The following is a 71,510-nucleotide window of genomic DNA, read 5'->3' as shown; positions in this document are numbered from 1 at the left end:
TTGTGAAAAATCCTCACACCGGGAAGCCCATTTGGAACTTCTTTCCTCAACGCTGGCTCTCTCCTTCGTCCTTTCCACTTCAGAGAGTTCTGTTGTCTTGACAAATGTCCAGATGGCTAGTGATACATTTCCATCTCCTTCCCACGCCTCGCAGCCGATACCCTGCTTATCAGCCAGCATGTTTTTTTTTTATTTTTTCTCAAACTTGGCTCATCCGTGCCAATCCCTGTGGGGGTTCTGTATGTGCCTGCTTGCTTGTTTTGTGGGGAGAAAAAAAGAAAAGCCTGAAGTCTTGATATTTACACCTTCAAATATTACAAAACCTGTTTATCTCCAGTCTCCCTTTTTTTTTTTTTTTTTTTTAACCCTTTCCCCCTTCTTTTCCTTGTTATTCTCCTAATCTCCAACATATGGGTGTTACACAAAATAGTAGACAGGATGAAAAGAAGGGACGGAGGGAGGAGGGAGGAAGAAAGTGAGGGAAGTGGGGAAGGGGCCAAAGGAAGATTCTCACACTCTCCAACCTTCGTAATGTAAAAACAACAACAACAAAAGACCACCCAGATCCATTTCCTGCATTTGGATGCCTAGGCTTTCTGAGCCACCCAACGCTTCCACACTGAACGTGTTCGTGTCATTAGGGCTTGATCGTTGTGCCACACCACTGCTCTGGGGGACGGGAGGGAGCAGAGGGGCAGGGGTGCTGAGCTGTGGGTGCCCCGCCTCCTCCAAGTGAGCAGCAGGAGGTGTGGGTTTCAATATGAACCTGGGGGAGGGGAGGAGTGACCCATGTGGTTATTTCAGGGTTATGGGAGACACCGAGTGCCAGAGCCCGAGCTCGGCTCTCTGCCCCGCCCCTAAAATCCGAGCTTACAAAGTACGGGATGGGTGGACGATGGAAAGGAAACAGCATGGGGACCAGCGGTTCCCTAGGCGTTACCATCCATTTCTCTGACGTTTGGGGCCACAGACAGGCTTCCAACAGGGGAGGGAGGCTGCTTCGTTTCCTCCTCACTGGACATTCTCAGCCCCTCCAAGATTGACCGAGGGTCGGTGCCATCTCAGAAGGCAGAAATGTGCAAGCCCTCAGGTTCCTGCTCATAAAGGAGCCAGGGAAGAGGCCGCCTGCCCTCACCAAGGCGGCCCCTCCCGTCGGTGCTCTGTAATGCTCACAGCCCGCGGTGAGCTCCGCAGCCTTCCTGTCCCCGCCAGGTTCGGGTCCTCGGGCCGACATCACTGGGGTGCTCTTCCCTACACCTGGAGTACTTATCGCTGCAGTGATTTCCCTGTGGTTTGTGTTGAGCTGAGTGGGTCATGCAAGACTGTAGAGAGTGGAGTGGAATTTGAGACAGTCAATATGTATAGCATAACAGAAGGAGCACCAAGAAAAGCTGTCATACTTCCCGGGTTCTTGCTACTCAGAATGTGATCGCCACAGCAGCAGCATGGGGATGACCCGGGACTTTGGAAATTCAAGCTCTCCGCCCCTCACCCCCAGACCTACAGCATCAGAACCTGCATTTTAACATCATTCCTGGTGATTCGTGTGCATGTGAAATGCAGGAACTTAGAACCTGGAAGACCCTTCTCAATGAATGTGTAAGAAAATTCAGTCCCGGCATTAAACAAGCCAACTGACATGCCAGGGCTTTGCCCAATGATCCATAGGCAGGGCAAATGGAATAAAACCCGCTCCTGTGAGCTGCCACAACTTCTGATGCAAACAGGGACAGCTGAGCATTAGTGTGCCCTCCGCTTCCATGACCGCACCCCCTTTGGTAGTCACCGCCCCCTGCCACATAAGTCGGACAGGCTCTGGGGCAGCCCCATGTCACAGGTGGACAAACTGAGGTCCTCTGAAGCAAAGGGGCTCTGGTGAGGCCCAGCTGGGATCTGATCACAGACCGCCTGGTTCCAGGAAGGGGTTCCTTCTACCGCTGCTTCTGAACATCGCGATAAGGACCGTGCTGGCGGTGTGACAGAGATAACATCTGTGTGACTTACACTTGTAAGAAAACAGATTTCTTCAGTGGGGAGTGGGGAGAAGCAGATAAGCTGACACGATGCTGGGAGCTTCAGCTACCAAGTCCCAGGTGCCTGCTCCACAAAGCATCCACCTTCACACTCATATCCTTCCTCGGACCCGGGTGAGAGGATGCCAACAGGCCACCCCACTGAGACCCAGAACTCTCCAGAGGAGGAGCAGCCCTCAAAAACTAGGACAGGTGCCTTCTTTGGGTGATAATGGCCTGTTTTTCTGCTCAGCGGGGTGACCGAACTCTTTCCTTCCTCTCCAAGTGAGGCCGAAAACACCACACAGATTTAGGGCTTCTTGCTGGTATAAACCAACTTGAACGGAAAGCCCATTGTTCAGCCTTGTTTCCTCAGCCGCCTTCCTAACCTGATTGCAGTCATTTAGACAGAAGTTCCCCTCGGAGAAGCTGAAGAGTTTTGCTTCAAGTGGTGGGCAGAGACCCTGGGCTGCTGCGGACCACGGGAGGCGGGTTAGCAGGGGCGTCTGGGTACCTGGCCCTCCAGCCCCGTTCACTCCTCCTGCCGTCATTGTCTATAAAACGCTGGGTCCTGGCGGGCTCCCATAACAGGGCCATGCGATTCTGAGAAACAGGTCAGCTGGGGCGAGGCCGGGAGCTGAGGGCATGCGTAGGAAGATCACCATTTTGTGGTCGTGTCGCTGAGCACTTAGCTTGTCTGCCTCCCGGAGACACTAACTTCGTGTGGGAGGCCAGGGGAGGAGAGGAAGAAGTTGGTTTCAAGCTATCTTCACGATAAACAGGAAAGCTGAAACCCCAAGGAAAGTCTCAGCTCCATCACCTGGCACCCGAGCACTGACTAGCTGTGTTCAATGGAATGTGACACAAAAAAGAAGAATTAATAAATATAACTTGGAAGTGTCCCTGGGCTGGCAGGACTAAGACTGGCCCCTGTTCTTAGTTCTCATTGTTCCCCTCCCCACACCCTCCCCAAGATCCATGGCTTCCTATGCTGGTGTTTCAGAAATCGATAGGATCAGCAAAGCAGATGCCACTGTAGGTGTTTCAAACAAAGCAGTTAGATACACGGGTTTCAGGAACAAATGGAAGAGCAAATAAAAAAGGGAGTCTGAGAGCAAAGGGAGGAAGGACTGATGACCAGAGACCAGAAGTGGCTGACGCCCCCAGGCTGGACCCATGAGGCTGCACCTGATGCACAGCTGGAGCTGCCGCTGCAGCCACTCCTGGGCTTATCTAAGAGGGACCCCTCCACCAGGGCTGGCCCTGACACAGGCACCCCCTCTGTCTGAGGTCCCGGAGCCTGGAGTCATTCCACTTCTCCTGCTGCTACAACTACAGAAATTTCCCTCTTTTCGCACCTTCTGATTTCCAGTCATCGCAACCCAAGAGGAAGCCAGGTGGCAGAGGAGCATGGGACATGGGGTGTGGAAATTCCCAGCCCCAGCAGTACAGAGATTACAGAAGGGCAGGTGCTTACCGCCAGCACAGCAGCAGAGCTGTCCTCGGTTGACAGTGCCGCCTAGTGGCCAGCACTTGAAACGACATGACCTGCCGAAACCGGTTTGGCTCAGTGGATAGAACATTGGCATGCAGACTGAAGGTTCAATTCCGTTCAAGGGCATGTACCTTAATTTTGGGCATATCCCCAGTAGGGAGTGTGCAGGAGGCAGCTGGTCGATGCTTCTCTCTCATCAATGGTTCTAACTCTCTATCCCTTTCCCTTCCTCTCTGGAAAAAAAAAAAAATCTATAAAATATATATTTTTTTTAAAAATTACCCACCACCTTTTTTTCTCTCTCTCTCTCTTCAGGTAAAAGGAGAGATAGGTAACCTGCACTTAGCTCTGAGCTCAGCATTGAATTTGGATCTGATCCACATATGTTCTGAGCCTCAGGCTGAAGGAGTGCAGCTACCCAAGGTGTGCTTTTCTGTAGCGGTTTGTAAGAGTGCAGGAAGGTGAGCCAAAGGACAATTTGAGGCATCCATTTGCATCAGATCCACAAATGTGCTATTGGCCCCGGCATGTCACAGGACCAACAATATCTAACCATTCCCTGGGTGTCAGGCTGGGCTGCATGTTAGACTATAACATGAGTGAGGGCAAAATCAAAAGGCAGATAATGATCACCCAAGGAAGAGACCTAATGTGATGTCACTGCAAACTGACCACACATACACACACACAGGGCTTAAGTGGTCCAGTGTTTACTTGCAGAAAGAGCGGAGAGAGCACAGGGCCAGTGCTGTGCAATGCCTAAGTCCCCCCTGGCCAGCGGGTCCATCCCATAGCTGATGCAGCACATGCCCACTTGGAAAATGGATAAACAAAATGCAGTATACATGTACAATGGAATACTATACAGCAATGAACATGAGTGAACTACAAATACACACAACATAGATGTACCTCTGGCTAGATGAAAGAAATCAACTGAAAAGACTACATATTGTATGGTTCCATTTACATGAAATGTCCAGGAACACAGTAAGTTTGGAAAGAGACACAGCCTGGAGCTGAAGATGGAAATGCAGACTGAATTCAAATGAGCACAAGGGACCTTTTGAGGTGATAAAGATTTCTAAAACTTGATTGTGCTGATGGGTGCACAACTTTTAAAGTTCACTAAACACCAATCAAATGTACATTTAAATGAGAGTATTTTGATACAATTAAAGAGGACCTGGGTTCAAATCCCGACTCTACCACATACTGTCCATGTCACTTAGAGTAAGTCACATCGTGAGTGATGTAACCTCTGTGAACCTCAACATTGCCATCTATAAAATGGGGACAAAAAAGAGGACTGTTTTTTGAGGGATCAGGAAGATAATGCATATTGTGCCCTCAGCACAGGGGCTGATGAGTGCCTGAGACGCTGTTATGAACTCTCCAGCACCCCATGTTTTTAGGGAAATCGCCTCTACCCAAGTCCAAGGTCTGATCCCATTTTTATTTAACTTATTTAATTAATAGGTGTATAAATGCTCTTGGGAATATGTCAGTCCCTGCCTTATCACCAAATCTCTGATACAAGAATTACTCAGAACATTTTGGGGCAGAAATAAAAGTACTTTACCTTCACCTACTTCCCAGCTCCAAACACTGAGGCTTTTCCAGAATCAGGTATAAAATGCAGAGCTCCTGACCAAATACAGGTATTTATTCTCCACTTTTTTTTAAGACAAACACACACCGGGGCTTAGCTGGTGAGAGCTGCAGGAACTGATGGGTTCTCTAAGTGAGTTGCTGGACACGCGCCAGCCTTGGCAATGAACCTTGAGGGAAGGAGCCGCCCGAGAAGTGATTCACTCCTCTGACAGCTTCCTGATGAGGCTCCAACCGGCCGGAGGGCTGGTCAATTTACAACTTCACAGAAGACTCAATAAAAGTCATAAATAAGGGGGCACGTGGGCGTGAGGGCACCGCACCGAGCCGGCAGGTCCCAGAGGGGGGAACACAAGGCCGGCAACTGCGCTGCGGCTCAAGGTTTATGGCCCAGGAGGTGAAGGCTGCAGACCCCGGGTGCCACGGATGCTTGTCGTCAGGGAAACAGACCGAGCCCCGGACCAGGGCAGCCACTGCTCAGACTGCTGGCCACGGGTCTCTGGGCAGAGAGTGAGGCAAGGCTGCCTTCCCTCCTACGATAAACTGCAGTGCCTTTGAGGTTGACTGCGTCTGAAGGCTCTCCAACCAACTGAGCCACACCGACCGGGACAACTGGATGTCTCACCTTCTGAACTGCCTCACTTGCCAGCGTTCAGTCCACACTTGACACTGGATGCTGGGTCTTCCAATACGACAGGAAATATTTACAAAACTGATCCTGGGCTCATGGTCCCTTCTGAAATAATATGAGCGTCAAGCCGAAACCGGTTTGGTTCAGTGGATAGAGCATCGGCCTGTGGACTGAAAGGTCCCAGGTTTGATTCCAGTCAAGGGCATGTACCTTGGTTGCAGGCACATCCCCAATAGGGGGTGTGCAAGAGGCGGCTGATCGATGATTCTCTCTCACCAATGTTTCTAACTCTCTATTTCTCTCTCTTCTTCTCTAAATCAATAAAATATATTTTTAAAAATATAAAAATTAAAAATTAAAAATAATAATATGAGCTTCAAGGCACTGCTGTGAGGGAGAGTGTTAAGTGAGGAAGAGTTAAAAATAAACCAACCCCGACACCTGCCCAGAACATGGTGATCCTCCAAAGCTGTAGGTATTTGATTTCTCACTATCTAAACCCTCCCACATAAAGGATGTAAAACTCACACGTGTGTTGTTATTATTATTTTCATTATAATAAATCACACAATGATTCATCACAGCTATTAACCCCTTTTTGTGCCACACACAGTTCTAGAAGTTCTGGGGCCTTTCCCACATTTGAGGATGTAGGACTTAGATTACTATATGTATTTTATATACACACTGAGTGACCAGGTTATTATGATCTCTGAACGCATAATAATCTGGCCACTCAGTGTATATCCTATGCAATAAAAGGCTAATGTGCAAATTGTCCCCTCGACCAGGAGTTCAACCAGCAGGCAGGCTGGCCAACTGCCCATGTCTCCTCCCCCTGGCCAGGCTGGCCAGATCCCACTCACACACAAATTCATGTACCGGGCCTCTAATAATATATATATATTCACACACACACACACACACACACACAGACCCTGAGTGGCCAGATTATTATGTGTTCAGAGATCATAATAGTCTGGCCACTCAGTGTATATAATATTTAGATATAGATGCTATATTTATATAGATTATATATGTTATATATACAGGGTGGGACAAAAGTAGGTGTGTGGTTGTTCATATGGGAAATAATACAATAATTAACAAATGATAATACAACATAAACTCTGTTTCTTGTACTCACAACCGGGAGCCTACTTTGCCCCACTCGGTGTATGGTAGAGAGTCCATGGCAAGGGGAGAGCGGTGATGGGCTGTGGTGGTCGGGAAGGTCCTCGCTGATAAAGTGAGATCTGAGCAGAGTCTGAAGGAAGTGAGGAGTGGGCCTGCAGTTCTCTGCGGGGGTGCGGAGGGCCATTCCAGGTCATGGGAACAGCAAGCGCAAGGCCCCGAGCTGGGAGCCAGCACCGTATGCTTGAGAACTGACAGTCACCAGTGCGTGGGAGCCAGTGCGCAGGCGAGCAGTTGGGAGCCAGCAGTCCTGGATTGTGAGAGGGATGTCCGACTGCCCGTTTAGACCCGATCCTACCAGGGCAGTCGGACATCCCTCAAGGGGTCCCAGATTGGAGAGGGTGCAGGCTGGACTGAGGGACATGTCCCCCACCCCATGCACAAATTTCATGCACCAGGCCTCTAATAGAATATATCACTTAGTATATTAATCATACAATATGTTATATATAGATTAATTATTTACTCTCCTTTAGGATTTAGAAGTCCCTCCACCGCCCCCCGGTTTTTCCCCCATGCCAAAGCAGAGAAAACCGAGCCTCAGAGAGGAGCTTACCCCTCCCAAAGCGCAGAGGCAGAGCTAGGCTGTGTGAGTTCCAGGCCCTTTCCCAGGGAGGGTTTGATAGTAAGAAATGTTTGCTCTTGCCTATGAAATGTACATACACTTGCTATCCTGTGCTAAGAATTTCTAAATTGCATCGCATTTACTCCTCCCCACTAAAACTGCCCCAGAAGACACATGTTTTCCAGATCATCTTTCCACAGTTAAGAAAACTGAGGCTATGCTGTATCAGGGAGACTGCCCCAAGCCAAGGCTGAGGAGGGAAAGGAAACCTGAGCTCCTACCCCACCACACCGGGTGGAGGAGTCCAGTTGCCAAGTGCCAGTCACAGCCGCTCAGCTGCTGGAACTCGGGGGCTGCTTCCGCTGAGTCTATGGGGAGAAATGTACAATTTTTCTGTGACGTTTCCCTTCCACACTCTTTGTCGGTAGTGAAAGAGACTTCCAATGTGGGTGTCAGTACATCAATTACATTGCAAAGTTAAACCCTCTTCCTCGGGGGAGGTGGTTGGGGGGTAGAGGGGAGAGAAACCATTAAAACTGAGCCTGAAAAAGAAACGATGAGCAGGCAGGCAGCGGATTTGGAGTTGAAGCCTTCAAAGACGGAAATTACACAAATAGCAGCCTAGATTCCTAAAATGTAGATTTCTCCTATCCAGGTTCCTCAAAAGCTCCAGATGCTCGGAGGAAAATACCCCTAAATAGACATTTGTGACTTATCTTTCTCTCGTCGCCCTGCAAACTCATCCTCCTCGGCGACGCATTTCTCTTATCTTCTTTCTCGAGTCTCCATCACATCAATTTGCCTGGAGCCCGTATCCCTCCACTTTTCATCTCTCAAAATTGCACAGAGAGATTCCCCAAGCATTTGCCTGCTGCCTTCGCTCGTGTATAGTTTGAGATACTGGCTGGACCGGAGGAGGAGGTGAGAGGGTAAGAAGGCAGAAGGGAGCAAGAGCCTGAGTCTTGCCCACAGAGACCGGGAAAGTGAGCATTTGCTCAGGTGGGTCAGCGGTGTGGGTCGCAGGAATTCTAAGGACCGTGCAGCAATGCCTCTTTCCAAGACAACACGGTCCACCTCTTGGAAGTGGCCCCAACAGATCTCCCCCACAAATGTGAATAGAGAGCTGACATTTAATAAGTGCCTACTATTTCCCTAATCCCTACAGCAACCCTGACAGGAGGATTGTAGTCACCTCCTTTTATAGATTAGAATAATAGAATATTGGGGGTGGCGATTGGTAAGGTATGTACACATATAATACCTTAATAAAAAAAATAGAATATTGTAACTACCATAATAGCAGGGATCTTGTCTGTCTTGTTTGCCCACATCAGCAGCAGAGGGCTTAGCATCTCGTAGGTGCTCAGTAAATATTTGGTGAATTAATGAATAAGGAAACTAAGACCCACAGAAGTACGACAGGTAGGAGTAGTAAAAAACAAGACATTGGAGCCCTAGCTGGTTTGGCCCAGTGGATAGAGCATCATCCCGTGGATTGAAAGGTCCCAGGTTCTATTCCAGTCAAGGGCATGTACCTCGGTCGCAGCTTCCCCGGACCTAGTCGGGGTGCATGCAAGAGGCAACCAATCGATGTGTCTCTCTCACATTGATGTTTCTCTCTGTCTCTCCCTCGCCCTTCCACTTCCACGATGAGGATTAGCTAGAAGAAGAAGGAGAAGGAGAAGGAGAAGGAGAAGAAAGAAAGAAAGGAAGGAAGGAAGGAAGGAAGGAAGGAAGGAAGGAAGGAAGGAAGGAAGGAAGGAAGGAAGGAAGAAGAAAGAAAGAAAGAAAGAAAGAAGAAAGAAAAAAAGAAAGAAAGAAAGAAAGAAAGAAAGAAAGAAAGAAGAAAGAAAGAAAGAAAGAAGAAAGAAAGAAAGAAAGAAAGAAAGAAAGAAAGAAAGAAAGAAAGAAAGAAAGAAAGAAAGAAAGAAAGAAAGATAAGGAAAGGACAAGACATTGTAGTTGGAGAGACCTAAGCGTGAGCCTAGCTCTGTCATTTACTAGCTGTGTGATCTCCACACTTCATCTACCAAATTATCTAATGGCAGAACCTAGGTCCTGGAGTACTGGGGAGGATTAGATAAAATAAGGGAGGGATGTAGCCTTCTGGAAGGATCTACTTAAAGGATCAGTAGTCCTTATTTCTGGGCAGTGGGAGTATTAGAAATATGTGTGTGCTTCCTACAGTGACACCCATTGTTTTCATTAGTTCATTTCCTCCTCCTCCTCCTCCTCTTTTGGTACAAAATCCCTCCTTCCTATAGGAAACCTACTGCTCCCTAACCTGACCAATCACAGTACTTCATTCATAACCACTGGGATTGGCTTAAAAAATCACATGTAACACACACCCAGCCAATCAAGTCCATCCCCGAGGCTTTTCTACCCGACCACTGAGAAAAGGCCCTCCCTTTCCATTGGATCGATGAATTGTCGGGGATTTGTCTGGCGGTGACAGTGCCCATCTTGTCCCCGTCCAGAGAAACGGAAGGAGAGAGCAGGATGGTATCTTGTCGGCGGTGCTGGGGCCGGGAGGCAGCCATGCCTGGCCTCACCCTGGAATGTCCCTGTTGTGTGAGCCTATCTATTCTCTCCAATCGCCTCAGCCAGTCTGAGGCCGATTTCTGACTCTTACAGCTACACAAGGTCTGACTTTAACACTTCTATTTTGTTCCCCTCTATTGCCTACATTTTCCACAATGAGCCTGTATCACATGTAGAACATGTTTCAGATTTTTTTAAAAAAGAAAGAAAGGAAAGGAAAGGAAACCACAGATCAGCGTTTGTCTGCAGGGGGCTGGCTCCCGGACACTTTTCTCTGAGGCGTGGCCGGGCCTGCCTGGCCTGGCGGGGCCGGGGGCTGTCTCTGGCTCCGTGATCCCGCTGGTCCTCTGAGGTCTCCAGGCCTGACTCACCACCTCCCCCGGAAGACTTCACTCGGGAGCACTGCCAAACACACCTTTTCCATCTCCTCCCCCCCGTTGGTCACTGCTTTAAAGTGATAATTAATATAACGTTGGGTGTCTTTTTCCCTCTGGGAGAAAAAATTATTTCACAGCAGGAAATAGAACAGAGTGGGTGGATTTAAAAAGGAGGTAAGGAAGCTTGTGCAAGTGGCATTATTATATATGATTATTGCCGGGGTAAGAGAACCTCACTCCTACCGGGTGTTAAACTGCTCATTAAGTTTGGGGCTTACCTGAACTAAATGATGAAGAAAAGCCATGCCCTCTCTCCCTCACCAACCCCATAATAATCCCAACACTTAGCCTTACTGTGTTCCCCTGTTCTAAGCTCCTTCCATCTATTACATCCTCACAGCAACCCCATGAGGGGAGTATCGCTATTATGCCCATTTTACAGATGGGGAGACTGAGCTGCAGAAAGATTGTATAACTCGCCCAAGATCCCATCGCCGGAAACGGGGAGAACCAAGATGCCAACCCCTGCCGTTCAGCTCCCCACGTCCACATGTTAAACCTCTCCGATAAGCCAACACCAGAGCCACATACAAAACCAAAAGTCCGCCCCTCAGATCTCTCGGTTGGTCAAATACACTGTAAATTACTCAGCGAGGGGCAGGTAATCAACCAGGCTGTTTCTGTTTTGGTTTGATTTGGTTTTGGCTTTTATTAGATTGGCTGCCCAGCTTTTTCAAACCCAGACGGTCAGGAATAATCAGTGTTGGGCATATAAGTCAGAGGGTTCAGACCGGCGGGCCATCCACCCAATTCAGGCCCCGGATGCACTTGCTTTGGCTAGAACGTGTTAGTGTTCAACACCGTTTAGGCAGGGCATGTGCTGCCAGATTTCCCACAGTCCCCGCCACTCCCTCGGTGTCTGACACCTGGTCCACTAGACTCACCTCCAGGAATCTGAGTTCACCATCTGGGATGTAAGGAGCGCTTGGTCTCAAAAGGAAAGGGGCCCCGTGGGTGTGGCTCAGCGGTTGAGCAACAACCTATGAACCAGGAGGTCACAGTTCAATTCCAGGTCATCAGGGCACTGCCTGGGTTGTGGGCTCAGTAGGGGGCGTGCAGGAGGCAGCTGATCGATGATTTTCTCTCACCACTGATGTTTCTATCTCTCTCTGCCTCTCCTTTCTTCTCTGAGATCAATAAAAATATTTTTTTAAAGGAAAAAGGAAGGTTTATTCTGTTGGCTTCCAAAAAGCATCTGGGCGATAGTAACAGCTAAAAGGTGACGATGGTTGCAGGAGGCCGGCTCCTATACGGAACTCTTTCATGCCTCGTCTCTGGGTCGCAGAGCCGTCCTGTGAGAGGTCGGTGATGCGGTGGCCGTGAGAATGCACCTGCCAGATGTGAAAGCCATTGCCCCGCCAATGACAGCACAGAGACCAGAGTAATACCAGCACGCATGCAGCCTTACTATGCTGCCCACCTTGCTCTAAGCTCCTTCCATATATTAAGTCCTCATAGCAACCTGGAGGACCCAGGACTCCTCTGACAGCCTCACTCAGGCCCTAATCAAGGGCCACACCCTATCCCCTCTTCCCCCCCTCCCCCATCGAAAGGCAGAGGGTTCAGACGGCGGGCCACAGACCGGAAGGCCATCCGCCCAATCCAGGCCCGCCAGTCTGAACCCTCTGCCAATGCCTCCCCGTTGGCCCAGGACTGCCCCAGTTTTAAAACTGAAAATCTCCTGATCCTAGAACCTCCTCAGACACACAGCAAACCGACAGCTGCTCCCTCTGGGGTCCCCATCTACCACGGAATCCTGCTTCCGTCTTCCTCTCATGACATGATCATCTTTGCTTTGGTGTCTTTCTTCTCCTTCACTGGACCACAAGTCCCCCCAGTACAGGGAGCTGGAGATGTCTGATTTCCCGGCTGTGCCTGGCACCCAGCACAGTGCCTGGCAGGCAGCTGCCATGGAATTAATATTCTCTGACAAAAGCATCAAAGCAATGACCCTCCCGGCCCCTTTCATCTGTTGCTTACAGTTTAGTTGTCTCCACTGTTTGGCTGCAACGAGTGAAGATTTTTCCAGATTTCGAATCGTGTCCTTGGGCTAAATTACCAGAAATGGACTTATTGGGCCAACGAGAATGCCCGTGTTTAAGGTTTCTGATGCCCGATGCCAAACTGTTTTCCAAAAGGGTGAGACCCCTAACTCCCACGGCGCCTACCTCATTCCACCCTGGCCAAGCCAGCACTGCCATTGGTAAGACCCTGACTATGTGGAAATGTAGCTGCTTGTTGTTTAATATGCACTTTTTTTTAAATTTTCATGTATTTTATTTCTAATTAGGCTGATCATTTCCCCATGTGCTAGGCCAGTGGTCAGCAAACTCATTAGTCAACAGAGTCAAATATCAACAGTACAACGATTGAAATTTCTTTTGAGAGCCAAATTTTTTAAACTTCTTCTAAGGCCACTTCTTCAAAAAGACTCACCCAGGCTGTGGTAGTTTGTGGAAGAGCCACACTCCAGGGGCCAAAGAGGCGCATGTGGCTTGCGAGCCGCAGTTTGCCGACCACGGTTCTAGGGAACTCCCCCATCCTTCACCCTCCAGCAGGAGTGGACGACACACCTCTGCCTTCGAGGGCAGACGGTATAAAGCAGAGGTCAAAACCCTGAGCTCCAGACGCAGACCCCCTGGGTTCATATTCCAGTTCAGTGCAGTCTCATAGAACTGTATTGCAAACCAGTTATGTCATCTTAAATGTTCTAGTTTAAAAAGTGCTCTTAAAATCCTGGCCAGTGTGGCTCAGTTGGTTGAGCTTCATCCCATGCACTGAGAGGTCACTGGTTTAGTGCCTGGTCAGAGCACATGCCTGGTTTGTGGGCTCAATCCCAGCTGGGGGTGTGCAGGAGGCAACCGATTGATGTTTCTCATTAATGTTTCTATTTCTCTCTCCCTCTCCCTTCTTCTCTCTCTCAAATCAATTATATATATTATATTAATGTTGTTAAAATAAAATACATAGAAAAAGCATAGGCACTAAACTTACAGACCTTGATCTCAGAGGGGTCTTTATGAACTTGGCCCCAAAAGCAAAGGAAGTTAAAGCAAAATAAGTGAATGGGAGTACATCAAACTAAAAAGTTTCTGCACAGCAAAAGAAACCAGCAAGAGCCCTACCTTGTTTGGCTCAATAGATAGAATATCGACCTGAGGACTAAAGGGTCCCAGGTTCGATTCCAGTCAAGGGCACATGCCTGGGATTCTCTCTCATCATTGATGTTTCTATCTCTCTCTCCCTCTTCCTTCCTCTCTGAAATTAATAAAAATATATTTAAAAAAAGAAACAAGCAACAAAATGAAAAGGCAATCAACCAAATGAGAAAAGATATTTACAAATGATACTTCCAATAAGGTGCTAATATCCAAAATATATTAAGAACTCATGCAACTCAACAACAACAAAAATAATTTGATGAAAAAAATGACACTTTTTTAGACACTGAAAAGACACTTTTTCCAAAAATACATACAAATGCCCTACATATGAAAAATGCTCAACTTCATCAGCTATAAAGGAAATGCACATCAACACCACAATTAGATATCACCATTAAAATGGCTACTACCAATAAGACAAAAATAACAAGTGTGGAAAGGATGTGAGGACAAGGGAACCTTCAGACACTGTTGGCGGGAAGGTGCATTGATGCAGTCACTATGGAAAACAGTACGGAGGTTCCTCTAAAAATTAAGAATGGAGTTACTGTATGACCTAGCAAGCCCTCTTCTGGGCATCTACTTGAGGAATTTGAAAACATTCCTTCATAAAGATATATGTACCCCTATGTTCACTGTAGTATTATTCACAGTGGTCCAGACATAGGAACAATCAAAGTGTACTTCTATATAAAGATTAAATAAAGAAGATGCGTATTAGATAAAGAAGATACATATATACAATGGAATACTACTCAGCCATAAAAAAGATGAAGTCAATATTGCCATTTGTGACAACACGGATGCACCTTGAGAGTATTATGCTATGTGAAATAAGTCAGGCAGAAATGACAACAACCATACCATTTACCCATGCATGGAACATGAAGCAGAAAGCAATGAACAAATCAAGCAAACATAAAGCAAACTCATAGACACAGACAACAGAATGTGGTTACCAGAGGGAAAGAGGGTGGGGGGAGGAAAAGAGAGAAAGGGGGTCAGATACACGGTGATGGAAGGAGACTGGCTTGGAGTGGTGAGCACACAATAGAGTATACAGATGCTGTGTTATAAAGTTTATACACCTGAAACCTATATGTCATTAACCAATGTCATCCCAGTAAATTTAATTTTAAATTAAAAAAATAAAAGTATTGTGAAAAGGTAAAATTAATGTTAATGATGTTTTGTTTGGCTTAACATTTCCAAGGCACTTTAATTTCAACATGTACAATAAAAAACTTTGTTAATGAGATATTTTCTTTTTTCTATCTGCTAAGTCTTTAAACGGGCCTGTGTATTTTATAACAGTTTCAATTTGGACATTAAAATTTCAACAGTTAAAGAGAAATGGGATCCCACTGAAACAATCAAGCTGTTTTCACAGGAAAATAATGTTACTGCTTCAGTTTCTAAATTAAACGTAAATTGGTTAAAGCTGAGTGAAATCTGAAACGCACTCCCTTCTGCACACGTGGCCCGCGGGCAGTGCCCAGCGGCTGCCTTTCGGGAGGATGGCCCTGCAGTGTGAGCACGCAGAGGCTGTGACCTCGCGCACGTTTCTAAGCTCTCTGCGCCTTCCTCCTTCACCTGCAGAACAGGCCGTGGTCATTTTTGTGGGAAGAGTGAAGTTATGGGTGAAAAGTAACTGGTACCCAATAAAAGTTTTATGAATTGTGGCTATGGTTACTCTGGGACATTTTCTTATCTTTCCAAGGGAGAAGGCCCTGGTCAGAAAGATGGAGCACCCGCTTGTGCCAGCCGTGAACTTCAGCTGTTCCATCTCAAATTTGCCAGCAAGGCTTCATCTGCCTAGATGAAGTTTCCACCCCCAACCTGGCCCACCCTCCTGGACTGCCTCTCCCAGGCTGATGGCCAGTCTCCCTGCAGAGGGTAAGGGGTAGCTGTCTAACAGGCACCTTCTGGGGAAATACTGCTGTGCCATTCAGTTACCTTCAAGTAGTTGAGCATCCACCTAAGAACCACAAGGTCATGATTTGATTCCCGGTTAGGGCAAATATGTGCTCAGGTTGTGGGCTCAATCCCCAGTGGGGGGCGATGGTTCTCTCTCATTGATGTTTCTATCTCTCTCTCCCTCTCCCTTCCTCTCTGATATCAATGAAGATATATTTTTTTTAAACAGTACTCTTTTTAATTTTTTTAATTGATTTTTTACAGAGAGGAAGGGAGAGTGATAGAAACATCGATGAGAGAGAAACATTGACCAGCTGCCTCCTGCACATCCCCTATTGGGGATGTGCCCACAACCAATGTACATGCCCTTGACCGGAATCGAACCTGGGACCTTCAGTCCGCAGGCAGATGCTCTATCCACTGAGCCAAACCGGTTTTGGCTGAAGTTATTTTTTTAATAAGGCTGTCTATTGGTACTTCCGCTCTCCTTTGGCCCCTCTTCCCTCCCTAAGTCCCATTCTCTCCTCCTCCCTCCCTCCCTCCCGGGCTGCTTTCCCTCCTTTGTCAGAAGATCCCGGGCTGCTTCTCCAGTGTGCTTAGAGCGTGCCAGAGCCTTGTCTCAGAGATTTTCCCACAGTGCTTTTCTCCCCATGGGGAATGGATGACAGCAGATGGTGACTCGAACCCACTCTTAAAGGGGGAGGGCTGCCTCCCACGGGCCCCTCCTAGTCTAGACTCCAGCTTCCTGAAACATGAGTAATGAGAGAAACCAGGCAATGAACGCACAGAAACATCCAACTGATCTCCTCGGCTTCTAAGATGATCTTGCAGAAGGTGGGCACGGAGCTCCTGCCTCGCCTGAAGGAAAGAGCTTGGATGTTGGGGTCTGGAAGCCTGGGCTCCCCGTCTCAGCTTCATGGCCCTGGGCAAGTTGTGTAGTCACTCTGAGTCCAGTTTCCTCGTCTGTAAAATGAGCACAACGATCCCCTCCGGAGAGATCACTGTGAAGGCCGGCGAAAGCTTCGCCCGTGCCTTGCCCGGCACATAGTAAGAGCTCAGTAGCAACTTGGGGGCAAGAACTACAGATGTGAGGACCTCACTGCTCCATCCCCAAGCCAGAGCAGCACTGTAGATGCTGCACAAGCACTATATGTATATATATGTAACTATATATCTGTGTATATATAAAAGCCTAATGTGCAAAGTGTCCCCTCAGGTGTTCGAACAACCAGGAGTTTGACGGCACACCATGATGTGCACTGACCACCAGGGGTGGCGCAGAATGAAGGAAGGCCCCAGCCAGCAGCTGGCAGCTGCTAGGGACCCTACCCGTGCACAAATTTTGTGCACTGGGCCTCTAGTATTTAATATAACAATACTGAACCACCCCCACCCTGCGACCAAAGGAAATGTGTGTTGCTGCCTACGTACCAGGGCCAGGAGGTGGGGGAGGTTGGTGAGGCACCGGGTGCAAAATTTAAGGGGGCACCAAAAAACCCAGTCATCAAGATAAACAATAGTTTGCTGCAATAGTTGAAAAAATCTAAATAAATGCAAAAATACCCATGATGAATAAAAAAATCAAAGTTTTGAATAAAGACAGGCCCAATATTGCCAATTTTTCCCTGTGCCACTGGCTGGTGTCATCTAAGTGCTGTTCGAGGTCTAACCCATCCCATCCTTATAACAAGCCTGTGGCGTAAAGTACTTCACCTGCTGACCCGCTCCATCCTCACCATAGCCCTGAGAGACTGCTGTGGTCGCCCTCAGCTTTCAGGTGAGGGAAGGAGGCCAGGCAGGTGAGGGCACTTGCCCAGGTAGCTCAGCAACGGGGCAGAGCTGAGCCTGGCACCCAGGACGTCTGAGCAGAGGCCTAGCTCCTGACCACCATCCTGGCCTGTCTGTGGCACAGCTCTGCCCACTGGACATGATAGCATCAGATCATTGCTCTGGCCAAAGCTTTGGTGGTTGAGCAGAGCCCTTGCTCATTCCCATCAGAGGCACGTGCCACCCTGGGCTGGCTTCTGCAGACACAGAAATGACTGCAGAGCCTGTCCTTCAGGGCGGGGCCTGCACCGTGAGTGTGTGCTGGTGCTGATACTGGTGCTGGTGCTGGGGCTGGTGCTGGTGCTGGGGCTGGGGCTGGGGCTGGTACTGATGCTGATACTGGGGCTGGTACAAGCACTGTTAGAGTCTGGACAGGCACTCATGAGGCTGGAGGAGGGCGGACAGACGCGGCTTTGGCCACGACGGCACTTGAAATGCAGAGGCAGTTGCTGCCTCCCCCGCCTGGGACAGCTGACGCTCCTCTGAGAGCCTAGTGAGATGAGAACACAAGCAGCCATGTCCCACCGGACATACACAGAAGCAGTTCAAAGCGGTTTTTACCAAAGGCACGTACCGTAGGTCACTCTCCGTTCCCCCCGGGTTCCCCAAACTCCTTCCTCAAGACCCCCATGGGCAGCGTGATGTGATGGTGAAAAGCGTTGTCAGACGCTCCGTGCTTTCTAAATGGGGTACGCTGGGCAAGCCGCGGTCTCCCTCAGCCTGCTGCTTCACCCGTGAAGCGGGGATAGTGATGCCAACCCAGAGCTGTGGGATTAAATGTAATAAATGATACAAAGTGCAGGGTAGTGCCAGCAGAGGACTAAGCACTCAGTACGTGGTAACCGCTGTCATTATCTTCTTAATGGGCGCAGTGTCCACGGCCAAATGGAGCGTGTGTTGACGAAACAATCCAGCCCCTGGACACCACGGAGCAGTAAGTTCACGGAAACACTCCAGGGCAGAGACAGCACGACCTGCTCGCCGATTCGCAACTGTGATCCCGTTAGAATTCCCCGCGCTCCACCCCGGGGACGGTGGGTCACTGGTCCACAGGGACTCAGCGTCTTTACCTTGTAAAGTCTTCCCAGGGGGTCCCATGGGCGGAGGGGTGAGAACCTGAGAGAGGGGGAGGGAAGGGGCTACTTTGGGGAAGGGGTTCTGGCGGATGGAGGCGTGGCTGTCGCTGATCCAGTAACAGTGGCATGGGTGCTCACTCGATTCGTTACTCATTCACAACCCTTCATGTTTTACGCGCCATCCACATGCATGTCACATTGTCTTAACTTCTTACTATGGAGAGCTGCACACAGCCCTCAGCAAGCACACCAGCACAATGCAGGTTCCTGGGCCACCACCCAGGTGACCCACCGTCAGCCCCGCCCTGTCCACCCCGCGCTCCACCTACACCAGCCTTCTGAAGCCAGTGCCAGACAGGAAGTCATTCCATCTGCAAACTCTCCAGGGGGAACTGAAAAGGAAAGAGCTCTCTTTAACCCAATGGCCCCTCCAACAGAACACCTAGCAACGTGAGAACTGCTTACTGTCCTCCAACAGCCAGTGTGTCCAAACGCCACCTGCATGCCCTGCTTCCTTTAACTTTGTTTCCAGGATTTCAATTAAGATCTGCACTTGAAAAAAATAATAAATAAATAAATAAATAAATAAATAAATAAGATCTGCACTCGGCGATGGGCTGGGTTGTCCTCCAGGTCTCCTATTTCAGTGCTTCTCACACTTCTACATGCATGTGGATTCCCTGGGGATCTGTTTAAACACAGATTCTAGCTGAGGAGGTTTGGGGCAGAACCTGACAGTCTCCATTTCCGACTCAGACCCAGCAAGTGATGCTCAGGCTGCTGGTCCGTGAGCCACACCTGAAGTGTCAACACGCTATCTATAATAATAAAGCATAATATGCAAATGGACCAAACGACCGAACAACAGAACGACCGTCCAGACGACCTTCCAGATGACCACACTATGACACACACTGGTACCAGGCCAACCGATGTGGGTGCGATGTGATTGGTCGGGGAGCCCCACCGTTGCCCCATGATTCCCTGCAGAGGGAGGCCCAGGTCACCGGCCAGTGACGCTCTGGTGGGTATGCGGGGCCAGCCAACAATCACCCCACAGAGCAAGGCCCAGGCAAGCCAAGCAATTGCATCCCATGCCTGTTTCCTGCAGAGTGAGGCAACCAGTGGTGGGGGAGGGAGCAGAACCACACAGATGGCAAGCAGTGGCACCAGCGGGGGCGGGTCCAGCTGCCGCAGCCGGAGGAAAGAAAGCTCCAATAGGCCCTGATTGCCAGCCAGGCCTAGGGACCCTACCTGAAGGGTTCTGGATTACAAGAGGGTGCAGGCCAGGCTGAGTGACACCCCCTGTCTGTGCACGAATTTCATGCACTGGGCCTCCAGTGTTATAATAAAAGGATTTTTTTTTTTTAACCAGTCAGTGGGATTTTTTTTAAAAATATATTTTATTGATTTTTTTACAGAGAGGAAGAGAGAGGGATAGAGAGTTAGAAACATCAACGAGAGAATCATCAACCAGCTGCCTCTTGCACACCCCTACTGGGGATGTGCCCGCAACCAAGGTACAAGCCCTTGACTGGAATCAAACCTGGGACCCTTCAGTCCACAGGCCGATGCTCTATCCACTGCGTCAAATCGGTTTCAGCAAAAGGATTTTTTAAAGCAATGTGAACATCTTTGGGCAGAACCAGCGATTTGGGAAAGAAATCAGTGCTGGCTGAGAAGGGCCGTCGCCTTCCCAGGAAGTGCCATTGATAATCACGCCGGCTATGGCTGTTCAAATGCCAAAGATGGTGCCTGAGCCTCCAGAACAGTCCCTGACGACCTGGCCATCCAGGTGCTCACCAGCAGGGCCTGGCCCTCCGGGAGCCAGAGGCCTCCGCTCGGAGACCCTCGGCGCTCTGGAAGTGCACTGATTTGTTCAGCGTCTGGCAGGCGGATGGAAACACAAGCTGTCGGAATGAGGCCGTTACCTTTTCTCGCAGCTATAGGTTTAATTAAAAAGCCCCATGCTGCCAGATTCCAAGCACCCTCCACTGATCTGCGAGACCCATTGATTGCCTGGCTCTCCCCGCAGACACAGCAGAGGGAAGACTTTATCTTCCTTTAATCAGACCTGCCTCCCTCAGATCCAGTCCTGACAGCTGCTCCTCGCCCGCCCACTCCGGTCGCCCACACTCAGCCAGCCCCAGTGCAGCTGCCGGCGGCGGCCACAGCAAGATGAGGGGGTCTGTGCCCGCAGGGAACTCCCCACCTCACCAGAGAGGCGGCAGCAGCAGCATCACATGGTCAACACATACTGAGCCTGCGCTGAGTGCCAGGCCCTGTGCATTCCAATAGATTAAATTTTTCCTGTGTGTGATGATTCCCGATCTCATGTTGCCTGCACTAGGCATGTGTTCTCCGTCATAGTGCCTGTCTATTTCCTCCAAGCCCTAAGTATTGCTGAAGCATGTATTTCTTTGCCTTCTTATTCACTGTCTCGGCCCTGGATTGTGATGCCATGAGGGCAGGGATTTGCTTCTCTCATTCAGTGCAGAGTCCCCAGCATCTAACACAGGATGGTACCACCTTAACCGGTTTGGCTCAGTGGATCGAGCGTCGCTTGCAGACTGAAGGGTCCCAGGTTCAATTCCGGTCAAGGGCATGTACCTTGGTTACAGGCACATCCCCCGTGGGAGTTGTGCAAGAGGCAGCTGATTGATGTTTCTCTCTCATCGATGTTTCTAATTCTCTATCCCTCTCTTCCTCTCTGTAAAAAATCAATAAAATGTACTTTTTTTAAAAAATGAAACAGGACTGTACCAAGTTCTCGATAAATGTTAAGAAGGTGGGTCTGTGTTGCCCCACGTTACAGGACTGCCTTCTCCTTTAAGGCTGACAGTATGCCATTGTGTGTGTGTGTACTCTTCTTCTTTGCCCAGCCATCTGTCAGGAAACACCTCGGAGTGTCCACATCGTGCTACGGGGAACAGGGCTGCAAATGAACAGGGAGTATTGACATCTCTTTAAAGTCCTGATTTTGATTCTTTGAGGTAAATACGTAAAAATGGGGCTGCTGGACCATATGGTAGTTCTGTTTTTAATTCTTTGAAGAGTTTCCATCCTGTTTTCCATAGTGACTGCACCACTGTTACATTCTCAACAAAGGTGTACAAGGGTTCCCATTTCTCCACATCCTGGCCAAAACCTGTCAGCTGCTTGTTTGTCAGAGAGTAAAACTCACACACACACACAAATACAATTTTAAATAAATAAATGTGTGCTCAGTTTAGCTTATCGCCTTTATCCCTCTCAGCAGCTCTTTGAAAGCACTAGTCTTACACCCATTTTACAGATGAGGAAACTGAGACTAGGGGAGGAAAAGCAGTTCACACAAATGTACCGGCACAGGAAGCTGTGGAGCAGGGACTGAAACCCACATCTGTCGGACTCCAGCTCGGGCTCCTGACCTGGGGGCCACGAGCCTGTAACCTAGGGCCGGTGAACGTGGATGGGAAAACAATTCTCTCCTAACGACCCTAGAGTCTAACCAAAATGCAGCATCTCCCTCCTTTCCGAATGCAGACAACTAACTGCAGTCATGTCAGCAGCCCCCGGATGCTGTCACCAACAGTGGGAGACACTTTCATGTCCCATTACCCTGTGGCAGAAATCCTGGAATATCACTTACACTCACCGCTGCCTTGAAATTACAGTCGCAATCACACAGCCTCCTCACCACCAGCTCTGGGCACACGGCGTGTGAACAGAGACCCGCCTGTGTTGGTGTGCCACAGTGTTCACTACGCCGCAGTGTAACTGGCTGCCTGGCATAAGCCAGACAGAGGAAGAGCCAGTACCACCGTAGTCCTTCTATGTAGAATCCAAATAAATAAGTAAATAAGTCAAACTCATAGAAACAGCCAGTGGAAAAGTGGTTGCCAGGGGCTGGGGAGGTGGGGAATAGGGAGAGGTCAGTAAGAAGGCACAAACGTTCAGCTGCAAGATGAACAAGGCCTGAGGGTCTAATGTAAAGCATGGCGGCTATGGATGGTAAACTGCACTGCAGAATGAAATTTGCTGAGAGAGAATAACTTGAATGTCCTCACCAAACAAAACGAAAGGTAAAGTGAGAGGTGACGGAGGTATACGTTAACCTTTCACACTGTAAACGTATATCAATTCATCACATTGTACACTTTAAGCTACATTATAATTTTATTAGTCAGGTAGGCCTCAATGAAGATGACCATAGAGAGGGAATTGTGTATTTTGGGTTGCCTTTGTAATCCTATGGATCTTATATCTAAAAACATAACTCTGAGAAGGGGCCCGGGTACCAACAATATTAAGAACCAGCCCTGGCCGGTGACTCAGTCAGCTGGAGCCTCATCTGTTTACCAAAAGGCTGGATTTGATTCCAGGTCAGGGCACATACCCAGGTTTAGGTTCGATCCCTGGTCAGGGCGCATATAAGAGGCAACCTATTGATGTTTCTCTCTCACATCAATGTTTCTCTCCCTCCTTTCTTCTCCCTAAACATATCCTTGGGTGAGGATTTTTTTAAAAATAAAGAAGATTAAGCACCATGCTCTCTGACTTCCCGGCTGGAAATAGCCTGTTACTTCACATGGAGGTGCAGGTTAGAAGAAACTCTGCACAGAAAAGCAGCTGTTTTCCCAACAAGGGTGGGACGCCGAGGCCCAGCACAGGGACTGGCCTGGCAGCCACACAGGGAAGCAGGGTCTGGTTCTCAAGCAGAATCCAAGCTTTCCTGCTCCCAGCCAGTGCCTTTGCAGCTGGACCACACTGCCACCTAGCGGCAAAAGCGTTTACACCTGCCGCAGCCCCAGCGCTGGCGGGCTCTGGTTCACCAAACTGCAGTGACTCCTGCTCACTGTTCATGCAAAACAGTCATTATCCACTCACACCCTGCTGGCGGGGATGCGAATCAGTCCAGCACCTTGAAAGGCAATTGGGCTGGTAACAATGGGGTTGTGCATCCCATTTGGCAGGCTGACTCCATCACCTAGACACACACGCATACACACATACACACACACATGTACACTGGGGACAGTGGTTCTCAACCCTGGATGCACATTCAGACTACCTGGGAAGCTTCTAAAACGGCTGTGCTTGCCTCCAGACCAATCAGTTAAGACTCTGGCCCTACCCAGTTTGACTCAGTGGTTAGAATTTCAGGCCCTAGGACTGAAGGGTCAGGAATTCCACTCCAGTCAAGGGCACATAGCTCGCTTGCAGGCTCAATCCCTGGCCCTGGTCAGGGCCCATGCAGGAGGCAATCAATCAATGTGTATCTCTCACATCGATGTTTCTCTCTCTGTGTCTCTCCCCTGCCTTCCACTCTCTCTAAAAAATCGATGGGGGAAAATATCCTCAGGTGAGGATTAACAATACACAATGTAAAAGCAGACTCTTTTGGTGTGGGGCTTTGCAGTGATTGTTGAAGCTTCCAGATGATTCTCTCTGCAGCCCAGCTGATAACCGCTGGCCTCGGGAACCTCTGCATGTGGGCATGAGGAAGGCTCAGACAGCACACTCACTGAGCACTGTTTGCAAGTAGAGCAAAGAAGTGGGCTCATCTACAAAGGAATCGGCTGAAGAGAGACAAGGACTGATGAAATGCTCCGTGGAAGCTAAGAGGAGTTAACTAGCTCTGCATGCCTATGGGCAAGGGTCAGCCTCAGAAACACACTGCTGGGTGAGAAAAATCAAGTAGCAAAATACACGCTACAGCATGGTACGGCTTTGGGTTTTTAAACCTATACTAAAGATGCCTACAGAGGTATGTGAACGGGTTTCAAGCCAGACCCTCTCAGGACAAAGCTCCCAGGCATCAAGGTCAAAGTCCTAAAGTAAAAATGAAGGCATGGCTGTATGGCAGACTTAGGAAACGGGTCTTTGAGTTGGGCTGGAGGAAATGATGAAAGATGAGGCTGAGAAGTGGTCAGGGGCCAGATGGTAAGGGACCTCTAAGGCCATGTTAATGATTTGGGTCTTGCCAAAACCGGTTTGGCTCAGTGGATAGAGTGTCGGCCTGCGGACTGAAAGGTCCCAGGTTCAATTCCGGTCAAGGGCATGTACATTGGTTGCGGGCATATCCCTAGTAGGGGGTGTGCAGGAGGCAGCTGGTTGGTGTTTCTCTCTCAGTGACGTTTCTAGCTCTCTATCCCTCTCCCTTCCTCTCAGTGGAAAATCAATTAAAAAAAAGGATTTGGGTCTTGACCCTCGGGGAATGGGAGCCATTGTTTATAGGAACGGGGTATTTTCATTACGTGGAGCAGGACTGTCACCATCACACTGTATCCTCCTGGGTGGGATGAGGGAGGGAATAACAGAGGAAGCAGAAGCCAGGTTGGCAGACACTGTAGTCACCAGTGGGAGTGACAGGGCAGTGGAGGTGGAGAGAAGTGGACGGAGCCAAGAGATGCTTTGGAGGCAAAACTGATGGGCTGGGTGACAGATCCTATCTGAGGAGTAAGGGGCCCAAGAATATGCCCCTTTAACTAAGCAGCTTCAGGCCCTCTGGGGTCCAGGCTGGTGGCCCCACCCCAGGCCTCTATCCCTCCACATTCTCCCTGGTCCCACGCCCTCCGAATCAATAAATCTGACTCAATAAGGATCAATAAATGGCTCCAAAACACATTATCCTACATGGCACCCAATGACAATTAGGGGACGTTGTATAGACAGCTCCTCGTTGGATCTAATTTCTCTGACATGGATCATCATGAATCAATTACTCTGAGCAACTCAGCTTTAACACCTTGACACTCCGCCCCGGGAACGTGCCTCCTTCTTTCCACACATACTTCCTTCTCACTGAATAAATCGTGAGCAGTTTGTTTATAGGAACCGGGGTATTTTCATTAGTGATTCAAGAAGCAGGCCTGCTCAGCCCGTTAGCAGTGAGTCACAGGCGACTTCCACAGGGACAGGACTGGGTTGAGATGAAGGGTCCCAAGCCCCAGGTATTGGTCCCAGACACTGTCCAAGCAGTGGGGTGTGCCACCGTGGGTCCTAGGGACCCCCAAAGCCAGCTCCTCTCAGAACAGAGCTCCCACGCATCAGCCATATTCGCCCCCGCTCTGAGGAAGGAACTCCCACCCATGTTTCCCTCCCTCAGGAACAAGTACTGAGTGCCTGCTCCATGCCAGGCACAGATCCAGAATTTCCCCCTGCCTCATGGAGTTTACATGTATGTGGAGAGACATACACAAGAAGCAAAAATATATAGTATGACATCCTGGAGGAAACTTTAGATAAAGAAGCAGGTAGGATTGGGGGGGGGGGTGGAATTGGTAAGGTATGTACACATATAATACCTTAATAAAAAAAAAAATGAGAAAAAAGAAGAAGCAGGTAGGGACTCCCAGGAGTAGGGGAGAAAGGAGTGTGGCAAATGTCAGTAGCGCCACCAGGGACAGTCTTGTTGAGAAGGTGACCTTGGAGAGCAGCCTGGAGGCCGTGAAGGAGGAAGCCAGGAGCATGTCCGGAAAGAGCATTCCAGGCAGGGGCGAGGGCGAGTGTCCTGGGGCGAGAGGGGTCTGGGTATTGGCCGGACAGCAGGACTCAGTGCAGCTGGGGGCGGGGGGGGGGGGGGGGGGGTCAGAGAGGTGATGAAGAGCCAGAGGGCAGGGCGCCTCTTGGGCCTGTGAGAAAACATGGCTTTGACTCTGAAGGAGATGGGAAGTCGTTAGAGGTTTAAAAATAAAGATAACTGGCTGCTGCTGATGGTGGTGAAGGACTTCCTGGTTGTGTTGGAGTTTTTACTTATTTTCTTTCTTTTTTATTTTGTTTGTTTGTTTGTTTGTTTTATTCAGCATCTAATTTCTCCCTCTTGTACCCTGGTAGTTCCCCTGGGAGCCCCCACCTCCCATCATAAGTACCTTTGAGCTCTGACTTGCTCCAAATGGATTTTAAGACCTTTTTATAGGGAACATCCCATTCAGTGACTTCCGGCCCCACTCTGCAGAACACTGCTTCCCTTGCAAATCCTGCGTTTGTCTATTTTAAAAAGAAAAACCTGACCTCCTTCTGGTTTTCAGTTAAACTAGGAATTGCTGGTACTTTCCAACTTCTAACCAAAATCTGTAACTTCCTGTGGTCCTGAGCGGCCACGCCCCCTCTCCTGCCTGCCCCGCCCCCTGCCCCTCCGTACAGGCCACAGAGGGCCACCCTGACCAGGCCCTCTCTCTCTTTTTTTTTTTTTAATTAAAAAATATATATTTAAAACTATGTAACAGAAAGTTATACTACATACTACCTGTGAAAATTGATCAGACCTAACAATATTAATACATATTACAATATAATTGCTATATTTTAAAGAAAAAAATAATTTGGGGCATCTAGACAAGAGTCCACTAATAGCCGAAACCGGTTTGGCTCAGTGGATAGAGCGTCAGCCTGCGGACTGAAGGGTCCCAGGTTCGTTTCCGGTCAAGGGCATGTATATTAGTTGCGGGCACATCCCCAGTAGGGGATGTGCAGGAGGCAGCTGGTCAATGTCTCTCTCTCATCGATGTTTCTAGCTCTCTATCTCTCTCCCTTCCTCTCTGTAAAAAATCAATAAAATATACTTTTTAAAGAGTCCACTAATAAAAGAAAAAAAGCAGATCTGTCACCAGACTTTTGATAGCAATGATTTAGACTGAACAAAATGAAGTAACATTTAATACATTCAAAGAAATTAAATGAGAGTGAGGGCTCTCGGGAATAAAATCCACATACAGAATGTTATCACTGTGCTAAATCTCAGGGAATATTCTTTTCTTTTTCTTCTTCCCCCCAATTCCTTTAATACCTGCAGAATTTCAGAAGGAATTCACTGGCTGGACCGAGCTATCGTCACCAGAGAAAATCCAGCCACTGTATTACAGTGGTATTTTTCCTTTTCCATGGAAGCAGGTCCTCTCATCAGCCCCTCCCTCCTCCAGTCTCAGGCCTGCATCTCAATTTGGGAATGTCCCCTGCCACTTCCTCACCCCAAGGCCAGCTCCGGCTTGTGCCCCCACCCAACAAGCAGTGTTCTCCCGGTGGCACCCCCACCCCAGCCCTCCCTTCTAGACTGGGTGCAGAGGGCTGGGTGAATCCTGGGCTGGAAGAACCCAACACCAGCTTAGACACACCGGGGCTTGGATCTCAGCTCTGACCCAGTGAGCTGTGTGGCCTCCAGCAGTCACTGCACCTCTCTGAGCCTGCCCTTTCCACCACCGTGTTCCTGACTGGGTTTCCTTATTCTTATTCCAATAGGCCGTGAAAGGTCCCTTGGTGTCCAAGGTCGGAACACAACATTTTAGATGTCTCAGGTTTTACACGCCAGGTGAGAGCAAATACATAGTCTGAAGAGCTGACAGGCTCCAGCATCTGCAGGCGGGGTCGCTCACACACATCTCAGCCTGTTACGTGAGGGGAGGAGCAGAGCCATGTTGCCATTGGGATGCTTGGTCCTCCAGCCCACTGGCCTCGGAGGCATCTGAGAAAAGGAAGAGCATCCACCAAAAGCACCCAATACACTGCAGGCAGATGCAGCAAGCCTTCCACAGGAGGCTAGAAGCTGGCCACGCAAAGGGAGGCAGGGGCATGGGCAGTGCCAGCGGGGTCAGAGTGCATGGGGTCAGAGGGCATGCACTTCCTAAGAGGTGGGTCGGTTCTCAGGGCTGCAGGCACCTGCTAACCACCCCCGGCAATGTCGATGGCAGACTCCTGACTCTGTGCTGCCTCCTGGCCTCTCCCCTGAATTGCAGACAGAGGCTGTCTCACTGGGCATCATAAACCCAATGTGGTCAAAGCCAGGTCTCTCCTCATGATGTTCCTTCTCCCCATCCTCCTCCTTTCTCATCTGGCCTCAGTCTGTGTGTTTAATCACCCCTGTGAGTTTCCAGAGTGTTGCTGCCAGCTGGCACCCCAGCCTCAAAAACTCCCCAGTCCTGCAGGGGTAGGGCTGGCATAATGGTCAGGGAAGGACGTGGGCGCCTGGAGCAAAGCAGGCAGCAGAGGTGAGAGATGAGGGAAGGTGAGCAACTGGAGGAATGACAGGTCAGGAGTCTGAAATGTGATCCTTCCCACACCCCTCCCAAAAGCCTCCTGAGAGTCTGCTAACCGCACAGAGGCCTCTGTGAATAACTCTCTGTGGTTGTCATTGTTAAAACAAAAACAAAGACAGTGCTATGCTGCAGGTAGGAGGCATCCCGTCAGAAAACAGAGCCCTCAGGGAGGGAAAAGCCAGGAGTGAGCAGAAATCCTAGAGAGGCCGGGGACCTCCCCAGAAATGGGATGAAGGCAGGGGCGGAGGAAGGGCCATTCACAGAAATTTCACTGAGATCAGAAGGCACAAAAAAGGCCCCCCGATGACATCTGGCTCACATTAAGAAGCAATGGGGCAGGGAATAATAATATTAGAAATAGGGTATTAACATTAGAAATGCTAGTAACAGAAGCCACTAGTGACAAGTCCAAAGGTCTTTGCAATCAGCTGGAAAGATAAAAGTAGCCTTTATACTCAATAAAAGGTAGTGCCAGTTATCAGCATATACAATACTAGTCGCCCAGTGCACAAAATTCATACACATTAAAAGGGAATTAATTAGAAGAAATATTTTAATATTGCTAGTTGCCCTTTCTCTATAATAGAAGTGTCAGAGATGAAAGAAAATTAGTAAAATATATATATAAATCTTCCTCCTGTCAGAGTCTGGGGCACACCGCGGGACCCAGCGTCAGGTCCCCGCCCACCCACGTGCACCTTGAAGTCGTGCAAGACCCAGACCCAGCTGGCCTCACCCTCGTCAAGTCCCACCGGGTGGGGGGGCACAGCCTCAGGACTTCGGTCAAGCCCCGCTGGGCAGGGGACGTGGCCTGAGGTCCCCCAGCCTGGTGCCAGGGCAGGGGGTGCAGCCTGAGGTCCCCCACTCCAGCCCGGCACCATGCAGCCTCAGGTCCCTACTGATCACTTGTTATGACTCGTTACGGGAACCCCACCTCCGCTGTGAGTGCAGCCATCTTGTGTGACAGAGTGAGGGTCAATTTGCATATAACCTCTTTATTATATAGGATATGTGTATATGTGTATATGATATTTCACTGTGTACATGTATGTATATGTGATGTGTACCAGTGTGTGTACGTTTATATGTATATCACATGTATTATATATATCAGTGTGCATATATATGTTTATATATATGTGTGTGTGTGTGATATGAAATATGACCCCTCCCAGGACACCTCCTGAAAGCCTCCTTAGAGTCTGTTAAACTCACAGAGGCCTAGTGGGAATCATGTGAATAATTATTTCAGTGTGTACGTGTATGTATATACAATATGTATTGGTGTGTGTATGGATGGTGTGTATACATTTATATGTATAACAGCATGCACGATATATATCCAGCATATACGTGGTGGGGCAAAAGTAGGTTTACAGTTGTTCATATGGAAAATAATATAACAATTAATAATAGTAGAATAAACTGCGTTTTGCATAATCACAACTGTAAACCTACTTCTGCCCCACCCTGTCTGATACATATCAGTAGAATAACATCTCCAACTGGTTTCCTTAGAAACATCTTCTCACTGAAATTTAGAATAGATACGAATCATCAGATTCAGACCTCTGAGGTTTGTGAGGTTTCTCACAGGCCTGAGGGACTTTCCTTCAAGTTTGAGCTTCACCAGCCTGGTGCTTCCCTGGGACCCAGACAGGACCCCGACCCCTCACTCGGTAACCACCGGGTTCAGCAGGGTTTGCAGCTCCTGTGAAGGGAGGGGTGGGGCTGGAGGACTGGAAGGACACACAGACTGGGTGCCAGCACCTCGGACTCACCAGGCCTGTGAGGTACATGGTTTATTACCCTATTTTGCAGATGGGGACACAAGCCCAATAGGCAAAGGGTTGTGCTACATATGGATGTTGAGGGGTAAAGGAAGGTTCTAAGCTAGGGTGCCAGTCCAGTGAGGAAAGGGACTGCCTGTGCCTGGCTTGTTCACTGCAGCATCCCTACAGCCTAGCATAGGTACAAAAAACATTTGTTGGCTCGATGGATGGATGGATGGATGGATGGATGGATGGATTGGGTACACTACTACTCCTGTCTTCCACATCTCAGGCCAAGTCTCTGCCTCAAGTCTAGTGGCATTCCTTCCTCCTCCCTCCCTCCTTCCTGCATCCTTCTCTCCCCCTGTCCCCTCCTTGCACACTGTTCCACACCGCCCCCCCCACACCCCCAAACTCACAAGCTCTCTCAGTCTCCTCTAGAGCTTTGCAACCAATATTCCAGGACATTTGTGATCGTGTGCTGCCACCTGCAGGGAGTTATGCGGTACTGCAGAGAGGAGTCCCTCTGCCCCACCCACCTGCTTTGACTTAGATCCCAAGGAGCCATCGCAATAGTCACATATTATTCAGAAAGAGAAACTGAAGCATAAAGAGACACTTGGCAAGGATCTGGCAAAGCCCACAGTAAGTCGGAGGTGGGTTTAGTCTTAGAATTTTCTTTCAAAGGAAGAAAACACTGGGCCACGTCACGTACACTAAGCCCTGAAATACCAGGCGGATATTGCAGACGTGCAGGCAGAGCTGAGAGGCCGCAATCAGAGGCAGGAGGCGCATCTGTCTAGATTCTTATTTCACTTCAAACCCTGCAAGGTGTGTGTCAGTTAACGTTATTGCTTAAACAAGAAAAGGGGATGGCGTTCCCTAGCAGGAAGGAAATAGAACCCCCAGCCTGGGCTGAACCCCCGAACCGGCAGCGCTGAGCCCCAAGTTATGGGCCAGACCCTGGGGACCCAGGCTCCGGCAGGGGGAGACAATCCCGGGGGACAGCGAAATGCGGGGGCCCCCGGAGTCGCGCGCACATGGCGCGCAGAGAACTGAATGTTGACTCTGATGCTGGATTACCCTAGCCGGAAGAAACAAAGCCTCCGGCGGCAGCTCTGAGCCTCAGTCCGGACCGCCCCGAACTCCAGGTCTGGGCCAGTCCCTGGGGACCCAGGCTCGGGCAGGGGGAGACGGAGCTGTGAGGTGGAGTCCTGGAAGCGCGGCGAAAGGCCGAGACCCCGGAGTCGTGCACACTGTGTGCAGAGGACAGTCTGTTGACTCTGATCCTGGACTCCCCTAGTGGGAGGGAGAAAGAAAGCTCCAGACTGGAGGAACGCCACGAGGAGCAGGAGCCCCTGCCGGACACCGGCCAGCCGGGCGCCAGCAAGGAGCCGGGCGACGGGGCCCCCAGGGGGGGGGGTGCCCCTGAGCCTTCGACTGCTGAGCGCGGGCAATGGAGCCAAGGACGGGGGCTGCTTCCTGGGCAGCGCCGACCCCGGCAACAGGCTGGAGCAGCGCGGGAGCCCGCGGAGAACAAAGGGGTGCCACAGGCCAACCAGCCGAGCTCCCAGGACAAGGAGGAAGAAACCAAAGAAGTTCTCAATGTGAAGAAATCAAGTGAGAGCAAATGATAGTAAAATTACTTAAGAAAGAATACAAAGAAGATCTTGAAAAATCAAAGACTAAGTCAGAACTCAACGCACCAGCCAACATTGCAACATAAATGCGTTTGTTTTTTTTAAAAAAAAAAAAAAGAAAAAAAAAGAGAGAAAAAAGGGACAGAATGTTGGAACAGCGGCGACCAGGCCTAGAGTGGCCAGGCACAAGGCAGTGGCAGCTGGGCCCGGAGCAGCAGTGGCCAGGCCCCAGAGCAGCAGCAGCCAGAACAAGAGCATCAACGGCCAGCACTGGAGCAGCCAGACCTGGGGCAGTGGCAGCCAGGCCTGAGGCAGAGGCAGCCAAGCCCAGGGTGGCCAGTCCAGGAACACCCAGACACGGAGTGGCTGGGCCCGGAGAAGCCGGGCCCAGAGCAGCCGGGTTGGGAGCAGCCAGGCCCAGAACAGCAGTAGCCAAGCACGGAGCATCCAGGCTGGGAGCGGCCAGGCTCGGAGCAGCCGGGTCGGGTGCGGCCAGGCCCGGAGCAGCGGCTGCCAGGCTGGGAGCGGCCAGGCCCGGAGCAGCTGGGTCTGGTGTGGCCAGGCCCGGAGCAGCGGCTGCCAGGCTAGGAGCGGCCAGGCCCGGAGCAGCAGCTGCCAGGCTGGGAGCAGCCAGGCCCGGAGCAGCCGGGTCTGGTGTGGCCAGGCCCGGAGCAGCGGCTGCCAGGCTGGGAGCGGCCAGGCCCAGAGCAACAGCTGCCAGGCTGGGAGTGGCCAGGCCCGGAGCAGCCGGGTCTGGTGCGGCCAGGCCAGGAGCAGCGGCTGCCAGGCTGGGAGCGGCCAGGCCCGGAGCAGCAGCTGCCAGGCTGGGAGCGGCCAGGCCCGGAGCAGCCGGGTCTGGTGCGGCCAGGCCAGGAGCAGCGGCTGCCAGGCTGGGAGCGGCCAGGCCCGGAGCAGCAGCTGCCAGGCTGGGAGCGGCCAGGCCCGGAGCAGCCGGGTCTGGTGCGGCCAGGCCAGGAGCAGCGGCTGCCAGGCTGGGAGCGGCCAGGCCCGGAGCAGCAGCTGCCAGGCTGGGAGCGGCCAGGCCCGGAGCAGCCGGGTCTGGTGCGGCCAGGCCAGGAGCAGCGGCTGCCAGGCTGGGAGCGGCCAGGCCCGGAGCAGCAGCTGCCAGGCTGGGAGCGGCCAGGCCCGGAGCAGCCGGGTCTGGTGCGGCCAGGCCAGGAGCAGCGGCTGCCAGGCTGGGAGCGGCCAGGCCCGGAGCAGCAGCTGCCAGGCTGGGAGCGGCCAGGCCCGGAGCAGCCGGGTCTGGTGCGGCCAGGCCAGGAGCAGCGGCTGCCAGGCTGGGAGCGGCCAGGCCCGGAGCAGCAGCTGCCAGGCTGGGAGCGGCCAGGCCCGGAGCAGCCGGGACCGGAGCAACCGGGCCCAGAGCAGCCGGGTCGGGTGCGGCCAGGCCTGTAGCAGCAACAGCCAAGTCCAGAGCAACTAGGTCGGGAGCGGCAGTGACCAGACCCGGAGCAGCTGGTTGTGGAACGAACCAGAGCAACAGAGGCCAGGCCCGGAGCAGCCAGGCCCGAAACAGCTCGCTCCTCGCCTGTACCTGCCCACGGCTGCCTCTCAGACATGGCTGGAAACTTTTGCGGGAACTTGAGGGTCTGCTGAATCAAGTGATGAAGGCTTAGATCTGGATGTGTTGAGTTAGTATAGCGCTGGGGTGTTGATCTGTGAGTGCCTTGGGTGGGGCCTGGATGAGGCTGGTTGACCTATTTGGAAATGTCTTTTGTGTGAAGTGTATCATTGGGCATGTGGAGGTATTATTGATATGAGAAAATGCTAAGTAACAGATTTACTATCTGAAAAGGGATTTACTATCGGGGAAAGGGAGGGAGGAAGAGACTGAACATAAACTGTGCACCTATGGATGAGGACAATGGGGGATGGGGAGGGGGCAGAGGGTGGGGTGGGAACGTGGTGGAGGGGGGAAGAAATGAGGAACCTTTGTAATAATATGAACAATAAAGATTGATTTAAAATAAAAATAAAATAAAATAAAATAAAAAAATAAAATAAAATAAAATAAAATAAAAAAAGAAAAAAAAAAAAGAAAAAAAAGAAAAAAAAAAAGAAAAGGGGATCTCTTGAGGCAATTAGGAAACTCCCAGGACAGAAGAGCAGGAAAAAGAGGCCGTGAAAAACAGGAACCAGGATAGCACCCGAGATCCCGACAAGAGGAAGCCAGGAGCTCCAAGGGTCTCAACGCCTTGCCCTGAGGAGTCTCTGGAGAAGAGCCAACCCTGCGATGGAGAGTTTGGCTGGGACAGCCTGGCTCACAGGGCCACCTCCGAGCTGGCCCCATGACTGGCAGGCCCAGAACTGCAGAAGTGTCAAATAAATGTCACTACCCAAAGCAGACATGCTGAACAACCCAAAGCAACACGGTCCCCATTTCACAGGTGAGGCGCCTGAGTCCAAAGGAGTTTTGACAGGCTGGTGTGCCCATTGGGTTCTTGCAGTTTTCAAGGAAGAGAAACATGCTCAGGCTCAATTCAAGAAGGGGAGACCAGTGTTAGCCACCCAGCCAGGCTCCCCCCAGAGGAGCGGCCTCAGGTTATGCAGTGGGCCTGTCCACAGCTCTGAAACTCCGTGAGACCCTCTCAGATGCCCTCCCCAGGGGATCCTAGCTCCACCATGTGACTCAGTACCCTGGGGTCTTGCTATTCCTCTGCTGTCCCCATTCACTCGCTATCTCAGTTTCTGTTCATTCAGGGCTCCTACTCGCCATAGCTTGTATTTTAAGAAATATATACTTTTAATATATATATATATATATATATATATATATATATATATATATATATATATATATTGATTTTCCACAGAGAGGAAGGGAGAGGGATAGAGAGCTAGAAACACCGATGAGAGAGAAACATCGACCAGCTGCCTACTGCACACCCCCTACTGGAGATGTGCCCCCAACCAACGTACATGCCCTTGACCAGAATCGAATCTGGGACCTTGCAGTCGAAGGTCTGCAGGCCGGTGCTCTACCCACTGAGCAAAACCGGTTTAGGCAATATATACATTTTTTAAATGATTTCAGAGAGGAAGAGAGAGAGAGAGAGAGAAACATTAACGATGAGAATCATCAATCAGCTGCTTCCAGCACAACCCCCACTGAGAATGGAGCCCACAACCTGGGTATGTGCTCTGACCAGGAATTGAGCCGTGACCTCCTTGTTTATAGGTTGACAAACACAGCCACGCTGGGCAGGCCACCATAGTTTGTATTAACGCAAGGCTTCTACTTAGAACTTTCCTTCTATCTCGCTGCTTCAGCCCCTGATACTGACACTAATCTTTTCTCCAAGTCTCACATTCAAATCCACCAAACGAAAGGGTCTAAATTGTTCAGTTGGTCCCCAGTATCCCTATGGGTTGGATTTCTCACATGGGGCCGCCTCAGTCCTTGACCAGCCAGATGTCTGACCTTAGGGTGGGTGTCCACTCCTTTCCAATCAGCTGTATCCTGAGCCCTAATGTGCAAAGTGGGGAAACTCGGAGTAAAGAACCCCTCCAAAGGGGTTGTGGGTATGGCAGATATGTAGACATAATGGGCTTTTCTATAGCCATTGTACACGTGACAGGCCCAGGGCTGGAGCCTGGTTCTCTGGTTCCAAGTCTTTCCCTGAGTATACAGGCGGCCCTGCCCTATGGGATCAAGAAACAACAGCAACTAACACTGATTAACACCAGATGCTAGGCACCATTCTAGCTTCACAACAGGGGGCTCAACTCACCCCACCACACTCCTCTTTAATTGTGCCCATTTCCAGAAAACTCATTAGAAAGAGCAAATACAAGCTCAAGGTTACACTCGGAGTAAGTCGCAGAAAGTGATCTGAACCCAGGCCTGTGTGAACTTGTAAAGGAGAAGAAGAGGAAGACACAGAGAGACTGTTATTGGTAGAAAGCTATGAATTGCCTGGATTTGCACCTTCCAATATGGAAGCCAGTAACCCAATGTGATTAATGATCACTTGATATGTGGCTGGTCCAAGGACTGTTACCCCTACGAAAGAATGTGAAATATCTCATTAATGTCTTGCCTTGCTTACATCTTGAAATACTATTTTGGATATTTTTTAGTTAAACATATTGGGGTGACATGGGTTAATAAAACCATACAGGGTTCAAATGTACAACTCAATAAAACATCATCTGCATGCTGCATCGTACGCTCATGGATATCTTGAGTTAAATTATGAAAATTAACTTACTTCTTTTTTCCTTTTCTTTTTAATTATTATTTAGAAGAGGAGAAAGGAAAGAGCAAGACAGACATCAATTGGTTGCTTCCCATACACACCCCAACCTAGGTATGTGCTATGACCAGGAATCGAACTAGAAACTTTTCAGTGCACAGAACAACATTCCAAGCAGCTGAGCCACATTGGCCAGGGCTCTTTTTACTTTTTAAACTGGTTTTGTTGATATATAACTCACATACCATACAAGTAACTCACTCGTTTAAAGTGTAAAACTCACTGGCTTTTCGTATATTCACAAAATTATGCAACCATCACCACATCGATTTTAGAACGTTTTCATCGCCCTCAAAAGAGACCTTGTGCCCATTAGCAGTCACTCCCCATGTCCTATTTTCCCCCCAGCCCTTGGCAACCACCGATCTCCTTTCTGTCTCTATGGATTCGCCTCTTCTGGACATTTCATAGCCATGAGATCATATAATAGGTGGTCTTTTGTGACTAGCTTCATTTCTTTTTATTGTCAAGTAATAGTCCATTGTATGGACGGATCACATTTGTTCATCCATTCATCAGTTGGTGACATCTGGATTGTTTCCACATTTGGCTGCTGTGGATAATGCTGCCACAGACATTCATGGGAGACATATGTTTTCGTTTCTCTTGGTCTTTTTACTTTCCTAAGTGGGGTTACCAGAAAAAATTTAACTACATACATGGCTAACATATCTCCATTGGAGAGCGCAGGCCTAGAAATTCCCCCCTGGGTCTGATGAATGTGAAAACACACCAACCCATAAATACTCCGCCACAGGGGACCCGCCCCATGCTAACTCGGGCTCCTCCCACCAAAGCTGACTGGCTCCCAGGATGCCTGTGGGCTAGCAGAGAGCTGAGGCCGTTTCCTTCAGTGCAGGGCCTGCCAAGAAATCTCAACAATTCCAGGATGCAACAATATAACTCATATGTGACCTGTAAAGCAGAAAAGATTTATCTGTCTTTTACAGAAAAGGTTTGCCAATTCCTGCTCTAGGCCGGCTCACAGGTGCTGCTGTCAGAATGAATGAAACTCCCCTATCACTGCACCACTCTACACCTGGTTTTTTGTTGTTGTTGTTGTTTTTAATATATTTTATTGATTTTTCTTACAGAGAGGAAGGGAGAGAGATAGAGAGCTAGAAACATCGATGAGAGAGAAACATCGACCAGCTGCCTCTTGCACACCCCCTACCGGGGATGTGCCCGCAACCAATGTACATGCCCTTGACCGGAATCGAACCTGGGACCTTTCAGTCCGCAGACAGACGCTCTACCGCTGAGCCAAACTGGTTCCGGCTACACATGTTTTTAAAAGTACTTTTATTATTTTTCAAATATCGTGAGGCCAACAGAGCAGCAGACAATGGCCATTGACAAGACAGTTTGGAATGGCATTAGGAAGACGGCAGGGTGGGAGATGCCAGCCTTCATTCCCTGACAATAAAAACAACTATTAGGAAACTATGCACAAAGGGAAATAATTGGAAGGTTCGAGAGTCCAATTAAGAACCTACAGCCTGGCCAGCATGGCTCAGTGGTTGAGCAACAACCTATGAACCAGGAGGTCACGGTTCAACTCCCAGTTAAGGCATATGCCTGGTTTGTGGGCCCAATCCCCAGTGTGGGGTGTGCAGGAGGCAGCCAATCAATGATTCTCTCTCATCGTTGATGTTTCTCTCCCTCCCCCGACAGAACTGGCAGGTGGGCATCACATCTGAATCTTCACCATCCTGGCTCAGTTTGCCACACCCTGGATTTCCTGAGGCCCTGCTCCACTCAACTCTCTGGCCCACCCAACCGCTTGCTTCCAGGGGCTTTTCCATAGGAATGGCCTGTCTTGGCTCAGGCTTCAGACTTCCCTAAAATCTCTCCCACAAGCAGCAGCTGGCCTCAGTGTGCCCTGTATCACTTACTAAGTGGCCCCAGGTCCAGCACTAGCGGCAGCTGACCTTGGTTCACAGCTTGGTCTCTCCTGGGCACCTCCAACCCCCACACAAGTGGCAGCCATCCCACTTCTGAGTTTACATCCAAAGGAAAGGAAATCAGTATCTGGGAGAGATATCTGCACTCCCATGTTCACTGCAGCCAAGATATGAAAATATTCACCATAGCCAAGGTATAAAAAATAACTTAAGTGTCCATTTGTGGATGAATGGGTAAAGAAAATACCGTGTGTGTGTATGTGTGTGTGTGTGTGTGTGTGTGTGTGTGTGTGTGGCGCGCGCATTAGAATATTATCCTGCCATTTGCAACAACATGGGTGAACCTGGAGAGAATTATGTTAGGTGAATAAGCCAGACAGAGAAAGACAAACACTGCACGGTATTACTTATATATGAACCTTAAACACACACACACACACGTCAAACACATAGAAACAAAGTAAAGTGGTGGTTACCAGGGCCTCGGAGGTGGGGAAATGGGGAGATGTTTGTCAAAGCATACAAACTTTTGGTTATAAGATGAATAAATTCTGGGGCTCTAATGTTCAGCATGGTGATTACAGTTAATAATATTATAACCTTGAAATTTCTGAGAGTAGATCTTAAGCATTCTCACACACAAAAAAAGTAATTATGGAAGGTGATGAATGTGTTAGTTAACTTGGTTGTAGGAATCCTTTCACAATGTACACATATACCAAATCACATTATACACATGATGGCATAAGAGAGGAGAGGAAGGGACAGAGAGATAGCTACCCTCAGGAAGCCTGCAGTCTCAGGGACAAATGGGACCAATTAGAAAGAAAATTAATTGAACCTACTCTGTGGGCTCCCAGACACAGCCCCTCAACAAGCCTAGTAGCAGTTCCACCTCAAGGGCAGGAGTTTTGGGGTTTCGGGGTGTTTTCGTTTTTTTCTGACCAGCCCAGACTGGACCCTCTATGCCATTCTGTTCCCTACCTATTGTGTCTCCATGGACCCCAGGCCCAAGTTCTGCTAATGATGTGTTTCGTGTGACCATGTCTGAAGCTGATGGATAGAAGAGCAGGGAGGGAGCACAAACTCTTACCCCACAGCTGATGAGCATGAAGAATTTATTCCTGGCTTGCAAGGTCAAAGTCTCCCAAGCTTCCATTTAGAAACTCCTAACCTAAGAATAAGAGAGTTTAGCCGAAACCGGTTTGGCTCAGTGGAGAGAGCGTCAGTCTGTGGATTGAAAGGTCCCAGGTTTGATTCCGGTCGAGGGCATGTACATTGGTTGTGGGCACATCCCCGGAAGAGGGTGTGCAGGAGGCAGCTGGTTGATGTTTCTCTCTCATCAACATTTCTAGCTCTCTATCCCTCTTCCTTCCGCTCTGTGGAAAATCAATAAAATAAAAAAGGGGTAAAATATTAAAAAGAAAAAATAAGAGAGGTTAACTTCCTGCACAAACAGACAAGGGCAGTGGAGACAGAGGACATGAGAGCAGGATCAACTACTCAGAGAACACAGACACCCTCCACCAAGGAAAACCCCCCTTGTGAAAATAAGGATTATTGGGCTGTGAAATCTACTTAATAATTAAAAAGGAAACTTATTTTGGTTCCCAAGGAAGAAGCCAGACGTTAAGTAATGCAAATTCCCATTCAGCCAGGAGTCAAATAAGCAGAAAATATGAATCACCAGATACTTTCCTGCACATAAAACTACATTCTATTTCACAGAAAGAAAACGGGAGAAAATCAAAATCTCTGACACCTGGATTTTGCTCTAACAAACAGACTGCCAAAACAGGCTGGGGAGGGGGCTGCCCACGGACGCCCAGTCTCTACACCAGTGCCCCCGCAGACGGCCAGCCATATCCTGTGTGTTCCCCTGGGCACCTCGCAGATCCTTGGAGAGGCTGGCTCTTGACCAGGCAGTTACACAAATGTGTGGTCAGTGAGAGTCCAGGGGCTGAGGGACAGAGAGGTCAACTCACCTTGTTGAGTGGAGCTGGGGACTGGGTCCAAATGAAGGAAGACTTGAGCAGATTTCACCTTCCACACAGCACACAGGTGTTTGCATTTGCTCTAAGTATAATAAAGATCCACGAATTTAGTGGTCGGCAAACTGAGGCAGCTCTAGCGCCACATGACGCTCTTTGGCTCCTTAGGTGTGGCTCTTCCTCTAAATACCACTTGCAGGCGCACACATACAGTGCTATTGGAACTTCGTGGCCCATTGGCAGAAGTCGGTTTTCGGCCTGGGCGAGTCTATTTTGAAGAAGTGGTTCTAACACACCGAGCCACACACAAGGGGCCAAAGAGCCGCAGTTTGCCGACCACGGCTCTAAACACCTGAGCTACCTGGCCAGGGCCCCTCTGCAAATGTATAAGTGCCTGGTCTTTGTTGTTGAGTTCTAAGAGTCCATTCTATATTCTGGATGCTGGATTCTAACCAGATATGTGATTTATAATATTTTCTCCCATTCTATATAGATTGTCTTCTCATTTTCTTGAGAGTGTCCTTTGATGCATAAAAGGATTAAATTTTGGTGTGGTCCAATTTATCTATTTTGTTGTTATATTGTTGCCTATGCTTAGAGTGTCATACTTAAGAATCCATAGTCACGCCAAATCCAAGGTCACGACGTTTGACTCGTTTTCTTCTAAGAGTTTTATGGTTTTAACCTTTAGGACTTTAATCCATTTTCAGTTATTTTTTATATATGGTATAAGGCAGTGGCCCAAATTCATTATTTTGCGTGTGAATATTCAGTTGTCCTAGCATCATTTGTTGAAGAAACTGTTCTTCCTCCATTAAATGGTCTTAGAATCCTTGTCAAAAGTTAACTGACCATAGATGTATGGGTTCCTTTCTAGACTCTCATTCTATTCTACGGATCTATGTTTTGTCCTCACATCCATTATGGACATTAGTATTCTTCCTGGTGGACTACAGATCTCTTAGGCTATTTGTTTTTTCTTCATTCTTTTCTCTTTCTGCTTCTCAGACTGAATAATTTCAATTGACCTGGCTTTAAGTTCTGATTCTTTCTTCTGCCTGATTTTGAACCCCTCTAGTGAATTTTTTCATTTCAGTTTTATACTCTTCAGATCCAGAATTTTTGTTCCTTTTTAAAAAATATCTATCTCGCCGAGGCCGGTTTGGCTCAGCGGTAGAGCGTCGGCCTGCGGACTGAAAGGTCCCGGGTTCGGTTCTGGTCAGGGGCATGTACGTTGGTTGCGGGCACATCCCCGGTGGGGGGTGTGCAGGGGGCAGCTGGTTGATGTTTCTCTCTCATCGACGTTTCTGGCTCTCTCTCTCTCTCCCTTCCTCTCTGTAAAAAATCAATAAAACATATTTAAAATATATATATATATATATATATATATATATATATATATATATATATATATATATATCTCATTACCCAGCCAGTGTGGCTCAGTGATTGAGTGTCAATCTATGAACCAGGAATTTAGGGTTCAATTCCCAGTCAAGGCACATGCCCAGGTTGTGGGCTCAGTCCCCAGAGTGGGGTGTGAAGGAGGCAGCTGATCAGTGACTCTATCTTATCACTGATGTTTCTATCTCTCTCCCTCTCCATTCTTCTCTAAAATCAATGAAAATATATTTTAAATGTCTCTTTATTGATATTCTCTAAATGTTGAGACAACAGTCTCTTCGTTTCCTTTAGTTCTTTGCCCATGATTTTCTTTAGTTCTATTTAAGACAGTGTATTTGCAGTTTTCCTCAGTAGGACCAATACCTGGGCTATCTCATGTACTTTCTATTAATCTTTTTTTTTTGAATGGCCATAATTTGTTTCTTTGCATGGCTTGTTTTTGTTGTTGCTGTTATTGAATACTTAATTTAGAATATATGGTAACTCCGGAATTCAGATTTTCCTTCCTCTCCAGGTTTTGTTGTTACTGTCTATGTAGATTGCTATTGTTTGCATGTTTGGTGACTTCTTGTAAGATCCATAGTCTTTGCCACTGTAGTCCATGTTCCTTTAGCTTATTGAACAGCTGATATTTGACAGTTACCTTAAATGCTAGGAACCAACAAAAAAAAAATCAGAAAAAGTTTTGTTTTGTTTTAATATGAAATAATATTCTCCTGGTTGTTGCAAATTGGACCTCTGGCAGGGCACTCCTTGAACGCTTAGCCAGGCTGTTGACAACTCTGCCTTAACTTCAGTCCCTACTTGCAGAGCTTGAAGGCCAGCAAAAGATGAAAGCGTAGAGTCTTCTCAAACCTTTTCTGAGTATGTGTTTCAAACTTGGCTTCCTTGATTTCCTGGCATGTATCTTAGTTGTGGGCACATCCCCAATAGGGGGTGTGCAAGAGGCAGCTGATCGATGTTTCTCTCTCATAGATGTTTCTAACTCTCTATCCTTCTCTCTTCCTCTGTGTAAAAAAATCAATAAAATATATTGAAAGAAAGAAAGAAAGAAAGAAAGAAAGAAAGAAAGAAAGAAAGAAAGAAAGAAAGAAACTCATTAAGGAACAAGCTCTTGTCACTCAGGATCATATGCTTAGCACTGGCTCAGCATGATCTGTAATTCTAAGCCTCCCATTTCATAACTAACAGTGCTCATAACTAACAGTCCTCACTTCTTGTCCTAAAACCTCTCAACAAAAGGCAATTATATCTGAATGGCACAAAGGTGTAGCGTTTTGGCCTCTGCCAATGCTGCAGACAGACACTGCGCTTCAGAGAATGCGAAGAACTTGAGTGTGAAAACACTTAGGCAAGAGAAAGGACAAATTAACTTCTTAATTAACTTCCTCTTCTCAAGTATCATTCATGCAATAGGTTCCAGCCTAACAAGTACCATTTTGCAGCAGCACTGAGCGCCATTTTTCTGATTCTTTTCATACTCCTGATTATTGTAGCTGAGAAACATTTTGCAATTTAATTCATATCACTCTCTAATTTGTATCAAGATCTACACACAATTCTCTATATTAGCAACTACATTGACACTGAAAACTAAAATTGTAAAATCATGTCATAAAAATATTACATAAAATTAAGTTGTTTTTAAAATATTAAATTTAAAAATTTCAGCTTTAATCAATTTCATTTAAAACTTTAATATTCATTACTTATATTTGTACTCTGCCCTATAATTTTAATAAATACTTTAAGATATTTAGAAAGCAACTTTGCAGTTTCCTGAATTTCAAATTTTCTTTCATTTATCCTATATAATAAAACTTAATCTGTTAAGTGTCCAATTGCCCAGTCATACGTTCAAACAATCAAAGCATAATATGCTAATGATATGCTAAGGCCACTCAACTGCCCACTATGACATGCACTAACCATCAGGGAACAGATGCAACAACTGGTAAGTTAGCTTGTTGCTGGAGTCTGGCCAATTGGGACTGAGCAAGAAAAGCAGGACATGCCCTGGATTCCTCCCATGGTCCTGGCCGGCCAACCTCCTGTGTCCCTCCCCAGTCCTGATCATGCACCAGCCCAGCCAACCTCCTGTGTCCCTCCCCAGTCCTGATCATGCACCAGTGGGGTCCCTCGGACTGGCCTGCGCCCTCTTGAAATCCAGGACTCCTTAGGGTAGGGGTGTCGAACTCAATCAGAGAAGGGGCCAAAATCTAAAATCCAGCCTAAATCGCGGGCCGAATGGTTTACTGAACAGTCATAAACTGACAATGTCATAAACTGACAGCGGAGTGCAGTGATGACAGCGCGGTGCGGGCCACATTGCAAGGCCTGGCGGGCTGGATTTGGCCCGCGGGCCTTGTGTTTGACACATGTGCCTTAGGGGATGTCAGAGAGTTGGTTTCTGCCCAATCCTGAAAGCCAGGCAGAGGGACCCCACTGGTGCACGAATTCGTGCACTGGGCTTCTAGTATCTACACTAATAAAAGAGAAACATGCAAATTGACCATACCTCTGCTACACCCACAAGCCACACCCACCAGCCAATCAGAAGCGAGTATAAAAATTAACCCAACAAAGATGGCAGCCGGCCACAGAGCTGGAGCAAGAGGGAGGCTAGGGTTACCCTGGCAAATAGAGGAAGCCAAGCTTCCCACCCTGGCTGGCCCTGACCTCCATTCAAGGCTACAAAGTTTCAATTATAGAAGATAAATAAATCCTAAATACTTGCTTTCAGCTGGCCCTGGCTCCCACTCAAAGAGGCACTGAAGAAGAAGAAAAAAAAAAGAAGGGCTAGGACCTTGGGTTGCAAGGGGCGGGGGGGGGGGGGGGGGGTGGGGGGGGGGGGGTGTGACCAGGCCAGGATGGGATGGCAGGGGCCGTTGGGCGTAAGCAGAACAGCAGGAGGACAGTTGGGGGTGAGCAGGCCAGCAGCAGGGGGCAGTTTGGAGTGAGCAGACCAGCAGGGGTGTAGTTGAGGGTGACCAGGCCAGTGGGGAGGGGAGGTGGGGACGAGCAGGCCAGCAGGGGGGGGCAGTTGGGGGTGAGCAGGCTGGCACAAGGGGTAGTTGAGAGTGATCTGGCTGGTGGGGGGGAGGCATTTGGGGGCAAGCAGGCAAGCAGGCAGAGTAGTTAGGGGCAATCAGGCAGGCAGGCAAGTGAGCAGCTGGAGCCAGCAGTCCGGGATTGTGAGAGGGACGTCCGACTGCCAGTTTGGCTTGATCCCTATAAATTGGCAGTAGGACATCCCTTGAAGGATCCCAGATTGGAGAGTGTGCAGGCCAAGTTGAGGAACATCCCCCACCCCCTGTGCATAAATTTTATGGATTGGGCCACTAGTTTCCTATAAAGACATATTCAAATTTTTGTATTCGGAAACTACATAATTGCTTTTTATTTGTCCTTTGAATCATTACTGCCAATAGAACATAGATTACGCAAACTTTTTATCACAACATATTTAATGACTTCATGAGAATAAAGGCAAGAGAAATCTTTATGGATAATAAATTTGTAATAGCTCATAAGTTATAAACATTTTTATTTCTCATCCAGATACTGCTGGCCCATCAACTTTCTCTGCAATAATCCAATTCCGCTTTCTTTCATATTTTGCCAACTTCAAAACCAGATTTCTTTGGGGGTTTGTTGTTATGAAGTTGTCAGGTACAAAAACATTTTATTAATCAGCTTATTAGCTTGATTTATAACTTTTAAATAAGAAGAGCGCTTCTCGATTTTGCCCAGCAGGAAAATTTGGAGATGTTTTGTCTCACCTTGCATCTAATGTGGGGAGGCCAAGAATGTTGCTATGCATCCTACAATGCACAGGGTAGTCCCCACCCCAACAAAGAATTATCCAACCCACAATGTCAACAGTAGCAGAGTTATTCTAGTGAGGGCAGTAGAGAAACCTCAAGCCTCCAGAAACAGCAGCGGCAAGCACTCAGGAGCATGTTAGTGACATAGGATCACAGTGGGAGTTGTGGAGTCTAGACCTAGCTGGCAGCAGAGTTCTCCAATGAATGGGCCAGAGGGATAATGGAAATACCATTTCCAGTTACCAAGCCTCCAAACTAATTCCCTGGCCCTTTCTAATTCTGTTACCTTTTAGGGATGTCGAACTCAATCAGAGAAGGGGCCAAAATCTAAAATCCAGCCTAAATCGCGGGCCGAATGGTTTACTGAACAGTCATAAACTGACAATGTCATAAACTGACAGTGGAGTGCAGTGATGACAGCGCGGTGCGGGCCACATTGCAAGGCCTGGCGGGCTGGATTTGGCCCGTGGGCCGTGTGTTTGACACATGTGCCTTACATCCTTCAATAAATTAAACTAGCTAGAGTGGTTTGGGTTTCTTTACAACTAAGAACTCTAACTGATAGGGCAGGATAGGCCCAATATCCCGGCCCCCATTTGACAGGTGGTGATGAGATTGATCCTCAAGAAGTCCCAGAGGCACATCAGTGAGTTTAAGTCCTGTTTGTGGGCAATTGACCATAATATAGCTCAAACTAGAAAATTTGAATTCAGCTTCATTAATTTAAATTTAAATTTGGCTCAAACTTAAAAGAGGGTGTGTGTTATTCCTTGCTCACAAACTAAACATGGGAAGGGCAAGGGTATAGATGCTCCCCAGGAACAAATGGAAGCCCAAATTCAAGCACCACGAGGACCTGATCCGTCTCTCCTGTGCTGTTCATAAAACATCCCTCTCTGTCATCGCTCTAGCTGGCTTAGTCCACAGGGCAATTATGACAATCAATAGACCTCAAGATCGCTATCTTAGAATTTCCAGCGCTTTAAAGAGATAACCCCTCACCTCTCCCATGGTTTGATGCAGGTGCCCCATCCAAGGACTGAATATCTGTGCCTGAGGGCTGGGAGTTTGGAGTGTTTGAGAACTGTGTGGATGCAGGGAAGAGAAGAAAAATGCAAGGTAATGGAGAAAGCCACACTGAGAACAGAGGGTGTGATGGATAGTCTCCTGACATCCACTCAAAGGCCAATCCCTTTTACTTCTTTTTGTAACTTAAGCCGTTACTAATTTCAGAGACTGCTCTAGGCATTTGTATCAGGTTAATAACAAATCCGAATCCACGGGTGACTTCTTGCTCTTCCTACATTCCCACTGCTGGGTGGTTGTATCTCCACATGGTCACCCCGGCCCCTAGGCCTGGGCTAACCGGGCAGCTATTCTCTGGCACAGAGTCCATCAACACGGCAGAAAGCTAAGTACTCACCGCAAAAGAAAGACAATTACTGTTCACACCAGCCACTAAATGCTTCAGCCTGGAAGTAACACATCTCACTCTCACAGCTCATTCATTGGCCAGAATTACATGGAAAGTGCATGAGCCTGGCAGGGAGAGAATCTGAGTATTTGAAGCAGCTCTACCTTAATTACCCCTGCAGCAGTTCACAATCATTATATCTAATCTTCACAACTACTACAGGAAGTATTACTATCATCCCTTTATTAAAGACCAGTAAACTAACACAGAAACAACGCAACTGGCCCCAAATCACACAAAGACTAACGAATGAAGCCAGCATGACTCCAAAGTTCATTCTCAATCATATTTTTTATTGCCTTCCTTGGCTTAGCTTCTAGGTGGTCTTTAGCACTTCCACTGCCTCTTCGATCACTTAAAACTTAAGAGAGGAAACTAGGTGCCAGAACTGTGACCTTGAACGGAACCTTGCCCACATTCCACTCTACTCCATGTTGCCCACTCTACTGATTTTTGGGTCCATTGAATTCTGTGGGCTGAACACTATCGCACTGAACAGGACTCTGTGGGGGGTGGAGGGGTGGGGGTGGGATGAAGGCATGTGATAGAGGATAGGGAATGCTGGGAGGTCAATGGGGGGGGGAAAGGGAGATATATGTACTACTATATGTAATACTTTAAACAATAAAAAAGAAAAAAATAGGATTCTGCTTTAAAAAGCTTGCTCTCCCAGAGATGACTTTAAGCCTGCAAATATCCTCTTAGATATGCTGTGGAGAGATCAGTAGCAGGGTTCCTGCTGTGGAGGACTCTGATTAACAAGCTCCAACCAGGACAGAGATGTTTTTGCTCTTGTACCCACCCCTAGTGCCTGGACATGCCTAACACTAGTTAGTGAGAACAAAAATGCATGTTAGGACATATTAAGAGCTGTTGTTTAAAAGCATTTAAAGCCTGACTTTGCCACTTTCTAGCATACCGAACAACCGACTTCACAGCTCTGCGCTTATTTTTCACCTGAGAAACCGGAGTAACAGTAGCCATGATATAGAATTGTTAAGATTGAATGATATTATAAAGCTTACTTAGTTCCATGCCTGGCATACTATATAGTAAACATTTTACAAGCAGTTATCTTAAGGAATTTATATGTTTAGGAGGAAGAAAAAGTATAACACATATTCCTTTTGAAGATTTATGGTGGAAGTGACTGTTAACCTGGCTCTTAGGGACATTCAGGAAAAAGTATTTCCAGGTGGGGTGAGTATAAGCAAAAGCTCAGAGGTGAGGTACATAGGGTCAGGATTTAGCACTAGCTGGTGTTTTGGGAGGCAGTGGGTGAAACCGGAAAGCCAAGTGAGAATCAGATTTTGTCTTCAGGGTCAAGAGTAGAAAGTAAACTTCCGAGCCTGGGATGAAGGGAAAGTAGAGACATAGGTTGCAGCCCCGCCTTGCCCGGAGGAGTGCTCTTCCATCCAGCACTGCTAACCGAGGCACCGGTAACCAGGAACATGCAAGTCTCCAAATGAGAACACAGCATGCCCCGACATGCTATGTGGTCCTTGGCAGTTTTTTTGTTTTTTTACCTTTTGAATCAAATTTCCTTCAGCCTGTTCGAAGGCCCTATAGAATGTCTCTCCAGAAAAATGCATATGTATTAATTTTGCATGTTTTCAGAAAGTTGTTCCCCTGACGCCTATGGATGCCAGGGTCTTGGTATGTGCTAAGGTTCCTTTTACACTGACTTTTAAGGGCATCCAGTGGGCCCAGATGATCAAGATGCTGTCACACCTCCAACCAACCTTAGGTCTGCAGCAGTAGCATGTTGTGGAGGAAGGCTGAATTCCCATCAGTTAAATACAACTGGCTTGTGCCAAACTATCCTGCCAGCAGGATCCTGTCTGCGACCTTCAAAACCTGGGTCTACCTAGCCCCAGCCAACCAGCCCCATGTCATGTTAGAATTCTACTTTACTGAGTCTCAAGCATGGACTAAGGCCATCTGCCTTCTCATTAACACAAAGAACATTATTTAATCAACTGGTCACCCAATTTTTCCTACCATTTTTCTATCTCTAACCACATCAAAGAATTTAGGATTGATTCCCACTGCTGTATCTCATGCCAAATGGAGACATTTTCTTGCCTATTTTAATATTTGTAGTCAGTGTCCACTAAGAGGATTCTTTCAACTCAAATGTACTTATTGAGGCACCCCATCTAGGGCAGGCATCATACTAGGAACCAGAAACAAGTTAACAAAAATATGGCCCCTATCCTTCCATATTAAATCAAGAGAAACAATCAACAGCTCTTTGAAGATTCTTTTGGATTCACCTGTGCTCAACAAACAACTGTATTTATGAGCATCGAGTGCTTGGGGTCCTTCCATTCAGCCTCAAACCCAGTCTCTCAATGCCTTTCTTCTAACATTTAAACAAGTGGAGCCTAAAAATGGGGTTACTTGCCACCCCTAGACATTCCTCATTTTCCAGTAGGCACTTCTTTCAGAAGTTATCGAATGCTGGCCCTGGGCTGTTTTATGTATTCATTTACCAACCCCATGAAAAAGGTTCTCCCTTCTGACAAGGGGACTCAGCTGTCACTTGTGGGAGAGATCACCTTCCACCAGGTCAGTGATGACTGAACATCCCACACCCAGGCTGAAATAGAGTGCTCACTGAGAACTGCCTGAACCATATCAGTCAGAAAGTAGCCCTACAAAATAGTTACTAAAATAATCCCAATGGTTACAGTGAAACCTTCTCTGATGAGAGAAAAACAAAGTTATAAATCAAACAGTTGTTGCACTTAACATCATGTTCTATTAGGACTACTGGCTATTTTGTAATCAAGCCTACAATGTGGCAGCCATTGCTTTATTTTGGCTCCCTTGAGTAGAAGGCAATTAAGGAAAAGTAGCTGCTATCCTGTTTTATAAGGCTGAGCTGTCCCATCCATTCCACTCCCATGCCAGGCAAATATAGCTGGATAGGTGCACAGTATCTAGCTTTCTCCTTGGCCAGATCCAGTACAGGACTACCAAAATACTGAGGCTAATCCAGGCTGTTCAATATGGAACCACCAGCCACATGTGGTTAATTGAAAGTGTCTCATCCCAATTAAAGTGTGCTTTAAGTGTAAATAAACGTACAATATACATGATTTCAGACTCATTACAAAGAGCAAAATTCCACTCATTTCAATTACATATTAAAATTTTAACATTCTGAACACAAAATGTTATAAAAGGGGAGTGGAGCCCTCATCTTTTTCACAGAAGCCAGCCTGCCCTCTTTATAAGCATTTCCCAGGTAAAGTGGTCCAGCAAACTCATTCCCACAACTCCAGGAATACAGTTGTGACAGGTTTACAGTAAAACTAGTTAAAATTTTGCAAATTTTACTACTGACATGCCATCCAAATTTGCTTTGAGATGGGTCTTCCTCAGCGAGCCGTGGGCTCTAGCTGTCTTCCTGCCTGCTTCCTTACTAACCGCTTACATAGTGAACCAACCATGTATGTTCAGGGCCGTTAACAATGCCTGAAATGAGCTAAAAACAGGAAAGGCACCACTCCTTCCAGGATTGACGTAAGACTCCAGAAAGGGACAGCTTCACCGCCTGGACCCCAACCCAGATGCAACCATCCGGGGCCAGACACCATCCTCTGCTGAGCATGAGCGTGATGGGAGTTATCACGAGACTTTCCTGGTCGCTTCAGGGAAACAGCATTCACCAAACACAAAGGCTGCACCCCCACGAGAGCTCCTGCCACTCTGCTGCCACGTTCAAAGACCGAGGGAAGCACCAGAGTCCTGTGAGGCATTTTATTTCACAAATGTATTACATCCCTAGAAAAAGAATCCCAGGATTTTCCCTCCTGTGTGTTTTCGTCTTGCTTCTTCATGGTCCATGATGCCCGCTGAGGTTGTCAGTACAATGAAACTATGGAGAGTTAAAAAAAAAAAAAAAGAAAAAAGAAAAGAAAAAAAACAACGGTGAGTTTTTCCTAAATAGTTCAACATAAAGCCAATTTCTGGTACAGAAAGGCACCAACATTCATCAGTGCTTAAGACATCTTCCTGTAACAGACACAGAAACTAACACTGCCTCCACAAGCTGGCCATGCACAGGAATGCTTCTGGAAACAAGACTCAGATCCAGCCCAGCTGGCATGGCTTATTTGTTGAGCATCGATCTATGAACCAGGAGTCATGGTTCATTTCTCAGTTAGGGCATATACCCAGGTTGTAGGTTTGATCCCCAGAGTGGGGCATGCAGGAAGCAATCGATCAATTGATTCTCTCTCATCATTGATATTTCTCTCTCTCCCCCCCTTCTCTGAAATAAAAATATTAAAAATAAAATATTCAGATCCAGAGACCTCAGCCACACAGCTCTACCCTCAGCGAACACTGAGAAACAATGCTACTAAGCATAAATGAAAGCAAAGACTGCACTCCTTATTTTCAAAATGTCACTTTCTGCTCTCAGGTAAGGAGACATGGAGTTTAAAGCATGTAAGTATTACTATAAGCTTGATGGACTTGTTTGCGCCACTTAGTAATTCGGCCATAGGAGGGGATCACATCAAACAAGAGCAGACATTAATGGGGACACAAATCTGCTGTCTCTCAGCCTCAGCTCTCACAGGCCTCTCAGAATCTGAATCCTAGCCCTAACACGTGTAATGTAGCTACACATGAGCCAAGTCTTTGAGTCAAACTGGTTGGGAATGTAGACAATTTCTACTGCTGCAACAACAAAATTCAGCTCATCAAATTTCATCACAGCAGTCCTCAGTCTTATTTTAACTGAGGAAAATTGACTCACCCAAACTGACGGGATGGAAGCAAGTTGTTCTGCCATTTTTCTAGATCTTTGAGTTGCACATCAAATCTGGGGCTGATTACTCCACACTGTAAAAACATAACATAAGACACTGTTCATACTTCAATAATAGAAACACAGTAACACAAAACAGTATTTAAAATTGCTTAACTGTCATATAAACCAACCAATTCAAAAATTAATGGGTAACTATGTACAATATTTTATATAAATGCCATTTGAAAAAAATACAAAATTATGACTATGCCAGCCCAGGGAGAAAAAACCAAGTATTGAAAAAGTCAATAATAAGAACACAAAGCAACACACATGGCAATGTTAGGTCACCAGTATGCACTATCCCCCCAAGGGCTAAAAGACTGTCGCAGAACAAATTCTTAGACACACGAAAAAAAGTCTACACTTTTTTTTTTCATAGTAAGGCATGAATATGTAGAATCTCAAAATATGCAAAATATTAGTATTTCTTATATATATTTTGATTTCAAAGAGGAAGGGAGAGGGGAAGATAGAAACATCAATAATGAGAAAGGACCATTGATCAGCTGCTTCTTGCACGCCCCCTACTAGAGATTGAGCCCCCGATCCAGGCATGTGCCCTTGACCGGAATCTATCTTTCTTTTTTTAAAATATATTTTATTTATTTTTTACAGAGAGGAAGAGAGAGAGAGCGCTAGAAACGTCAATGAGGGAGAATCATTGATCAGCCGCCTCTTGTACACCCCCTACTAGGGATGTGCCCGCAATCAATGTACATGCCCCTGACCGGAATCGAACCTGGGACCTTTCAGTCCGCAGACCGACGCTCTACCACTGAGCCAAACCGGTTTCGGCAACCGGAATCTTTCAATCCACAGGCCGATGATATATCCACTGAGCAAAATCAGCTAGGGCAAAATATTAGAATTTTTAAGAAACAAACTCCACAGGCACTATCTTAAAATATAAGAACACTCACTGCTCCACACCAATAAAGTACCACTAAATATTTCCAAGGCACACTATCCTACAACCCCAGGCAAACTTTTCCAAACTAATCTGACAAACTCTTCCAAGCTAATCTAATGGGAAGCAGAAAGAGCCAAACTCTAAATGCTATCCCAGATATGTTTATTACTGAGAAAGTCCACTGTCCTACCAGTACAAGCTCTCCAAGAGCCAAAGCACAGTATTTCAAGCAATCACACACAAATCCTAAAACACAATATATATTCTAACCTCCACTAACAAGCTACGTACATGAGTTTGCGGGTAGGCTCGTACAAGATCTCTGACTAAATCAGCTGGGTTTAGAAAAATGGAAGCTGTAGAAAAAAATCTCTTTAGTAAGAGCCCAATATGACCCCCTGCTCTATAAATCACCAGAACTCCTAAAAATATCAATGCAGGCAGGCTCCCACTATACACAAGAAACAATGTGAGAATTAATATCATCAAAGCGTAAACTCCAAGGGACTAAGAAAACAGGTAGACCGTTGTTTGCATACCCATTAAAGTCAACCATTAAAAAATTCCAAGATACTTAACAGTAAACCAAAGGAGATTATGAGGTTAGAAGAAAAGTTTTGATGGAATTCCACTTTTGGTAGTGATTTGAACCCACAGAAACCGAAAACGGGCTTCTCAGGCCTATGCTAGGAAATCTGCTCAAGTGCTCCTTTCATATCCTACCAGCTATAAAGTCACTGATGGCCAAGGACAAACCCACACTGGATGGAAAAAATCCAGGTAAGAGACAGTTCTCCAACAGCGGAACACCTTTCTGAGCCTCCACTCCACAGCACCCAGGTTTTTTATTCCAGAGAAAAGTTGCTCTCCTTCAGCTAGCAGCACACCCTTCCCTAACCAGATGAATCTTGAGAAACTGATTTTGGTTTTGCCCAGACAGCAAAGTGACAGGACCTGGATTTCAACTATCTTTTAACCAGAATCAAACTAGTATACCACAGAACAAGAATGCCACAAATGAGTTCCACTGGGGAAATGCTCTGTTCAAACTTACTTCTCAAACTATTACGTACAGTGAAATGTTCAAGGAGAATTTGGTATGCAGCATTTCTCCAATGTAAAGAGATTTTTTGTGGGTTTTTAAAAACATTTTATAGAAAGGCAATCTTCTGCAGGACAGTTTTAAGATATGCTATAAAACCGTCTCCCACTGTTACTAAATAACTGAGACCTTAACAGAGCTCAGATCCCAGCTTCCTAACTCCTAAAAAATAGGAAAAACACTGACACACCTTCTACTTCAAGAACACACTGTGAATCTTCTCCAACGACAAAGAGCATGTCTAAACCTTACTTTGGGGTTGTGGTTTAACGATTACAACTAGAATAAAACAAGACATACGTGGTTACTCTGGATACTCTTCAAATCTCTCATAAAGGCTTCATATCCAGAAATTTTCATCTAACACTAAGTATCTACCCACACATGAAGCAAGTTCACTCTACAGGGAGCAACTTTGTAAAAGAAATAACCTTACCAATCAATGACCTCTTCCTCTAACCAGGATTCAATTTCTGCCGCCTTCCCCCTCCCCCCTCAATATATGTTGGTCTACAGGAGTTCAGACTCCCTGCAAATCTGAAAGCTCCAAATATGAACACAAAGCAGGGTAGCAGCTCAGGGACCCTGACTAGCTTACAGATTACAGACAGCTGCTCCCAAAATACCTGCAATCAGCTAAACCACAAATCAAATAGATCTACTAGGTTATGCTGACAACTCAAACTGAAAGGGAACACAGACCCCAGAGTCACATACAGCAAATAGAGAAGTAGCAATACTGAGAGAGCCACATTCTGTTTAAAAACCCAACACAATCACCATGAGAGGAAGGCACAAAGTTGTTTACACTGACAGTGACAGCATTAGTGGCCTTGGCCACCCAAGTTCAAGCCAGTGAGGTAGGCACTATAACATCCAACATTCAAATACCAGTACCACCAGTTTCACCCCAACCCGCCCATAATCTCCCTTTAGACAGCCCACACTCCACAAACCCTAGGTCAACATTTCTACAGCAAGTGCAATCCTGGAGAACAAATGAAGTAAAATGTGACGTAAAATTTAATGACTATAATAATCCCTAAAGTCAGTCTTCACCTAACTAGGTTAAAACAAGCACACCACCACTATTCAGTTTCACAAGGGCAATCACGAGACAGCAACACCATGCTAGATGATTCTTCAAGGTGGAAAATACCAAAATTCTTACCTTGTTCAACCTGCCGGTGAGGTTCACAACTATTTTCCCAGCTCTGTGGTCATCAATAATTTCAAATTCGCCAATGTAACCTACAGAACATAACGGACTGCTTTACATGCCAGATATCAATTTGCAAGACCTAAATATTTACATCCTACTAGATTCTTTCCCTTCATCTCAGTTACCATTTCTCTAAGAAGTTTAGGGAAAGAGAGTGGCTCTGTATCAGAACTAATCTTTACAGCCTAAGTAATATTTAAAATTCAGGGGGCAGCACCCAAAACCCAGCCTACAGTTCTTCCACATGGACTATTTCCCCTGCCCCTTCAGACCTTCCCACTTCCCACCCTTCCCACCCCAAAGAGCTCTTGGATGAGCTCGGGCCCCTTTCAATGACAGATCGCAGGTGAAGGACCATTTTAACTCCCAAACACCTAGCAGAGCAAGTCACAAACTCTCCTTTCGACAGTCCTAACATGCTCAGTGTGTCTTCCACAGCACCCTCCCCCCGGACCACTCCAGACACAGCCCAAGTCCATTGCCAACAGCTCCCAGGTACACAACACACAGCAACTCACCATGCTTCATCATCACGGTCAGAAACCGGACGATGACTTTGGAGCACGGCCTAATGAGGACCTGGCGTTTGCCTCGCTTTTCGGCATTGTTGATACTCTTCAGAGCATCAGCCAGGACATTCATGCGCACCATTGTGGCTGTTCGGGGAAGAAAAAACAAGAGTTTTATCGTCACTGCTAACATAACAGGCACCCAGTCACTTCACACCCTCTTTTCTGCCTCTGTCATGAAGACGTTATCCTAGTTCTAAGCAGGACTGTTCCCCAGCGGAATGTCAGCTACCTGAACGAAAATATCAGACATGGTCCCTCAGTTATTCCCCATGGGAGAGAGTCACCGACGTTTTCCGGACTTGTGAAATCCAGCAGCCCCTGTACTAACCTTGCACTATAATCCCACTAACCGTCAGTCTTGTCCTATTATACAAAAACAAACAAAAAATACTCCTTTCCACCTAACACCCATATCTATCAAAGAGAAAGCGAGGGTCTTGGTGCCATATAACATTGTGTCAACAGCAAGTGCACACAGCGGCAAACAGTGCACAGGAGGGGACTCGATCCACACGGGCACGAACTGCTAGACACTTCAACCAAGTTTTGGAAAGTTAGGATGGAATCCAAATCAAGCTTCAAGCGCCCAAGCAGGCTGGTAGGGATCCAATCTGCTTCCTAAAGCTCAACGAAGTGACGGAGGAGGAACCCTCAAGCACTGAAGCTCCAGGTTAGCTCCCAGCAAGCTGCGTCCCCGGCAGTGTTTCCTGCCGAGTCCTCAGCCTCACTAGCCCCCAGCGCGACCGCAGCAATGCATGGCCCCCGACAGTTCCCGAGCCCAACCCTTCCCGCCGCCCCAGCCCCTTCGGGGAGATCCCGGCGCCGCCGACCGCGCCGGGACTACCACCTCTCCGCTTCCCGCCAGCGCGGCGGCCTGCGCCCTAGAAGGCAGCTCCCGGGGACTGAGCGTGGGGCACCGAGCACGACTCTCCCCCTCCGCCTGCCCAGGCTCCTCCAGGCCCGCATCCCAGGCCCGGACACGGCCCCGCTTCCTCGCAGATCACAGAAGTCCAGTCTCAGACTGCAGGATGGCGCCGATAGCCGACGGATGACCGTGGATTGCCCAGGCAGAGGTACTCACCGGCACAGACCGATGGCGGAAAGAGGACGGGAGGGGCGAGCGCACGGAGTTATGGGAAGAGGGCAGGATCTCGCGAGATTTTCAAAGCACCACCCGGAGCGGAGGGGACTGTGGAAGGAGGGGTAAAGGGCGGAGCCTCCTCAGGCATGGGCAGTAGAGAGTAGATAGGATCGACCTGGTCAGGCGAGGCCATGGGTAGAGGATAGAGAGAGGTAAGGCGTTAGTCGGAGGTTCTAGTCCCTTCTAGCACTTAATCTGTAAAATAAAAAGACTGACAAGGGCCTAGATATTTTATTGCAGTAACTTCACCATTTAGAATAAATTTTATTTATTTTTAATCAATCTTTATTGTTCATATTATTACAAAAGTTCCTCATTTTTTTTTCTAGAATAAATTTTAATGTTGCATATTTATAACCTGACAAGCTCAGGGGAGGCCTGCGTGGCAGTCTTGCAAACTCAGAGACCTAAATAACCACAAAAGATGGTTTGAAAATTAAATATTTAACTACAAACAGGTTATAGTGGGTAGTCATGTTCTAGGCCGATATTTTCCCAGACAAAAATCAACTTAGATCTCCTTTACTGAGCCCATTAGCCTTTTTTTTTTTTTTTTTTTTTTTTTCTCCCTCTAAGTCTTAGAGTCTAAGATAACATATCTGTGAGATGTGTGGTTAACTTGCAACTTCCCTTTTTCTGGAGCCCCTGGGGCACAACCAAATGTGCTGGGCTCCAGGACAGGTACCACAAATTCCTTCATTGTGGTCACATTAATTGTTCCTGCACTCACCTAAGTATGTGTCCATCATTTTACTTTTTACCAATCCCAGGGGTTTCCCACCACTTTGCTTTATCCTACCTCCTTAATCCATCACCAATGAATTTCATGTAACCCACCAGTGTCCCTACTTTGATTGCAATGTATAAATAGAAAAATGAAACCCGCCATTCTTCGGAGCATTATCTCAATTTATGGAGGTTCTGCTTCCCCGCATATGTCAACAGTATGGCTCAAATAAGCTCACAAAATTCTTTACAGGTTTCAATGTGGGTTTTTTTTAATTAACAATAGTGTCTCTGGAAAGATCCACAGAAATCGGTTATTACCTCTGGGGAGGGGCATTAGGAACTGGGATGGAAGACTTGATTTTCTCCCTATACAAGTTTGTTTTGTTATTTGAAACGTGTGTATACATTACATTTTCAAAGCAAAAAATATTTTTTTAATCGGTTGTTCCTCTTTGACTTTCCCTAAATCTTAGAAATTGTTTACTAGGGCTCCAGGCATTTCTTGCGAGTACTGGGAAAATTTTCGAAAGAAAGTCAAAAGTTTCTAAATAAACACAGGATTCAGAGCCAGTGGCTTTTATCTGCCCATCTACATTGGGACAGGAACCAGTTTGTATATCTCCTATCCTCTCTGAACTTTCCCCAGATATAAATCGAGGATAATAATACCTGCCTTTTGAAAGTTATGATGAGGGTTCCTAGCCAGTTTGGCTCAGTGGATAGAGCATTGGCCTGAGGACTGAAAGGTCAAGGGCATGTACATTGGTTGCGGGCACATCCCCTGTGGGGGGCGGTGCAGGAGGCAGCTCATCGATGTATCTCTCTCATCGATGTTTCTAGCTCTCTATCCCTCTCCCTTCCTTTCTGTGAAAAATTAATAAAATGTATTTTTTTTTAAAAAGAGCATGTACCTTGGTTGCAGACTCCTGGTCGGAGTGTGTGTGGAAGGCAACCAATTGATGTGTTTCTCCCATATTGATGTTTATTTTGCCCCATCTTTTCCACTCTTACCAAAAATGAATGGAAAAATACCCTCAGGCAAGAATTAACAACAGCAAAAAAGAAATAATCCATTAAAGAAATTAACACATGCCGAAAACGGTTTGGCTCAGTGAATAGTGTCAGCCTACGGGCTGAAAGGTCAGGGGAATGTGCCTTGGTTGCGGGCACATCCCCGGTGAGGGGTGTGCAGGGGGCAGCTGATCAGTGTTTCTAACTATCCCTCTCTCTTTCTCTCTGTAAAAAAATCAATAAAATATATTTTTTTAAAAAGAAATTAATACAAAATCTGGCAGAGAGAGTGCTTATCAACATTAGCATTCATTAGTATAAAGCTTCTAACACACCCCCACTTCTCAAATCCTAAGTGAGCTGCAGGAAAGCAAAGCTCCCAATTTGGAGATCTCAGGGATATAGAATTCTCTGGTTTAATATATATTACAAAAGGACCATTTGCTTTTTAAATGAACGTTTCCTTGAAGAACTGGTTCCCCTGCACTTACCGGCTTTGTTTGCTAAAAATGTGCAATTCACCTGAGAGCCTTAGCAATGGCGGGGGAGTGAAGGGAATAAATTCACTTTACTAAGAGCTTTATCATAAGTAGAAAAAGAGCAACATCCACTATCTCTTTATACACTTAATTCATTCATCCATTCACTTAAGTATCAGAATATCACGTACCGGGTAGTGAGGGGACAAAAATATGTTTCTGCCTTAAGAGAAGAAGTCTAAATAACAGCACAATACCACACAATGTGCCATGTAGTTTGCCCATATGAAGAAGTGCTGTGTTAATGCTGAGGTGGCCTGGGATGTTGCTAAAACTTTCACAGAGGAAGTGCAATTTGATGTGTTGTGAAGTCTAAGGATGTCTAATTCGTGACTGCCACTAAGTGCTTCCTGTAGATTAATTTATTGAATCCACAAAACAAATGGGGTCTTACACTGCCCCTATGAGATCTATACTATTATCCCCATTTCACAAATGAGAAGATGTAGTTCAATTTTAAATTGACTCAATCTTAACTTTTTTTAGTTTTAAAAGTCAAAAAGAAAAAAAAAAAAATTGGGTTTGGATCTAGGTCTACCCAACCCTAAAATGTTAGGGTGAACAGGCAGCAGATATTCTAGCTTTACAACAGTTCCAAGAACGAGGAGGGCATGGAATAAAGATGGACAGAAATCTCAGAATGGCTGGGCTGGAATTGGGAAGGGCCAGGTATAAACTACAAGTTTGTGATTTATGCTGTAGGCAAACTGAAACCTGCTGAGGGCTTCACATAGGATTAATCACGACCTGATTGTTAAGTGACACCAGACCTGGCTGGGTGGCTGTGGGTTGGAGTCATCCCATACACCAATAGATTGCAGGCTCCTTTTCTGGTCAGAGCACATACCTAGGTTGCAGGTTCAATCCTCAGTTGGGTGTATATGGAAGGCAACCAATGTTTCTCTCACACCGATATTTCTCTCTTCCTTCCTCTCTCTAAAGTCAATAGACATATCCTCAGGTGAGGCTAAATAAATGGCAACAGTGCGGATGTACTGGCATTAAAGCACCTGTCCTAAAAACTACCAAATCTTTTTTTTTTTTTTTTACAGAGAGGGAGAGAGATAGTTAGAAACGTCGATGAGAGAGAAACATCAACCAGCTGCCTCTTGCACACCCCCTACCGGGGATGTGCCCACAACCAATGTACATGCCCTTGACTGGAATCGAACCCGGGACCTTTCAGTCCGCAGACTGACGCTCTGCCACTGAGCCAAACCGGTTTCGGCAAAACTACCAAATCTTTACTCTTTTTAGCACAACTTTCTCCCAATAGCCTCCTCTGGACATGTTGTGAATCTGGAATGACAGGACCACTCCTGGAGGTAATGCCAAGGCAAGTGTCAGAACGGGACTTTTGCTGTGGCCAGAACTGGCACAAGCGTAGCCAGACTGGCGTGGGGAGCCAGCCAGCCAATGTGACTGGCCAGCCTGAGATGCAATCACAGCTGCTATCTAAATACAGCATTTCCAAGTATCAGGCAGCCACCTATGGTGATTTTGTGTTGAGACATCCCTGTTTGGAATTTACAATAAATCCCCGAGGCTCCAAACATTTTCTGTGGGGGAGGGGAGGGTGGTGGTGGTATGGATGTAGGCCTCAGAATTTAATTTGATTGAATCTGTTCCCAGGATACTCTAAAGTAGACAGTGAGGTCCAATGATAAAACATCCAATTTGAGCTCTAATAAAAAAATAAAAAGTTCCATGTACAGGTAAGTCACCCACCGCCTAGCCTACTTACTAACTCATTTACCCTGAGGTACAGGGCTACCCATGGCAGGCACTCCCTTCAGCCTGCATTGTTCCTGCCTGTTCTCCCAGGTTGGCCTTCTCACACATCATCTTTGGTTATCACTTATTCATTTCCTTTTGCATCTAGCATTTTGCCAGGATGTTTGCTGAATGAATAAATTTAAATCTTTTATTTTGTCTTAAAGAGTACTTTATTGGCATGTATTGATCACGCAAGGGTAGTTCATTAATCAGATTCATAAATCCACTCGTAAATATTGTACTGGCTAAGGGAGAAAGAACAGGACACAAAAAGGGATACCAGCTTTTATTTTTCCCCTTTTCACAAAACCAAGTAGAAGAAGTAATACAGAATTAAAATCACAAAAGTAGTTGGTAGAACATGTACACACAAAACAATCCAGATAAGAGGACAGGCTTATTTACAATGAGGAAATACATGTAAATTAAGGTAGCTTGTAGTTTTCATATGAAACAAAAAACTCAAACATATGCTACATGGCTGCACTGTTGACAATATTGAAGGGGAGAAAACAACACTTATTTAGAGACAGATATACCACAAGATCCAGGTTTTACAGCATCAGTGCAATAAATTCACAGAACTATATTACAGCTAGTTAATCAGTTAAAGAATTGTTTCCAAGTATGTCACATTTTCGGCCCTTCAAAGGTTCATTCCACAGATTTCAACTACTTTAAACATCTAGCTACTGAGAGTGAAAATAATTCTAAAACGCTTTCCAAGAGTTAGAACATTGTTATAGACCTAAGGACATATATCATCTACACAAGTTTGCTCTCACCAACAGCCCTTATAATTTTTTGAGAAGTATCTAGGAAAAAAAGTCAGATGCCAGTAGAATGGCACCTTCTAGACCAAATCTATGGGGACCAAGCAGCCAATATTACCATAAAATGAGAATTGAAAAATGAGTGGGAGAAAATTATTTTCTACTGACTCTTGATGAAACACAGAAGGAAGACTTTTGTCCTTTATTAACTGGTCTTAAGAGTAAAAGTCATAGGCACGAGTCTTCATCTCTTATGTACTTTAGTTTTAGACAGCTGACAATCGAACTAAAAGTATGCTAAAAATCCCAAGTTCAAGCTTTTGGAAGTCTGCTACTGAAAAGCCTTTAGGACCTACTAACTTGAAAGCCAAGTGCAACGGGACAAGAGCTCTTAAACCATCAGGCTCCCCATTTCAGAGGATCAGTTGCTCAGTTTTGCACAAGGGAGAAACCAACACAAACTAGAGCATGTATTAGTTTCACTTTATTTCATGAGGATGCTTCTCCCTGGTATAGAAACAGAATCGGTCTCTTCATTGAAGTGGTAAACTTGGTCTCTATATTCTTTTTTTTTCTTTCTTTCTTTCCCTGTTCCTTTTTTATTGTTTAAAGTATTCCATATGTCTCCCTTTTCTCCCTGGCCACCCCCCAACCCCCAGCATATGCCCTCAAGTCTCTATATTCTTGAAGCTGGACATTTTTTTAAGCAGACTAGGAAGGAGACGGTACAACCAGTTTCCTATAGCCACAGGCCACTCACTATACCTTGTATCTAGCCCAAACAAAGATCAACCTGAACAATTATCCAGAGCCATTTGTTAACTGTACTAACGATTGAAGTTCATCGCTGTATAATTTTAAAGGAAGCTGCCTATAAGAAATCAATTAACCCTGCGTGAGAAAATCAAAACAAGTTGTATTCATGAGTTGTCCATAAGGCCAACTACTGAGAATGCACCCAGATACACCTGACATGAAGACACTGTACAAAACCTTGTGTGGCAAATCTGAATTTCTAGTAACTAAGGGCAGAAGGCGTGAGAGCAAAGAGCTACTCTGTAACACTTCAGTATCCAGGCAATAGAAACTGTTCCCACACAATGTATACTCCATTAACCACACTGAATAAAGAAGATGCATTACTCATTTTTCTTTTCTTTTTGCTTAAGAAGCTTGTTCATCTCTCTTTTGGCCATTCCAATGTACTTCGAAATGATTCCATGTTGGTTTAGTCCAGGAAGCAACAGTAAGAAAGTCACTTAAAAATAAACAAACAAACCAAGTTAAGGAGGCAGTAATTCACTTCCTAAATGTTAATACATTCTAGAGAAGGTAGTTTCCCGAACTATTAGGCATCCTAGTGGGAGAAAGCAATATGAAATCCATTACTTCTATTAATATCCCAGAAACTTCGATATACCTCCCAACCTCAGATGACACACACTGCTCCTTTTTACCTCCTGTGCATTTCTTCCTACCTGGTCATTACGTTGTTTTAACTTCCTACAAGACCACAAACAAGGACCTGGGTTTCAGACATCTTTCTAGACTCCCACAGTCCTTGATGAGTGCCTTAAACTTGCTGAGCACACACATTTGTTTAAGTTCGTTAGACTTCATTGCCCAGGACGTGCCTGTGTCCTCGAAAACTTACCGATCAGGTAGGTGAGAAGAAGGTTGTGGACCTGCTGTCCCACCCAAGCAACCGCAGCAAGAGACATGATCATGGTCATGAAGTACTAATAATGAAAATAATAAGATGTGTCAACTCCTAGAAACAGACTAATAAAGTCATTTTAAAGGTTGGAAAATGATTGTTTTTATTACCACTTTTCTTTAAAAATGGTTGGTATCTTATATATAGTATATAAAACCATAGAGCCTGGCCGGTGTGGCTCAGTGGTTGAGCATCGACCTAGGAACCAGGAGGTCATGGTTTGATTCCCAGCCAGGGCATGTCTGGGTTATGGGCTCAATCCCCAGTGCAGGATGGGCGTGCAGGAAGCAGCTGATCAATGATTCTCTCTCATCTTTATGTTTCTATCTCTCCCTTCCTCTCTGATATCAATAAAAACATATTAACTCTCCCCACCCCCACCTCCACACACAAACAGAAAATTCCATTAGATCTGGCTTTATAGAATTTAGATCCATCATAGAACTATTGTAATTCTATATTTAAATTAAATACTTTAGAATATAAATGATACAACTTTTACAATTAGTAACTTCACATAGTAACCTTATATGAAGCTGAATTAAGAAAACAAATGCTAGCCCTGGCTAGGTACTCGGTTAGTATCATGCCGGTACTCCAAGGTTATGGGTTCAATCCCGACAGAGTACATATAAGAATCAAGCATGAATGCATAAATAATTGATTGTCTGCCTCCTGCACGCCCCCTACTGGGGATCAAGCCAGCAACCCGGGCATGTGCCCTTGACGAAGTGAACCCGGGACCTTTCAGTCCGCAGGCTGATGCTCTATCCACTGAGCCAAATAAGCTAGGGCTTTTAAAAAATATATATTTTTTTATTGATTTCAGCAAGGAAGGAAACAGGAGAGATAGAAGCATCAATGATGAGAATCATTGATCAGCTACCCACCACATGCCCCTACTGGGGATCAAGCCCACAACCTAGGTATGTGCCCTCAACTGGAATTGAACACAAGACCCTTCGGTCCACAGGCCGACACTCTATCCACTGAGCCAAAGTGGCCAGGGCTCAATAAATAAATTTTAAAAATAGAAAATAAATGCTTTCTAAGTATATGTCTCTTATTTTATTTCAGTATGAAAAAAGAAAGACTCCACTCTACTAGAATACAAATTAAGTGTAAAATGTAATTTTAACTTGTAGTGACTCAGTCTCATACAGACATGCATTAATGAATACACTCAAAAGAAATTAAAGCAATGGGTGATAAATATCAAACTATAACTAATCAAACAAAAAGGCTATCATCATATTACACTGAAGTAAAAACGACTCAACCTTAAAAGTTTGCTTTACTTGAATAAGTCAAAACAAAAAAAGTACCATTTTCGGCTTCTCTTCCTTCAGTGTGAAGAGGCGTTTCCACCAGCCCACAGTTCTGCGGCGAGTTTTTACTAGATTGCTGCAAATTTCATGGAATCTTTGCTGCTGCTCAGTGGTCCTAGGAAAAGAATTTCCCCTTCACTATAAGCATATCTCTACAGTAAACAGAAATACACTATCCTCTCATATTTAAAAAGCTATCTTCTAAAGAAAATCTAAATAGAAAACGATTCCTCATTACTTATAAAGGTGAAGTTTTTGTACCATTAAAACACCTGAGGAGACATATGTAAAACTTTAGACAATTAAAAAAAACAACCCACCTCGGATAGCACAGGAATAAGTTTTTATATAAACATACTTGTACATGGGCATGTACAAAGTAATGGTACTCTCTGGTTCTAAAGCCACATTTGGTTAATGACAAAGAAACTACTATAGGTGTGCAGAAATTATGGCCTATGGTGCAAATTAATTTCTCTATTCTTTATTGTTTTCCAGATCCTAGTGAATCCTAGGTTGTAGCCCAGTAGAATCCCTCTGTTTTGAGGAAGATGTGAAGTTTCTACCGAACAACTCTATTTGAACACTTTTCAGTGAGATGATAACTACCAGCGTTCACAGCATAATACTTCAACTTGTCTTCATACATTTGATGCCAGGGCAGACACACACAACTCAAATGTAAGTTTAGTCCCACTGCGGGATAATATAATCATAAAACAGCAGTAAAAATACAAAAAGATCCTCCAAGAAAGCCCCCTTTTAAATATATTTTATTGATTTTCACAGAGAGGAAGGGAGAGGGATAGAGTTAGAAACATTGATGAGAGAGAAACATGGATCAGTTGCCTCCTGTACACCCCCCACTGGGGATGTGCCCGCAACCAAGGTACATGCCTTTGACCGGAATCGAACCCAGGACCTTTCAATCAGCAGGCCAGCGCTCTATCCACTGAGCCAAACCAGTTTTGGCAAGAAAGCCCTTTTTTATTAACTATGTAAAATTGCCGGGTCAGGCTCAGTGAATAGAGCGTCAGCCCAAGGACTGAAGGGTCCTGGCTTCAATTCTGGTCAAGGGTATGGACCTTGGCTGTAGTCTCAATCCCTGGTCAGGGCCTGTGTGGGAGGCAACCAAGCAATGTCTCTCTCATATCAATGTTTCTCTCTTTATCTCTCCCTCTCCCTTCTACTCTCTCTAAAAATCAATGGGAAAAAATCCTCAAGTGAGGATTAGCAAAAACAAAACAAAAAAATTGCCATTGTACTGCCTTTATTATACAGATACAATGGCTACTATTAAAAAGCAGGCCTGCCTTGGCTGGTGTGGGTCAATGTTTAGAACATCAAAGAGTCTTGGGTTCAATTTCCTAATCAAGAGTATGTATCTTGGTTGCAGGTTCAATCCCTGGCTCTATTACGGGCACATGCAGGAGACAATCAGTCTATGTGTATCACTCACATCTCTCTCTCTCTCTTCTCCCCCTTCCCTTCCTCTTCCCTCCCTCCATCCTCTCTTAAAAGCAATAGAAAACATCCTCAGGTGAGGATTAACAACAAAACAGCAGGCCCTAAGCTGGGGGATGTATTATCTTCTCTCCTCTAGCTCCCATCCCTGGGAAACTGCAGTAAGAGATACAGGAGGAGGATTTCTGCTGAGCCCTGGGACTTCTTGTAAACAATTTCAACCTTATATGTTGCTCATGTTCAAGGCTGGATTGTGGTCATGCAGCAGTGTTCTTCCTTCCCCTTAAAGATCAAACAATAACACTGCTCTGTTGATAAGACAGAGCCACAAACTGATTTACCATGAAACTCAGTGTTTATTTCCAAAAACTTTTCTCCCGGAATTAGGAATTAGCAGATTAAAATACCATCTGGCTGATAAAGTCAAGGTCAGAAGCTGATTTCACTTGTTAAATTTTTATACAGCATTGTTACAAACTTGCCCAAAACACAATAGTATAATTCACTACTGAATGTGAAAAACAATTAAATTCAAAGGACACTTCCTAATCTTCATCCATTCTGCTATGGGAAAACATCTTTAAATAAACATAATTATTCCATAACTTAAGCAAACTTCCTAAAAAATGTCTGAATTTTTCTCAAAAAACCCAAGGGCTTACATTTAAAATTTTTCCTTTTACAAATTATTTAATAATTTGCTATTACTTGGGGAACAAAAAGCTAAAAAGCACAAGTAGACTACTAATCAAATTAAAATAAACAACCGAGGGAGAATAGCGGCTAGGAAGAAAAAAATATATTCCAATGTCTATTTTGTTCATTATTGTGGTCAAAAGTGAGAATTGGCCCTTGCTTGTTGGCTCAGTGGATGGAGCATCGACCTGTGGACTGAAGGGTCCCAGGCTTGATTCAGGTCAAGGGTTAATTGATTTTTTCATCATTAATGTTTTTCTCTCTCCCTCTCCCTTCCTCTCTGAAAAAAATATACATATTTTTTAAAAAGTGAGAACTGAACATCACAGAGAGATGTTGAAATTCTTTTTTTTTTTTTAATATATTTTATTGATTTTTTTTACAGAGAGGAAGAGAGAGGGATAAAGTTAGAAACATCGATGAAAGAGAATCATCTATCACCTGCCTCTTGCACACCCTCTACCAGGGATATGCCAGCAACCAAGGTACATGTCTTTGACTGGAATCGAACCTGGGACCTTTCAGTCCGCAGGCCGACGCTCTACCCACTGAGCCAAACCAGTTTCGGAGAAATTCTTTAATATGATCCCTAGCCTCTTAGCAATATATATCTTGGGAACTCAGTGACTAATTCAAAGAATGGTATAAATGAAATTAACAGCCTACTTGTATATACAACTTGAACCTACTCTGAAATAATTGCTAGGCATTAAGCTAACTACCACTTCACTGCCTCAACATCTCAACCTTAAACACAAGACCAATCTTAAAAATATTTCATAGCACCCAGAACAGCGCCTAACAAAAAAAGTAGACATTCAATAGTTGCTAAATGAATGGACAAAAATTTACCAGTTACTGTTTTTGTATTCATTCAAAAATGACTTGTGAAATTATATACTATCTTAAATATCAATGGGAACAAATATAAAATGTCAAGATACTACTTTTATGCAAAGCTCATGAGTTCTACAATCTTTAATAAAATATTTTAATTAAAATAAAAAGGTCTCACTTCAATAAAAAGGTCTTTTTAAAAATCAAAATAGCTGAAACCGGTTTGGCTGAGTGGATAGAGCGTCAGCCTGCGGACTTAAAGGTCCCAGGTTCGATTCCAGTCAAGGGCATGTACCTTGGTTGCGGGCACATCCCCAGCAAGAGACAGCTGATGGATGATTCTCATTGATGTTTCTAACTCTCTATCCCTCTCTCTTCCTCTCTGTAAAAAAAAAAAAAAATCAATAATATATTTAAAAAGCCAAAATAAATGTCAGACCACGAAAGACCTATCTATCTATATAAAACTTAACATGCCAATTGACTGAACAGCAGGATGACCAGAGGAACGACCGGTCACTATGACGCACACCGACCACCATAGGGGCATACCCCCAGGTGCTGCCCCCAGGCCACAGGCCCCAACCAGCTGCAGTGATGAGGAGCTGTGCCAGGCCAGCCAAGGCAGCTGTGAGCTGGGGCCCTCATCACCCCACTGGTCACCCCACAGATCAGCCCTGATCGCCAGCCAGGCCTAAGGACCCCACCCATGCACCAATTTCATGCACTAGGTTTCTAAATAAGTACTGGGAACTAATTATTTATATATGAATGAGCTAAAAAAAAAAAAAATCTTCATATAAAAACCACTAAATCTAACCTCTAGGTATCTGATGGTTAGACACTTCTCTGTGATTAGTTACAGAATACTAATCACAGCCAATAGGGTAATTTCTCAGAGATTAGAATGCCAAATTATCATGCTACTTACCATTTATTGGAGCCAAAAATTCTAGGCGCCAGGATAGGAACAAGGTAGTCAGCCAAGCACAAAAACATAACAAAACAGGAAACACCAGATAGAACAGATGGATCTAGATAATAGATATTCCTGTTTAAAAAATAAAATTAAATTAATAAAGGTTAGAAAAACATGGTCCCTTTTCCTACATGAAGATGTTTATTCACTCATCCCTCTGGTTCGCACAGATGTTATTTGCTCTTTTCATTCTAATTATCTCAAGTTGTTTTCTGGAAGCTTCATGACATGAAGGCATTATAGCTGCACTGTGATTCCAAGAGAGTAAGCCTCTCTGTGCTCTTCTATACTTTGTAGGAGTGTGAAGGGTTCTAAGGCCAAACCGTTTGAGTCACTGATTTATTCAACTGCATTATGTTACTGAGTTCACCAAGTACTACAAATCCTAAACACCGGGCAAACTGCTCTCAGAAAAGGCATTCTTTACGGATTAGGCATTACAGACACTTCCATAATGGAAGCTGGGTATTACCCGATTCCTTATTAATAACAAACACCATCTTAAGTAACTGAATAGCTCACTTACAGAAACACCAGGGAAACCACACCCATGATGGCAGGTGGAAACCAGGCTCTTTCCCATCGGAGGACTTTGTCAGCCATCAGCATCACCTCTCCCCATCCTTGCAGCTGCTCTTCCAGACTTGCAGTCTCTGCAGCCTACACACGACCAATATTTAAAGCCATCATTTACTACGCTCAACATTCCTGAGAATTAGTCCTAGAGCATTAAACTCCTCTAAGACATCAAATATATAAAACAGCTGTTAACCAAATCACTATGTGAAACAAATTAGTTTAAAAAAAAAAACAAAACTACAATTTTGGTGCCAATGACAAAAATCAGTGGGGTGGGGGGGGGAAATCACTTAATGGTCACTTTCCAAATCTAAGAACCGGGCTACTTCAATTATAAGGTAGAGATAATTAAGACCCATTTTACATTAAAGAATGATTAACCAACTTTCCCAAAGTCATGCACTACCAAGCACAGTACCCACAGTATAAAATTAGATCCTTATATTCGATCATTTCAGGTGGTTAGTATTGATTTGCTGTTTTGTCATTTCATCGATTTAAACCCCAACTTCTAAGTCCATTAGGATAGCAGCCTTTCCCTGAACAGCACTCAATAAAATTCTCAAGTAGTAGCTCTTTGTGTAATGGAATCATTTAGATGTTGACATCATTTGCACAAATAAGGAAAACCACTTTTACCAAATTATAAATGTATGTATCTTCTACAGTGCTGCTTAAACTTATGAGAACAATCTAGAATGAGCTAATGTGAAGTGGCAAAACGTTTTGTCCTAGAAGTTACACACTGCTCTGCTGGAAAGAGTATTTGAGCTCCAGTCCAGTCCAGGACCTGTCATTTCAATAGCGGTGCGAACTCTGGCAACTCTCCGCTTTAATCAATCCTCTTAAAAGGAACCTGGCAGGGGCGAACTATAGAGGGAGGGAGGGAAGGAGGTAGAGGGGTGTGTGTGTGTGTGTGTGTGTGTGTGTGAGATCATGCATTTCGAAAACACAAATGCACAAACTACCCTGCAAAGTCTCTTAATCTTTTACAGCACCTGGGCTATTGGAATCAAAAGCCAAAAATTATTAAATTATTTGCTCCTTCTAGTCACTGTGGTTGTGGTGTGTGGCCTGCCTTTCCCTGGGGAAAGGAAAGGGAGCAAATGCACCGGTTCCTCTCGTTGTTGATCACAGCGTGCCGCCCTGAGACCCACGGTGAGGGTACATGTGTCCGCCTCTGCTACCACCTCACTCCAGCCCCTTCGGACCCCTGCTCATCCTGAACTCGTCCTGCGGCCCCCCGACTTACACATTCCAGACAAAGGCCTGGTCCTCTCCTCCCACTGTCCTTCCAGCGGGACCCTCACTCCCCTCAACTTCTCTGCGGTGAGCTCGCTGCCACTCTGCCAGAAATTTTCAGCTCTACCAGAAAATGTTCAGCAACAGCCCTTTGACCCTCCTCCCATTGCCCAAGCATTGGTGGGGATGGGAGGGGGGACGGGGACAAAAGAACCAAGGGGCATCCTGGTGACGATCCAAGCGGAGCGATCCGATACAACCGGGTGCTAGGCCCCAAAAGCTCTCGCCAGGCCCCTGGAGGCCCTCTCTCTGCCTGAGGCTGCACCCCAGGCTTGCCACAGCCACCCCCCCCCCTCTTCTTCCTCATCCAGTATTTGCGACGCCTGATGGCGCACCCTCCTCTTCCCCTTCCCCAGAGGATGTCAGGGGTCGGCAGGACCAGACACCGCCAAGCAGAAGCTACCCGAGAAGCCCGAGGCGCAGACGTTGTGGCCGGCGCCAGGGATCCCGGGGAGGGCCGGGCCGCCGCGGGGTAGAAACACGAGGCCGCAGCACCGCCGGGCCGAGCCCACCTGTTTCCCTTGTGACGGACGCCGGCACTCACCAGCAAGTTGGTGCTGCGATTATCTCCCTCGGCCATCGTCTCCCAGGTGCCGCTTCAGCGAGCCCACGGCCACCTCCGCACCAGCCTCCGTCCCGGATCCGCACGGCGACCCCGGCGCGGCGACACGCCCAGTAAACCCCTTATATAGGCCGGCGGCCTTTCCCGACATTCCCCGCGAAGCTCGCTCCTCATTGGGCGAGTCGAACTCAAGCTGAGGGGGAGGCGGACCAACCGCTGCCCAGCGCTTGGCTTGAAATCGAGGTCAAAGGAGAGCGAGGCGCTGAGCAGGGCCGAGGGGGCGGGGACACCGGGCGGCCAATCAGCGCCCGGGAGGGCTGCGCTGCCCCGCGCAGGCCTGCGGGAAGCGGTTGAACGGCTCCTGCCTGCGCCGGGCCGCGGTAGTGGCCCCTGGGTGGGCGCCGCCGCCGGTTGACGCGGGCCTTCTGCTGAACCTCGGAGCAGCTCGGGAGGCTGAGATGTATAGTTCTCGAAGAAATAAGCCGCGCAAGTGTCAGGCGGAGGAGGGCATGTCTTCCCTAACCTCGGACGGTGGAGGGGCGCACTGGCCGGGCTCCTCTTCCCAACCCGGCCGGGGGCCCTGCCCTCTAGTCCTGGCGTCCGCCGCCCCGGCCAACCCCAGGCTCAGCCCAGGCTTGTGACTCAAGACCCGTGCCCACCACTGA

General features: G+C 46.7%; 2 protein-coding genes and 1 long non-coding RNA gene across 3 annotated transcripts; all 3 read right to left on the bottom strand.

The window, feature by feature from the left end:
- Window positions 1-43,139: 43,139 nt before the first annotated feature.
- Window positions 43,140-43,866, bottom strand: LOC311620854. Its single transcript, XR_014794750.1, has 2 exons — window positions 43,569-43,866; window positions 43,140-43,522 (listed from the first exon to the last, which is right to left on the bottom strand). It is a non-coding gene; the product is annotated as an uncharacterized lncRNA (long non-coding RNA).
- A 6,663-nt stretch (window positions 43,867-50,529) lies between these two features.
- RPS15A (ribosomal protein S15a) lies at window positions 50,530-56,622 on the bottom strand. Its single transcript, XM_084882054.1, has 5 exons — window positions 56,494-56,622; window positions 55,359-55,496; window positions 54,790-54,869; window positions 51,550-51,635; window positions 50,530-50,661 (listed from the first exon to the last, which is right to left on the bottom strand). The coding sequence occupies exons 2-5, from the start codon at window positions 55,489-55,491 to the stop codon at window positions 50,568-50,570; spliced, it is 393 nt and encodes a 130-aa protein (XP_084738180.1). The 5' UTR covers window positions 55,492-55,496; window positions 56,494-56,622; the 3' UTR covers window positions 50,530-50,567.
- A 4,257-nt stretch (window positions 56,623-60,879) lies between these two features.
- On the bottom strand, window positions 60,880-70,967 carry ARL6IP1 (ARL6 interacting reticulophagy regulator 1). The gene is made up of 6 exons (XM_084880958.1): window positions 70,828-70,967; window positions 68,929-69,062; window positions 68,355-68,474; window positions 64,424-64,541; window positions 63,036-63,120; window positions 60,880-62,639 (listed from the first exon to the last, which is right to left on the bottom strand). Exons 1-6 carry the CDS (start codon window positions 70,861-70,863, stop codon window positions 62,521-62,523), a joined length of 612 nt encoding a protein of 203 aa, XP_084737084.1. The 5' UTR covers window positions 70,864-70,967; the 3' UTR covers window positions 60,880-62,520.
- Window positions 70,968-71,510: the final 543 nt, after the last annotated feature.

The sequence above is a fragment of the Pipistrellus hanaki genome, assembly GCF_964339955.1.
Source record: "Pipistrellus hanaki genome assembly, chromosome: 4".
Lineage (NCBI taxonomy): Eukaryota > Metazoa > Chordata > Mammalia > Chiroptera > Vespertilionidae > Pipistrellus > Pipistrellus hanaki.
The sequence above is the reverse complement of the archived record's forward strand: the minus strand, read 5'-3'. Positions and strand labels throughout refer to the sequence as shown.

Excerpts from the sequence above, each read along its gene's own strand:
- RPS15A (XM_084882054.1), bottom strand. The coding sequence starts at position 55,491 with ATGGTGCGCATGAATGTCCTGGCTGATGCTCTGAAGAGTATCAACAAT. Across the intron at positions 54,870-55,358 it reads GACCGTGATGATGAAGCATG|GTTACATTGGCGAATTTGAA; the intron begins GTGAGTTGCTGT and ends TATGTTCTGTAG. Across the intron at positions 50,662-51,549 it reads CTTCCATCCCGTCAGTTTGG|TTTCATTGTACTGACAACCT; the intron begins GTGAGTCAATTT and ends AACTCTCCATAG.
- ARL6IP1 (XM_084880958.1), bottom strand. The coding sequence starts at position 70,863 with ATGGCCGAGGGAGATAATCGCAGCACCAACTTGCTG. Across the intron at positions 68,475-68,928 it reads GTGGTTTCCCTGGTGTTTCT|GAATATCTATTATCTAGATC; the intron begins GTAAGTGAGCTA and ends TTTTTTAAACAG. Across the intron at positions 62,640-63,035 it reads TCTTCTCACCTACCTGATCG|TGACTTTCTTACTGTTGCTT; the intron begins GTAAGTTTTCGA and ends TTTATTTTTAAG.